This window comes from Mercenaria mercenaria, chromosome 16 (genome assembly GCF_021730395.1).
Source record: "Mercenaria mercenaria strain notata chromosome 16, MADL_Memer_1, whole genome shotgun sequence".
Lineage (NCBI taxonomy): Eukaryota > Metazoa > Mollusca > Bivalvia > Venerida > Veneridae > Mercenaria > Mercenaria mercenaria.
In genome coordinates, this window is record NC_069376.1 from 50,857,374 (window position 1) to 50,929,462 (window position 72,089).

The 72,089-nt window shown below is 37.1% G+C and overlaps 2 protein-coding genes and 1 long non-coding RNA gene across 5 annotated transcripts; 1 reads left to right on the forward strand and 2 right to left on the reverse strand.

Annotated features, from left to right (window-relative positions):
• The first annotated feature begins 6,945 nt into the window (after window positions 1–6,945).
• LOC123540495 (uncharacterized) lies at window positions 6,946–39,850 on the forward strand. 3 transcript variants are annotated; one of them, XR_008367872.1, is made up of 5 exons: window positions 6,946–6,998; window positions 20,911–21,007; window positions 26,763–26,926; window positions 33,821–39,512; window positions 39,826–39,850. It is a non-coding gene; the product is annotated as an uncharacterized LOC123540495 (long non-coding RNA). The 3 variants fall into 3 exon arrangements; XR_008367873.1 differs by lacking the exon at window positions 39,826–39,850 and having other exon boundaries at window positions 33,821–34,980; window positions 35,629–39,813; XR_006684195.2 differs by lacking the exon at window positions 39,826–39,850 and having other exon boundaries at window positions 33,821–39,813.
• Window positions 39,851–43,749: 3,899 nt separating this feature from the next.
• Window positions 43,750–47,359, reverse strand: LOC128549337 (uncharacterized). Its single transcript, XM_053525939.1, has 2 exons — window positions 44,924–47,359; window positions 43,750–44,784 (listed from the first exon to the last, which is right to left on the reverse strand). The coding sequence occupies exons 1-2, from the start codon at window positions 47,357–47,359 to the stop codon at window positions 43,750–43,752; spliced, it is 3,471 nt and encodes a 1,156-aa protein (XP_053381914.1).
• A 95-nt stretch (window positions 47,360–47,454) lies between these two features.
• Window positions 47,455–49,685, reverse strand: LOC123523756 (uncharacterized). The gene is made up of 2 exons (XM_053525940.1): window positions 49,143–49,685; window positions 47,455–48,771 (listed from the first exon to the last, which is right to left on the reverse strand). Exon 2 carries the CDS (start codon window positions 48,250–48,252, stop codon window positions 47,455–47,457), a length of 798 nt encoding a protein of 265 aa, XP_053381915.1. The 5' UTR covers window positions 48,253–48,771; window positions 49,143–49,685.
• Window positions 49,686–72,089: the final 22,404 nt, after the last annotated feature.

The window sequence follows — 72,089 nt, forward strand, 5'->3', positions numbered from 1 at the left end:
TTAGCGACACACCGACACGGTTAGAGTATCTCTTAATAATACTGTTAATGTTCTTTTATTCGTGTACATTAAATCAGATGTTGGAATTTGATCTTTCCGTCAGATATTTACTAAATTTTTATTTTTTTTTTACATTGAGGAACCCCACATCGGTGAGGTGCAGGTGATTTGACGTCACCAATGACATTAACTAAGGCCCCGCTTGATGAAGTATAAAACTCAGTTTTAGTATGAGTAGTAATTTCGGGTCATATCAGTATATTTTAATGTGATTATATAGTAAACAAATGTGGGTTATTCATCTTCCTTTACTGCTAACACACTCGTGCGCAATCAAGCCATAAGGATTTTTAATAGAAATAAAAGGAAATAAAAAGGATTACGAAAATGTCCTAATGATAATTTTTTAAGCCATTTAAATGGTGTAGCATGTTCAATGCTGCAGCAACATTTAACTGCTTAATTAAGTGTTGAAGGAAACGGGTAATCAGGTTGATTCAAAAGGACTAAAGTCCTACTACTAAGGACAAACGAGTATTTTAATAGTCACTGGTTGCAGATATTAACCTTTAGGACAGTTGGTGATGATAATATGATTTCCTTGGGTGGAGTGGGGGCGGGGGGGGGGGGGGGGATAACTTACAATAGTGCTTGCAACTGTATTACTGGAAATCTTATTCATAAGAGAAAGTCGGGAGTCTATTTGCCATTTTAGACTGTAAAGTATTTGTTTCATTCACACTGCAAGTGCGGCCAAAGCCGAGTATAGCCCATAGTGCTGCCCTGTCTTTGGTCCCTTCTAATTTGTCTACTTGGGTTTGTGTGGATGGAGACCATGTGGTCTGACTGAGGTATGGTATGCCATAGACATCATGGGTTTTGATCTGTCCTTTATACTTTTGCAAATGAATATAAACTAGGATTTGATTTGCTCTTTTAATGGGCGACACTAGAACTTGTTTGAAATATCCACGCCAATGTATTTCGCAAAATTCTTGCATAAAAACTACTTTTTTCACTGGATCCGCCCATGTATAAACGGGAGAAAAATCGTGTGCAAACAAGGCAATTCACGTGCTGTTAATACATGATTTTTATTTTTGAAATGCTTTGCCAGGGACGTATGTATGTATTTCTGCGCAGACTGATATTTGGCATCTGCATCTTGTTTCTTCGATAATAACCTCCTCTTGTAGCATTATAGATACAATGCAATCCATAGTATGTTTAGCTGTATCTGTTTCCAACCCCAAACGTACTGCCCCCATCAACGTACGCACTAGCTTCTCTTAGAGTTTACTCCCTTTACAAAGCGTCTGTTCAGTTATTGTAAATAACTGTGAATAAATAAGTATCGCGTGTAACTTGTGCTATTGCCCGTTTTTAGGTATTATATTAATGATTTTTGTTAGTATCAGTCGGCTTGTTTTTACCTGATTGTTCGCAGAATTCATATAATAAACCTCGAAAGCTAGTCACTAGCTTCGTACTCATCCGTACTCTATTTGTTCGTACTCAAAATAATTCGAATGTAAAGTTGTTACTCTTAAAATAATTGTGTTCCTTTTTATCAAATTTTTAAGTTATATGCAAAATTATGTGTAATATAACGTTTGTAATAACTAAAAATAAAAATAAAATGCTGAAAAACCTTCAAATCACGCTTTTAGTAGTGTTGTTGTTATGTGTGCCCCGGTTATGGATATTTAAAACATGTTTACCGTTTCCAAGAACAACAACAATGGTAAATAAAAAATGTACCGGAATCGTCAAGTCATCACATATGAAAACAATGCATTTAGTCGTCTTGTAATGTTTTTTATGCAAGAATAGCGACAATACACGTTTGTTTTGTGTATTAACGCCTGCAGAAGCCCTTGGGATATGTTTGTGATCTCGACCTTCGGTCTCGGTCACAAACAATCCCGCGGGCTTCTGCAGACATTAATACACAAAAAAACGTGTATTATCCCTACAGTAGCATATTTTAGTAGTATATATTTCATGTATTTGCAGGTATTGCTATGAGGGAATAGAATTTTCCTTCCTGTGACGCGGACAACACGTGGAAGACTTGGTAGTGTTAAATTCCGTATCCAAGTTCAATTCCAAATTTTCTATTGTTTTAATGTCATTTGGATGGTCCTGATTGGTCATTAATGTATGTATGTACTATCTTGTTTCAGCAAATTATGTACATCTTTCCTTAATAAGCGTCTCACGGATTACTTGGAAACCAACGACATTCTCGCAGACGAACAAAATGGCTTCCGCAAGCAACGGTCATGTGAAGATCACGTGTTTACGTTGAACAGCGTAATACAGAACAATAAATCAGTGTTCACTGCTTACATTGACCTTAAACGTTGTTTCGACTATATAGACAGAGATATGTTACTGTACAAGCTGTTGTTAAATAATGTGGACGGCAAACTGTATAATTCAGTTAAGAACATCTACGCAAGTTCGGTATCCTGTATTCGCATTAAAAGCAAGCTTACAGACTGGTTTAACTGTTTAACTGGCGTTAAACAAGGCTGTAATTTGTCTCCCACATTATTTTCCATATTCGCTAATGACCTTGCCCGTGATATCAACGACCTTGACCTTGGCATCTTGTTGGTGATATTAACGCTCTGTTAATGTACGCAGACGATATTGTCCTAATCGGCGGACAGCGAAGAGAAGCTGCAGTCAATGTTAGACACTGTCAATAACTGGTGTAAGCGCTGGAGAGTTTTATCTAATGCAAATAAATCGAAATGTACGCATTTTCGCAGAGGCCGGGCATCACGAAGTGAATTCGAGTTTAAGATCGGCAATAGTAAGCTAGAAACTATTGACCGATACAAATACCTAGGGGTTATATTCCATGGAAAAAAATGACTTTACATACAATAGTGAATCACTTGGGTAAGCAGCCGGTCGTGCTCTGGGGGAATTATCAACAAAATTCATAACCTAAGAGAGTTTGGCTTTAAACCCCAGGGCTCAGTATAAAAGGAATGGCTCCACCCACAAAATGTCAATCATTGCAAATTCAAAAACCATTCAGACATCCTTCAGTTTTTTAAAGTTTTTTCTAAATAACTCAAATAAGAATGAAAATTATTAAATATATTTTGCCTCATCAATTCTCTAAGTTCTAAACTTTTTAATGATATTAAATTAAAGGTATACAAAAATATCTCATAGGAGTTATTTTGCTTGCAAAATAACAAGAATTTGAAAATTTGACAGTTGAAATTTGAAATCTGAACTCTGACATTGGTCATGTGATAAAGCAGAGCAGTCAGCAGGAAAATGTAAACACACAGGTCATGTCAGGTAACAAGGCACTAGTTGTTCTCAATAGTGATTTATCACACTGGCTACTTTACTGACAAGCTTGCAGTTCTAGATAGTCGATGGTAATTATAAATTAATTTAAAAAAGGATTAATGACACTTATCTATTAATCTGTCAATAAAAAAATTCATATAAATATGTATGCTACTATTGTTTTTTTTTTTTGTTGTTGTTTTTGATAAGTAAGTTCAAATTTGTTACTGTAATTCCTACTATTGTTTACTGTGTTGTATTATTCTACATTTCACAAGTCCAGATCAAAGACTATTTTAACACTTCAAATCACAAAATGTGATCAAGTTAAATCAAATAATATGTACCAATTGAATCCATAATATATTTCACTTTAGAAAATCCTGAAAGTGATTCTTTGTAAACTAAAACTAAAAAGTGTAGATGATTTAATAGTCCCTGTTTAGAATTCAGCTGTTACACAATGACTTTTACAGTAACACAATTTACTTATGTATCTTCCATTTTTCTTCAATCAACTAAATTCTGGCACCGTGTAAAATATGGAGTGGAGTCGTGGAGTGGAGTGGTGGAGTGGAGTCTGGAGTCAATTTTGGAGTCAATTCTGGAGTGAAATTTGGAGTGGAGTCTTTTTTGGAGTCAAACTTGGAGTCGATTTTGGAGTCAAATTTTGAGTGGAGTCTTTTTGGAGTTGATTTTGGAGTCAAATTTGGAGTGGAGTCTTTTTTATGGAGTCAAATTTGGAGTCGATTTTAGAGCAATTTGGAGTAGAGTCTTTTTTGGAGCTATTTTTGGATTGTAGGCATGGGGTAATTTCTCTCTGGCATGTAGCCACTAAATATACATGTATGTAATTATCTCTTAATGAAACAGTCTTTATTGATAAAATGGGCCTTAAGGCAAATGGTCTCTAATTTTATGCGGCCTCTCAAGCAGGATTTTTTTTTAAATGTTAAAGGATGTTGCGAGTGGCGTCTCTTTGATGCTTAATGCTACTTTAGTGTTTGGTATATACCGTATTAATTATTATTGTCATTTTTGTGGTGAATTTAGGAATGGAATTGCTTGAGTTTATTGTCGAAGAAAACTGTGTTTTAAGACAATAGTCATGTCATTATTGGTAAAATTACGGTTTACCAAGGGTACTAAAGTCCCAGAAATACTTTGGATATTATAATTTCAAGTAGCATTTATTTCACGAAGAAAGAATTCAAAGATATCAGCCTCTCTACAAATCTTGTTCGGTCTTTAGCATTGTTTTCATAAGAATGTCTAGAAATCTGATCAAACCATTAAATAATGCATAGAAATTTCCAAACTACTGAAAACAACGAGGGCTATTGCAGACTTAACGTGAAAGGGAACGTAATAGCAATAATTCTAAATAAACAGAACATTTTTTCGATATCGCCCCTCAATGTCTTTGTTGGTTTATTTTAAAGTTACAACAAAAGCCTGCGTTTTTTAAACCAGTGTTTTTAGAGATTTGACCATTTACTTTGTTCAAATGATCGGTCAGTTTGTATAAAAAAGGGATAGGTGATTTTGGCTCGATCCTATTGAATGTACTGAAAAATATCTGTAATAAAAAATGTCTCTTTAGTTTACTTGCAGACCTGCTGCATATTTTTTCACCTGCGTGTAGGTCTACTAAAATAATACATTTTGTATGAAATTTATTAAAAACAAAACAAAAAAGAACAAGGTTTACGTTCATTATATTTACTTCAAATATACCAAAATGCACCATTTGCTGTTCTCGTTTTAAAAAAATTCTTAGGGAGGATACCCCCGTAACCCCAACACCACATTTGCGTACTATGAATAAGGTCCTGTTTAATATAGGTATCATTTATAAATTTTGAATATTGACCAGCAAAGACCATGGCTGGTCATGGTTTGCATTGTTCGTAGAAGGCAGACCTATTTACCTGTTTACTATTTATCAGTCTGAACTTATAATTTACAAAACGCAAATCTTAAAAAATGCAGATGTTTTGTCTTTATTCATAGTTGAGCCACACCATGAGAAAACCTACATAGTTTACTGCATTTGCATAGAAATAGATCAGCCTGCACTATTCTCATTAATCTGATGTTCGACATGGTACCCGAGAACCGTGGTAGAGCTCTTGTATGCGAGAATGGCCTGCACAGGCATGAAGTTGATCAGAATTCATATAGTTCTTTAACAATTTGTCTTGATAATACTTATGAAATTAATCAAGGATAGAATACTGTGTGTTATGTATATGTGTTTTTAATAGACAACATGTCTTATTATATTATGCCATTTGTAGTAGATAGTCAATATTTAATTACCTAAGTTTGTTTCTTGTTTTCATTTTCCTGATTCATTTTAAAATTTTAAAACAATACTTTCTCATTATTTAACATTTCAAGTTTGAAATGTTTATCAATTCTCTCTGAGTAATCTTCAGGCAACATCTAGCCCAACATCATAAATAACAAACCATGAAGGATCTAGGGGTCAATCCTGATATGAATGAGATATCATGCTGAGATACTGTACTGGTACCTTCTTCAGCAGAATTGTAGAAATCTGTCATAAAGTAGAGCGTGATTTGTTGTAATCAACTATCCAATGTAATGACAAGTTATTCTTACCAATCTGATAAGGGTCATTTGAGAAAACATCAGTAACTGTTATTGTTATTTCTAGAGGAGTATGATATTGAGCCCACGATTCAACAGTTTACTAGTAAATGTATGTGTGAAATATTGTATGTGGATAACTATTTGGAAGTGACATAGAAACGTAGGATTTTTTAATGAATGTTTAGGTTTTATTAAATTTTGACTCCAAAACTGACTCCAAAATTGACTCCAAAAAAGACTCGACTCCAAATTTGACTCCAAATTAGACTCAAAAATCGACTCCAGACTCCACTCCACCACTCCACTCCATGACTCCACTCCATATTTTACACGGTGCCCTAAATTCTAGCAGTAAATTATGAGTACTTCCTCTACATGTACACGTGAAGCTGAGATTCAACAGGGATCAAATACTCTACTAATATCTTTTATCAGGGTCAGTCAGCTGATTCACCTGGATGGGACAGACTGACCGTTTCTTGACCTCACTCACATGCATGTATTTTTAGGAAGCTTCTCCTACAATTTGGGTGTAGGGCCTACACCAGACTGGCCTTTACCTACGATAAACTGTATACATCATGTGTTGTGCCTGTCTTAGACTATTGCTCTTCTGTTTGGGGGTTTAAGAAATACCAGCATATAGATTATGTTCAGAACAGAGCCATGAGACATTTACTCGGTGTGCACCGCTTCACGCCATCTCGCTATGGTTGGGGACACTGGGTGGTTACCTAGTGTCTACTTGCGATGGGGGAACATGTTACGTATGTGGAACAAACTGATTTCAATGGATGGCAGACGGATCACAATGAAAATGTTTAATTTTGACTACTTAAGGCGCACAAATAACTGGTCACTTAAACTGATATCAAACACGTTATGTTAAATCCCACAGCTGCTAACGTTTTGCTTCTAATCTGTAGGCCTACTTCATAATTAACCTAGGTATCTACCTATATATATAACATGATCCCGGATTATGACAGTTACTTCCCTTTGCCATTTCACCACCATTACTACTTTCGCACTTTCACGTGGATGCCACAATTAATTCGGTAATTCTTCTCGCATTTCCTGCAATTAGTTATGCATTATATTGTCTATAGGAACATAAAGCATAGAAGTAATCATAGGAACAGTTTAGTTCGTAGTCCAAATCCATGGGCGTAGGAGCGAGTTTAACTTTGGGGGGGGGGGGGGGGAATGCGTCAAGGTATCTCCGATGTATTATTCATGACAACGCCTCAAAGCCTGGCCAAATGGGCCATTGGCCCCCTCAAGCCTCTATGTTTTAGCAATCATTGAGTTATTCTGATGATACACATATGACTAGGCACTGAACTGTCTTAATCAGTCTAATCAGTCATATTATCTGTTGTTCTAATTAAGTGTGCCATTTTTTTTTACATTCTTCTGTTGAAGCCCTGGACATACAATCAATAAGCACTGCATTTGTCTAATTGTGATATAAAGTTGTGGAAATATCATTTCCCTTGAATGGACAATGTAAAACAAAAAATAATACATAACGTTTACAAGCGTAAACAGGCTTAATAGTTAATAGTGTGGCGCGTACAGATTTCAGTACTCACACTATGGAAAGAGACAAGTCAGAATAAAAGAGAAGGCCAAATGCAAATCAGAAATCAGGTTGAAAAGAATTATATGATGCTAAGTAAATGTTATAGACTGCAAGTTGTATCTCTTTTCCAAAATATTGGCCCCCCCTGCTCCTATGCCTATGAAATCACAGACACTTGTGGGTCAGCTCCCATCCCCCGCCCAGTCCGCCCCTGAGTGACAACCCTCAGTCAGTATATTTTTGTTTTTTAAAACAAACTGAGCACATGTCTCAATCATACAACAACTTCTGTTACCATTTCAGCATGTTTAAAAAATTCCCATATTCTATTAACCTCAGAAAAAACACAAGACAACTTACTTAGTAAACACGATTTTCTTGTCCAAGAAATAGGAGAATAGATCCCAGCTTGATGTCAAATTTACTACACAGAGCCGGTTGTCGGGTGGACTGGGCGGGGAAGGGGTGCTGACCCACAAGTGTCTGTGGTCCAAATAATACATTTTGGGACCGCGTCAAAACTTTCGACTGTCGCTGGTCAAGTGCAAACTTATTCAGCATATTTCCAATGAAATCAGTTGGGAATGTTTTCTGATACATTTACAATGTATTTGTAACGATTACATCTCTGATAATTAATTATGTCTCCCCCAGGAGACATATTGTTTTTGCCCTGTCCGTCCGTCCGTCTGTCCGTCCGTCCTTCCGTCTGTCCGTCCGTACGTCACACTTCATTTCCGAGCAATAACTGGAGAACCATTTGACCTAGAACCTTCAAACTTCATAGGGTTGTAGGGCTGCTGGAGTAGACGACCCAGAATGTTGAAACTTCATAGGATGATTGGTCATGAAGAGTAGATGACCCCTATTGATTTTGGGGTCACTCTGTCAAAGGTCAAGGTCACAGGGGCCTCAACATGGAAAACCATTTCCGATCAATAACTAGAGAACCACTTGACCCAGAATGTTGAAACTTCATAGGATGATTGTACATGCAGAGTAGATGACCCCTATCGATTTTGGGGTCACTCCATTAAAGGTCAAGGTCACAGGGGCCCGAACATTGAAAACCATTTCCGGTCAGTAACTTGAGAACCACTTGACCCAGAATGTTGAAACTTCATAGGATGATTGGTCATGAAGAGTAGATGACCCCTATTGATTTTGGGATCACTCTGTCAAAGGTCAAGGTCACAGGGGCCTCAACATGGAAAACCATTTCCGATCAATAACTAGAGAACCACTTGACCCAGAATGTTGAAACTTCATAGGATGATTGTACATGCAGAGTAGATGACCCCAATCGATTTTGGGGTCACTCCATTAAAGGTCAAGGTCACAGGGGCCTGAACATTGAAAACCATTTCCGGTTAGTAACTTGAGAACCACTTGACCCAGAATGTTGAAACTTCATAGGATGATTGGTCATGAAGAGTAGATGACCCCTCTTGATTTTGGGGTCACTCTGTCAAAGGTCAAGGTCACAGGGGCCTCAACATGGAAAACCATTTCCGATCAATAACTAGAGAACCACTTGACCCAGAATGTTGAAACTTCATAGGATGATTGTACATGCAAAGTAGATGACCCCTATCGATTTTGGGGTCACTCCATTAAAGGTCAAGGTCACAGGGGCCCGAACATTGAAAACCATTTCCGGTTAGTAACTTGAGAACCACTTGACCCAGAATGTTGAAACTTCATAGGATGATTGGTCATGAAGAGTAGATGACCCTTATTGATTTTGGGGTCACTCTGTCAAAGGTCAAGGTCACAGGGGCCTGAACATGGAAAACCATTTCCGATCAATAACTAGAGAACCACTTGACCCAGAATGTTGAAACTTCATAGGATGATTGGTCATGCAGAGTAGATGACCCCTATCGATTTTGGGGTCACTCTGTGAAAGGTCAAGGTCACAGGGGCCTGAACATTGAAAACCATTTCCGGTCAGTAACTTGAGAACCACTTGACCCAGAATGTTGAAACTTAATAGGATGATTGGTCATGCAGAGTAGATGACCCCTAATGATTTTAGGGTCACTCTGTTAAAGGTCAAGGCCACAGGGGCCTGAACATGGAAAACCATTTCTAATCAATAACTTGAGAACCACTCGACCCAGAATGTTGAAACTTCATATGATGATTGTTCATGCAGAGTAAATGACCCCTATTGTTTTTGGGGTCACTCAGTTAAAGGTCAAGGTCACAGGGGCCTGAACATTGATAACCAGTTCCGATCAATAACTTGAGAACCACTCAACCCAGAATGTTGAAACTTCATAGGATGATTGAACATGCAGAGTAGATTACCCCTATTGATTTTGGGGTCAGTCTATTAAAGGTCAAGGCCACAGTGGCCTGTTCATGTAAAAACATTTTTTGGAAATAACTTGAGAACCACTTGACCTACAATGTTGAAACTTAATAGGATGATTGGACTTGCAGAGTAGATGACCCCTATTTATTTTGAGATCACTTGATCAAAGGTCAAGGTCACAGAAGCCTGAACAGTGACTTGAGAACCACTAGGCCAAGAGTGTTGAAATTTAGGGGGATGATTGGACATGCCAAGTAGATGATCCCTATTGCAACCAACCATCAGTGTCTCTTTGACTTTTGCTCCTGACCCCTATTGACTTCTTGCCTATAGGACTTTGCACTGGGGGAGACATGCGCTTTTTTACAAAAGCATTTTCTAGTTTATTTTGATATTAATGAATGCGTTGGTCATGAGGGCTATGACACTTTCCTATTGGGGTGAAGGCCCCAGCGACTGAAGGCCCCAGGTTTCAAAGCAGGCCTTTTTTTATGCTGATTTAAGGGCCGAAATTCGGCCCCATTCCCCAATCTAAAAAGTATACTTTTTTCCCCACCTTGGCCAAAAATTCCCCATGCAAAAAAAAAATGAAATTAGTTTTGATTTTCAGTCCTGATTTTAACAATTTTTTCAGCAAATATATTCCTCCAAACAATGATTTCGTGACGTAAATTTCCCCTCCAAAAGGGACCAGGTACCCTTCCCCAAATTTACAAAAAAAGGGCTGGTTTGATTTCAGGCTACTCCCGTTGATGTGTGTCCTTGGGCAAGGCACTTTATCATGATTGGCTTAGTTGACCCAGCTGTAAATGGGTACCAGCAAATTGCTGAGGGTAAGGTATAATTGGTTTTAACTGTTCTAAAATAGGGTCACTCAAAAGCTCTACGGAGCTTATGTTCATTGTTTCACAGAGCGACAATAAATAAAATTTACCTTTACATTAAAGCATAAAATTCAGGGACTGCGTTTTTGAGTGTAGTTAAGCTAACTTTGCCTTAAAATATTTCACTTCACCTTTCCCACTCAGAAAAGCGAATTAAGTTCAAGTCGCCCAAAAATTGGATGAAAGATAAACATTCAGCAATAAAGTGGCCGAGATTATACGTTTTGCTTATGTAAAGTAATTAAACACAATATACAATACACAGAATGTCAACGGGAGGCAGGCGCAGTGAAACGTGCCCATGACAACACAAGCTGATCATTTGATTTCAGGATGACGCCGCAAAGTTGGCTGCTAATAGCCGGGTTGCCAGTTGATAATTGTTGGCAATCAGTTTTGTCTAGCTTGTTTGCAATGGGTGTCAGTGTGATTGCAGTAAACAATGATTAAAGAAAAAACGCTTAGCTCATTAGGTAAGAGCGTTGGTCTACGGATTGCGGGGTCGTGAGTTCGATCCTCGGGCGGGGCGTATGTTCTCCGTGACTATTTTGATAAACGACATTGTGTCTGAAATCATGGGGGCCTCCGTGGCCGAGTGGTTAAGGTCGCTGACTTCAAATCACTTGCCCCTCATATGTGGATTTGAGCCTCACTCGGGGCGTTGAATTCTTCATGTGAGGAAGCCATCCAGCTGGCTTACGGAAGGTCGGTGGTTATAATGCACGGAGGGGCACCTGGGGTCTTCCTCCACCATTAAAGCTGGAAAGTCGCCATATGACCTATCATGTGTCGGTGCGACGTTAAATCCAAAAAAAAAAAAAAAAGTTAGTCCTCCACCTCTGATTCATGTGGAGAAGTTGGCAGTTACTTGCGGAGAACAGGTTTGTACTGAAACACTGGTTAAATTAACTGCCCGCCGTTACATGACTAAAATACTGTTGAAAAACGGCGTTAAACCCAAAACAAACAAATAAAGAAAAAGAATAATAATTAAAAGTTGACCAAATCGGACAAATCATTTGAAAAATAATGGTAGGCTTCCAAATTTCCTAAGCACAATGTGTCAGTAGATCTAGTAAGAAGATGTACATGTTTTATAAATCCAGTGATCTTGGTTGACAAAAAATATTGTTTCGAAATTTTTGTTGCCGTGAGTTGTCTACGTCAGAATGTGTGCATTTTTAGGCTGAACAAGTTTTATAAGATGTTTACTTCTTCATCGGGATTTCTTTATAAGGGTAGTTTTCAAAATAATGAAGCTTTTTCTTCTCTCTCACCTTACTTTAATTCAGTTTAGTTTTAGAATGTGTTTTGGGGCAAATTATATCCAAATCAATGTAGTGAATAAATGTGTGCATTTTCATCTTAATGGCTCAAGCAGTTTTAAAGTTATATTAAATTATATAGCTAATTTTGTCCCCAGTGCACCCAAAAAAGTGTGACATTTTTAGCTTTTGTGACCGGTCAATGTCCGTCGCGCGTCGTGTGTCTTGTGTCAGTCAACATTTTCTAAAAAAATCTTCTTGAAAACCACTGGGCAGAATTACACCAAACTGCACAGGAATGATCCTTGGGTGGCCCCCTTTCAAAATTTAAAAAAAAATTGAATTCAATGCAGAACTCTGGTTGCCATGGCAACCTAAAGGAAAAACTTTAAAAATCTTCTTGTCCAAAACCACAGGGCCTTAGGGGCTTTGATATCTGGTGTGTAGCATCAACTAGTGGTTCTTTACCAAGATTGTTCAAATTATCCCCCTAGGGTCAAATATGGCCCCGCCCCGGGGGTCACATAGTTTATATAGACTTATATAGGGAAAACTTTGAAAATCTTCTTGTACAAAACCACATGGCCAAGGGCTTTGATATTTGGTATGTAGCGTCATCTAGCGGTCCTCTACCAAGATTATTCAAATTATCCCCCTAGGGTCAAATATGGCCCTGCCCCGGTCGTCCCAAATTTTACATAGACTTACATAGGAAAAAAAGTTTAAAAATCTTCTTGTCTGAAACCACAAGACTTAGGCCTTTGATATTTTGCTTGTAGCATTGTCTTATGGTCCTTAACCAAAATTGTTCAAGTTGTACTCCAGGGGTGAAAAGAGGCCCTTCCCTGCCGGGGGTCCCATGTTTTATATAGACTTACATAGGAAAAAATCTTTTTATCTGAAACCACACAGCCTAGGCTTTTGATATTTGGTATGATGCATTGCCTAGAAGTCCTCTATCAAAATTGTTCAAATTATGCCCCTGGGGTTAAAAGAGGCCCCGCCCTGGGGTCGCTTAATTATTATATGAGTTATATAGGAAAAAATACTTCAAAAATTATCTGATCCTATTTCTAAGACTGTTTAATAATAATTACCTGATGGCCCTACGTAATATGATTTCACCTGACTGTAACCTTGACCTGCTGACGTACTTTCTTGTTTTTTAAGATACAGCCTTGAAATTTTTATGACATGTACAGTTTCACTCATCGATCGTATAACTGAATTTCATTGACCATGAATGTGATGTACTGACTTTCTTAATATTTTAGCATCTGTTTGACATTTGAAACATGTAGCTCATATTACTCAGGTGAGCGATCCAGGGTCATCATGACCCTCTTGTACATGAAGTATAGTTTTCAACTGTGGTTTACTTTTTAAAATCAAGCTTTATTGTTACAGCTTCGGCTTTTTTATGTAACTTAAACTCTGCACATTTAAATAAAATACTTTTTTTCATTAACTACATCTTATTGTTACCAATATTTCACATCTTGTGATGGAACCCGCTTCACAAAAAATAGTGAAAAAAATACTAAATTTAAATGTTGAACACTACAATTTCATAACCCCATTACTTTTCAGAAGTCTTAATGTTTTTCTAAGATCTTTATCCTTTCAGCTGTGAAGACACAGTATGATTTTTTTTGTTAGATAAATCAACTTTCTTAAAATCTTGATGAATGTCTGTGAATGCAAACTTTAGGCATTATTTGAAAATTTAGCATTATATAAGAAACCCTGGATAACTTAAAAATCATTGTATGCATTTTTTCTGAAGTTGCTAATTTTCAAGTTTAAAAGTGGAAACATCAGTTTTATTGCTTCTTAAGCTCTTAAGTTTACCTAAATATGTAAATGTTCACTAGTAAATATTGTGTAGTTAAAAGAATTTTACTTACCATGAACATATTCTATGAATAAATATTTTGCTACAGTTTGTCCCCTGTGCACCTTTTTAGTAACATTATAAAGTATGTATGAATTTTACTATTCCATTTTATAATGCATGGCATTTTGTCATTTTTCTACTCTGAGTAAGCAGTGCATGTAAACTAAATGATTTCAAGGTGTTAATTATGTATAAGTCACTTACTTTTCATTACATGCTGTTGAATTTTCATGTTTTTGTTGTGAAAATTTTCAATTTTTTAGTTATTTTGTGGAATAAACTAATTTTTATGCCCCTGAAGGTAGGCATGTTAGTTTTCAACTGTCCGTCCGTTCGTTCGTCACAATGTTAACTTTTTGCATGCGGGCAATGTTAAATTTTTGCATGAAGGCACTTTACTCGCGAACCACTGCACCCAGGACCTTCAAACTTCACATGCTAATAGTACTTATTGAGTACAAGACCCCTATTGACTTTGGGGTCACCAGGTCAAGGTCAAGGTGCTGCGGGGGGGGGGGGGGGGGGGGGCATTTGTCACCATTATTGACAGCTCTTGTTTAATTAATAGTATTTGTCTTAAGTTGATCACCATTAGTCTTTTTATGAATAGAAAACTAGTAATGGATGAATATTGCACTGATTTTCAGTATGTGTCCCAGAGTTCCCACTCACGTAAAATACTACGTAAATCACGTTATAAAAATAAAATGCACGCAAGTGTTTTTAGCCCACCATCATCAGATGGTGGGCTATTCAAATCACTCTGCGTCCGTGGTCCGTCGTCCTTCCGTCCGTCCGTCCGTCATTCCGTCCGTCCGTCCTTCCGTTAACAATTTCTCGTTATCGCATCTCCTCAGAAACTACCTGGGGGATTTTGACCAAACTTTGTCAGAATGATGTATTGGTACCGTAGTTGTGTCCCCCTGAAAATCAGACTGGTTCAACAATTTTTTATTAAGTTATGGCCCTTTGTTTGTTTCTATAATTTACATAGATTTATATAGGGAAAAACTTTGAAAATCTTTTTGCCCAAAACCACAGAGCCTAAAGCTTTGATATTTGGTATGAAGCATCATCTAGTGGTACTCTACCAAGATGATTCAAATCATTTCCCTGGGGTCTAATATGGCCCCGCCCCGGGGGTCACATGGTTTATATAGACTTACATAGGGAAAAACTTTGAAAAACCTCTTGTCCAAAACCACAGGGCCTAGGGCTTTGATATTTTGTATGTGACATCATCTAGTGGTCTTCTACTAAGATTGTTCAAATTATCTCCCTAGGGTCAAATATGGCCCCGCCCCGGGGGTCACATGTTTTACATAGACTTATATAGGGAAAAACTTTGAAAATCTTCTTGTCCAAACAACAAAGCCTAGGGCTTTGATATTTGTAATGTAGCATCGTCTAGTGGTTCTCTACCAAGTTTGTTAAAATTATCCCCCTAGGGTCAAATATGGCCCCGCCCTGGGGGTCACATGGTTCATATAGACTTATATAGGGAAAAGCTTTTAAAAACTTCTTGTCAATAATCTACAACATTCAGATTTGGACCACATATATGGTTTTGAGTGGCAAGATGAACCTTGACATGAGTTGACCTTGATTTTGACCTAGTGACCTACTTTCACATTTCTGTAGCTACAACCTTCAAATTTGGACCACATGCATAGTTTTGTGCACTGAAATAAACTTTGACCTTGACATTGACCTAGTGACCTACTTTCACATTTTTGAAGGTACAGGCTTCAAATTTGGACCCCATGCATAGTTTTGTATTCCGAAATAAAATTTGACCTTGATTTTGACCTAGTGACCTACTTTCACATTTCTCAAGCTATAGCCTTCAAATTTGGACCACTTGCATAGTTTTGTGTACCGAAATGAACTTTGACCTTAAGATTGACCTAGTGACCTACTTTCACATATCTGTAGCTACAGGCTTCAAATTTAGACCACATGAATAGGATTGTGTACCGAAACAAACTTTGACCTTGACATTGACCTAGTGACCTACTTTCACATTTTTGAAGGTACAGGCTTCAAATTTGGACCACATGCATAGATTTGTGTTCTGAAGTGAAATTTGACCTTGATTTTGACCTAGTGACCTACTTTCACATTTCTCAAGCTACAGCCTTAAAATTTGGACCACTTGCATAGTTTTGTGTACCGAAATAAACTTTGACCTTAAGATTGACCTAGTGACCTACTTTCAAATTTCTCAGACTACAGTCTTCAAACTTGATGCACATGCATAGTTTTGTGTACAAAGAACTTTGTCCTTGAAATTGATCTAGTGACCTACTTTCACATTTCTCAAGCTACAGCTTTCAAATTTAGACCACATGCACAGTGTTGTGTACGGAAATGAAATTTGACCTTGAGCTAGTCAATAAGTCTTGAAATTTGGAACACACAAAAATGGCACATTGGTGGGCGCCAAGATCACTCTGTGATCTCTTGTTTACCCGGTGCGAGATCGCGCGCGTACGAAACTGCAGGGGACGAATCCGCTAAGCTGGAATCCCACGCTATGTGTACAGGTAGACTCTTCCACGCGTTAGATACTACATATTAACTGTTAATATGCAGTATAACTGTATTCGATAAGACAGATCAGTGTAACAGACTATGTGTACAGGTTAAAAGTCAGTAATTCAAATCCTTCTTTGTTTCATATAAAAAACGACAACTTCAGATCGTCTTTACGTATCTTTAGAGAACATCACTTTTTCCTACACCTATTTTTCATGAAAGTTCTATCACAAACTAACGAAAAAATGAAAAGAAATTAGGGGGTTATGTAGTTCCTAGTGAAATGCCAGTCAGTTGTGGTCTGCTACCCTAAAATTGGCGCATATTTGCTTTGTCCGCGCAATAAACACCTACTTCCGCTTTCGATCTGCAAAACATGCCAGGTGGGGTATATGAACATGAAAACCGTCTCATTTCATGCAGAATGTATTCTAGTAGTGAAAAATGGTGATTAAAACACTCGTTCTACACGAATTTGCGCGAAAAATGGGAAAATTAGGATCTATTTATTATGGACTTCTTTCGACTACACCACGGAAGCACATTTTCGACCGAATTACTGACCTTATTCCTACAAAAATAAATCTTGGAAATACTGCCGCAGTGCGTCATCTGCTAATCGATTGGCTTACAGCTCTCTGACGTCAAAAAATGTAGACGGGTTGTATCTTTTAACGCATTGGAAAATGAATGTACACTTATTAAACGGTTACCGATCTACATCCGGGTCCCCGGAAACTGTCTCATCTGCAAGAATGTCGCGTCGAAGCTTTCGGCGTTTGGCTTCACGGCAAATTTCATACCCCAAAAATTTGTGTTTTACCCCCAGTTTTTTGTACCCAGGGGGTAAGTTTACCCCTGAAAAAAAATCTGATTGGGAACACTGAGTGTCCCCTGTACATCTGTAAAAAAAGCTGAATTTTGAGTTGACAATTCTTGAAATTAGAATTACTGGACATTCTTGAAATTTGGCATGTGGTTTATAAACATGCAAAATGCGAGAAAAAAAAGGTTTTATAATTATATGTTAGTTATTCAGCAACAACTTTTCTAGGTAAAGTTTTATTGTCAGATTTGTGCAGAAAGGGTGATTTTAAAAACCAATGTCCACAAACATGATTAAATAAGTTTCAAACCATACACATACACCCATTACTTATCATTTATGTTGAAAAAATTACTGTTATACATATTTCCTTGTCATAAAATCATGCAACATTATCACCCATCTTACTGGAAATTCACTGAAATTTCGAATTAAAGGCTGAAATATTTTCTGATTGGCATTTCTCAACACTTTCCCAAAGTTATTTCCTTCGAATTTGAAGTATTTGCTATCATAAAAAATTGGTGACCACCATCATTGACCATAAGAAATAAGTTTGAATTTTCAACCCCTATGTCACACTTCTGGCCCCACGTGGTTCTGGGACGATCTGTGTATGAAAAGAATTGGAACCACTGCCTTACCTTTGCATGATCGACTAATAGGGTCTTTTAACACTTGGTTTTGCTGTAACTCTGTGATTCCAGCAGGTATGCAAATTTTGATTCCATACCTCATGTTTTTATTTCGATGTAAATGAGATGTGAAACCAAAATTTGTAGTCCTGTTTGGCGCCATATAACCTATACTGTGTTAGTGCGCCGTAAAACCCAAATAAATAAATAAATAAATGTCACACTTTTGCTTCATTATTTTGAAAACCACCCATAATCTGACCATTTTTAGCTCATCTGATTTTTTGAAAAAAAATGATGAGTTATTGTCATCACTTGAGCGGTTGTCGGCGTCGGCGTCGGCGTCTGCGTCGGCGTTGCCTGGTTAAGTTTTATGTTTAGGTCAGCTTTTCTCCTAAACTATCAAAGCTATTGCTTTGAATCTTGGAATACTTGTTCACCATCATAAGCTGACCCTGTATAGCAAGAAACATAACTCCATCTTGCTTTTTGCAAGATTTATGGCCCCTTTTGTACTTAGAAAATATCAGATTTCTTGGTTAAGTTTTATGTTTAGGTCAACTTTTCTCCCAAACTGTCAAAGCTATTGCTTTGAAACTTGGAATACTTGTTCACCATCATAAGCTGACCCTGTACAGCAAGAAACATAACTCCATCTTGCTTTTTGCAAGAATTATTGCCCCTTTTGGACTTAGAAAATCAGTTTTCTTGGTTAAGTTTTATGTTTAGGTCAGCTTTTATCCTAAACTATCAAAGCTATTGCTTTAAAACTTGCAACACTTGTTCACCATCATAAGCTGACCCTGTACAGCAAGAAACATAACTCCATCCTGCTTTTTGCAAGATTTATGGCCCCTTTTGGACTTAGAAAATATCAGATTTCTTGGTTAAGTTTTATGTTTAGGTCAACTTTTTCTCTTAAACTATCAAAGCTATTGCTTTGAAACTTGCAACACTTTTTCACCATCATAAGCTGACCCTGTACAGCAAGCAACATAACTCCATCCTGCTTTTTGCAATAATTATTGCCCCTTTTTGGACTTAGAAAATCATTTTCTTGGTTGAGTATTATGTTTAAGGCAACTTTTCTCATAAACTATCAAAGCTATTGCTTTAAAACTTGCAACAGTTTTTCACAATCATAAGTGGACACTGTACATCAAGAAACATAACTCTATCCTGCTTTTTGCAAGAATGATGGCCCTTTTTAGACTTAGAAAATCATGGGTAGGACAATATTTCTATTATACAAAAAAAATCAGATGAGCGTCAGCACCCGCAAGGCGGTGCTCTTGTGTTATATTTATTTTTCAAAAAAAAACAAAGTAAATACAAACTTCTAAATTATGTTCTTACTGTAAAATAACGTATTTTGAATCGAGAAATATACTATAAGGAACAGAGAGAAACTATCAAGGTGCCTGATTTTTGTGCCCCCCCCATGAGTGGTGGTGGCATATAGATATGCTCTTGTCCGTGCATCAGTCCGTCTGTCCGTCCATGTGTCCGTCCGTCTGTGCGTCCGTCTGAAGTTAGTGATGCACCTAGCTCAAAAAGTATTTGATATAAATTGATGAAACCTTGCATGAGTCTTTATCATGATATGAACTTGAGCACCTCCTATTTTTCATCTGGCTCCGCCCCTGAAATAGTCAAAAATGCACATAGTCAAAAATGCACATTTTCACCTTGTGACGCGCCTAGCTCAAAAAATATTTAATATAAATTGATTAAACCTTGCATGAGTCTTTATCATGATAGGAACTTGGGCACCTATTTTTCATCTGGATCTGCCCCCTATATATAGAGTTATGGCCCCTGAAATAGTAATTAAAACATGCACATTTTCACCTTGTGATGCACCTAACTCAAGAAGTATTACATATAAATTGATTAAACCTTGCATGAGTCTTTATCATGATATGAACTTGTGCACCTATTTTTTATCTGCCTCCGCCCCCAATTTTCAGAGTTATGGCCCCTGAAATAGTCTAAAATGCACATTTTCACCTTGTGACGCACCTAGCTCAAAAGTATATGATATAAATGGATGAAAACTTACATGAGTCTTTATCATGATAGGAACTTGGGCACCTCCTATTTTTCATCTGGATCTGCCCCCTATATATAGAGTTATGGCCTCTGAAATAGTAAAACGTGCACATTTTCACCTTGTGACGCGCCTGACTCAAAAAGTATTACATATAAATTGATTAAACCTTGCATGAGTCTTTATAATCATATGAACTTGTGCACCTCCTATTTTTTATCTGCCTCCGCCCCCAATTTTCAGAGTTATGGCCCCTGAAATAGTCAAAAAATGCACATTGTCACCTTGTGACGCACCTAGCTCAAAAAGTATATGATATAAATGGATGAAAACTTACATGAGTCTTTATCATGATATGAACTTGCACACCTTTTATTTATTTACTGGCTCCTCCCCCTATTTTTAAAGTTATGGCCCCTGAAATAGTCAAAAAATGCATATTTTCACCTAATTGTGTGCCTAACTCAAAAAGTATTTTGATGTAAATTCATGAAACCTTGCTTGAGTCTTTATCATAAGGTGACCTTGCACACTTGGCATTCTTCTAGAGAATCTTTGTGTTTATTAAGGAGTTATGGCCCTTGAAATAGCCAAAATAGTGGATTTTTTGTTTGTGTTGCTCATAGCTCAAAAAGTATATGGTATAGAATAATGAATCCTTTTCATATTTTTTTTTAGGCTATACCCCATTAAGAATGCAAACATTTGAATTATTTCCCCTTATTTGTGACAAATGTACCAGTGGGAGGCACACCCTGTGTCCTACAGACACATTCTAGTTTTCGTTTGTTACATATTCAATGCATGAATCGCTAGTTGTCATAACAGCACGAGAGTTGTATGGCATGGGGGTTGCCAGATGGGTTTTGACGGCATGGGCCAATGTGCAAGAATGATATATGATACTTATGTGTCATGTGAAACTTAAAGAGATAAAAGTGTGTAGTTCTCATTATATTCTATATTACAGGATTAAAGTTTGAGGATGGGTGTATTGGAACTGCCGTCAGAATGTGTGAACATACAGCCAGGATTGATTGGACTTTTCCTCATTGTTCATGGATAAGGTAGAATTTTGTACCTAAGATTGTTTGACAGTTTTAGATTTTGAACTATGCTAATAGATTGTTAATGTGAGGATGTGATCAGGACGTGGGTCATATCATTAATGTTTTTAAAGTTTGAATCTTAGTCTTGAGAGCGGGAAAATTATAACTGCAGTAATTATGTCTATCACCACACAGTGGTGTGGGAGACATATTGATTTACTCCTGTCTGTGTGTGTGTGTGTCTGTCTGTCTGTTACAAATCTTGTCCGCACTCTAATTCAAACATTTCTCATCCAATCTTCACCAAACTTGAACAAAATGTGTTTGACCATAAGTCCTTGGCCAAGTTTGATAACTAGCCAAATCAGCTTAGGCCCTTGAATTACCGAAAATCGGCCTTTTTACTCTTGTCCGCGCTCCCAAGTCGAACATTTCTCATCTGATCTTCACCAAACTTGAACAAAATGTGTTTGACCATAAGTCCTCGGCCAAGTTTGATAACTAGCCAAATCAGCCGAGGCACTTCAGAGTTATGGCCCTTGAGTCAGTCAAAATCAGCCGTTTTACTCTTCAAAGGTATATTTGTAGTGAGTAAACAGTATATAAAGACTGTCTTACTTTTTAGATGATTAGGCAACTGTGGGAGACATGTGCTTTTCTCAAAAGCAGCTCTAGTTCTCCAATATATCTACTGGTGGCATATTCATGCAGTGTTTAGTATAATCTGTGCATGTGCATGTATTACAGCAAGTAGAGAAAAAGCATTTTAATGTTGGTATGTTTAGGACATGCATTTACTTTTGAGCTCAAAGGAAAAGCTTGTTAACACTCAAGAGGCCACATTTATGACCCTATCTTCATAAACTTGGTCAGATTGTCTTGATGATCTCTAGGTCAAGTTCGAAACTGGGTTACGTGGGGTCAAAAACTAGGTCACTAAGCCAGATCAAAGGAAAATCTTGTTAACACTCTATAGAGTCCACAGTTAAAGTTATGAGAATTAGTCAGAATGTTTGTCTTAATGACCTCTAGGTCAGATTTGAATCTGGGTCATGTGGGGTCAAAAACTAGGTCACCCACTCAAATCAAAGGAAAAGCTTGTTAACACTCTAGAGGCCACATTTATGACCCAATCTTCATGAAACTTAGTCAGAATGTTTGCCTTGATGATCTCTGCGTCAAAATTGAAACTGGGTCATGTGGGATTAAAAACTAGGTCACTATGTAAGATCAAATGAAAATCGTTTTAACTCTCTAGAAACCACATTTTAAGTTTGAAACTCATGAGAATTGGTCAGAATGTTGCCTTGATGAGCTCTATTTGAGGTTAAAATCTGGCTCATATGGGGTCAAAAACTAGGCCAATAGGTCAAATCAAAGGAAAAGCTTGTTAACTCTCTAGAGGTCACATTTATGACCCTATCTTCATGAGACTTAGTCAGAATGTTCTTGAGAACCTTTAGGTCAAGCTTGAATCTGGGTCATGTAAGATCAAAAACTAGGTCACCTGATCAAATCAAAGGAAAAGCTTGTTAACACTCTAGAGGCCACATTTATGACCCTATCTTCATGAAACTTGATCAGAATGTTTATCTTGATGATTCCTAGGCCAAGATTGAATCTGGGTCATTATACCCCCCCCACCCACAAAACGAAGTTTTTGGGGGGGAGGGGGCGGTATATAGGAGTGAGCTTGGCGGTTGGTCGGTCGGTCCGTTGGTTTTCATGGTTTCCGGATGATAACTCTTGAAAGGCTTGACTGATTTAAATAATTTTTGGTACACAGGTCCAACATCAGAAAATACAGGTCAAGTTCGAATTTGGGGTCAGTAGGTCAAAGATCAAGGTCACAGTGACCCTGAACAGTAAAACGGTTTCCGGATGATAACTCATGAAAGGCTTGACCGATTTAAATAATTTTTGGTACACAGGTGTAACATCATAAAATACAGGTCAATTTCGACTTTGAGGTCTGTAGGTCAAAGGTCAAGGTCACAGTGACTCGGAACAGTTAAATGGTTTCCGGATGATAACTTGAGAACGCTTGGGCCTAGGATCATAAATATTAGTACACAAGTATAACATTACTAAGTACAGGTCAAGTTCTACTTTGAGGTCAGTAGGTCAAAGGTCACGGTCACAATGACTCGGAACAGTTAAACGATATCGGGATGATAACTTGAGAAGTCTAGGATCATATATTTTTGTACACAGGTGTAACATGATTGAATACAGGTCACGTTCGACTTTTCGACTTTGAGGCTAGTAGGTCAAAGGTCAAGGTCACAATAATACAAAACAATTAAGCGGTTTCCGGATGATAACTTGAGAATGCTTGGGCCTAGGATCATGAAAATTGATAGGGAGGTTGGTTATGACCAGCAGACGACCCCTAATTATTTTGAGGTCAGTAGGTCAAAGGTCAAGGTCACAGTGATCCGGAACATTTAAACTGTTTTCGGACAATAACTTCAGAATGCTTGGGACTAGGATTACGAAACATAATAGGGAGGTTGGTCATGACCAGCAGATGACCTGTAATGATTTTGAGTTCCAAAGGTCAAAGGTCAGAGTGACCCGGAACATTTAAACCTTTTTCGGACAATAACTTGAGAATGCTTGGGCCAAGGATCTTGAAACTTCATAGGGAGGTTGATCATGACCAGCAGATGACCTCTATTGATTTTTAGATCAGTAGGACAAAGGTCAAGTAAGTTCAGCATTGACATTGGCTTTGTTCTGTGACAAGGCCATATTGTGGGGGTATTATTCGTCACTCCTGTGACAACTCTAGTTTGGGGTCAAAATTAGGTCACCCACTCAAATCAAAGGAAAAGCCTGTTAACATTGTAGAGGCCGTATTTATGGCCATATCTTCATGAAACTTGGTCAGAATGTTTGTCTTGATGATTGCTAGGTGAAGTTTGAAACTGGGTCACGTGGGGTCAAAAAGTAGGTCAGTAGGCCAGTTCAACTCTGGTAAGCGATATAGGGCCATCATGGCCCTTTTGTTTTAAGATTAGATTATGTTGAGCACACAACATCTTATCTCGAGAGCACGACATCTTTTTTCCTGTGCACAACATCTTATCTCGAGAGCACGACATCTTTTTCTGTATGCACAACATCTTATCTCTAGTGCACAACCTCTTTTCTCATGCGCACAACATCTTATCTTGTGCACAAGACATCTTTTTATATCGTGCGCAAAATATCTTAACTTGAGCGCGCAACATCTTATCTTTTGCGCAGGACATCTTATCTTGAGCGTATGACATCTTATCTCATGCGATGGACATCTTATCTCCAGTGCACAACAGCATATCTCGAGCACACAACATCTTACCTTGTGCGACCGACATCTTATCTCATGCGCAAGACATCTTATTTCGAGTGCACAACATCTTATCTTGTGCGCTTGAAATCTTATCTTGTGCGCACGACATGTTATCTTAAGTGCACAACATCTTATATCGAGCATTCACGATCTTATCTCATGCACATGAGATAAAATGTTGGGCACACGAGATAAGATGTTGTGCGCTTGTGATAAAATGTCATGTGCACAAGATAATTTAATCCTAAAAAAATGAATGCATGTCCTAAACATGCCATCGTAAATTTTAGACTTTAAGCATAGATATACAATGACCCTGGGCCAGTGCATAAAGTTAGACTTTAAAATGCCAAATTTTCAGTTTGGTCTTAGTTTATTGATAGCTCGTATATTCGAAGTATTAGTAGAGCTATTGTACTCGCCTGTGCGTCCGCATCCTTGCTGGCTTCCCAGTTTGTTAAATTTTCAATGTAAGCTGCTCAGCTGACTCAGTAACCACTTGTGGAATGGAATGAAACTTCATACACCTACTCAGTGTGATAAATTGACCTGCATTGCATAAGTATGCCCCCTTTTTTAACTTAACAAGTTTTTGTGTGTGAAGTAGTATCTAAGTACCCACTAATTGGAATGGATTGAAATTTCACACCCTTTTTCAGTTTGATGATTTGACTTGCAATACACAAGTTCCTTAACTCTAATTTACATTTTACAAAATTATGCCCAGTTTTTCAATTTGGCAAGTTTTGGTTAAGTTATTGTATGTAAGCTGGTATTTCAGTACCCATGATTAAAACCTTTATTCATCAACATTTTAGACTTAGACTAAAAAATCCAGATATTAGAGTTGGTATATCTCTTGTTTATACTGTACATGTATGTAACACTGAACGTTTACTTTGATGTCGGAAGCACATGAAAAGTTGTATTACATTTTGCAATAATTTAGCAATGAAAGAGCAAAAGGGAAATTAAGCAGTTTAAAAGTTAGCTATAAAATTTCAATGTCAGAGATGTGTATTTATGCTGTTAGGGATTTCTGAGCTGAAACAAACCCTGCATTGAAACCTAACCAGAAATTGTGCCAGAAATCTGTCACGCTAGAATTTCATCAAATGAAATGCCATGGACTCGCGTTTTAATTTAAAATAGTTTTAGTACATTTTTTCTTTGATCTGACTTAAAATAAACCATGCAACGCAATCTGAAGAGGAGTTATAAGCATAAGTTTCAAATGGGTGCCGCTGTCTGTAATATATTGCCTACCATACCAGTTGTCGTATAATCCCGGTTCTCTTCATTTTTGAAACAAATAGGCGCTATGGAATTGTAATTTATTGACTTTTTTTTTGTGAATTTAAACCTTTTAAGCCTTTAAAGGTATATGTTTTTCATGAACTTTGAATTAATAAATATACTAAATGTTGACCTTGATATTGAAAAATAACCATGTGCTATAAACTTGGTGTAGAGCCTCCGTGGCTGAGTGGTTAATGTCGCTGACTTCAAATCACTTGCCCCTACTAATGTGGGTTTGAGCCTCTCTCTGGGTGTTGAATTCTTCATATGAGGAAGCCATTTAGCTGGCTTTACAGAAGGTCGGTTGTTATATCCAGGTACCCAACTGTGATGAAATAATGCAAGGGGGAGGGCATCTGGGGGCTTCCTCCACCATCAAAACTCGAAACTGGAAAGTCGCCATATGACCGATAATTGTGCTGGTGCAACATTAAACCCAACAAAAACAAAACAAAACAAAGATTGTGTGGCATCTTCAGTTTCTCATGAGAGTCAGTTTGCAGATGTTGTGGTTCAACACTGGTTAGGTAAACAAAGTGGGTTACTCCGTAAATTTCTGGGCATGACCATCAGAAAATAAGTATAGCATCAGTTAAGCTATGGTAGGCAGAATTATTTAAAAGTCAAAAGTCTCAATTGTGATCTAAATGTTTATTGATTTGGGCTAACAGATGTGTTGCTAGTAGGGTAATTCCTTGGGGCGTAAATGGGTTTATTATGATGAAAAGGAGACAAGAGCTATGAAGTTCTTGAATCTGCTTCTTTGTTTTACAAGTTTTATTTGGCTTTCCTTATCTGATCTGTCCTGAAAGAGTTTGTGGAGAATTCAGCTTTCCATTTACAAGGCAAGTGTCTCTGGCCAGAAGGTTATTAAGTTGAGTTCAGGGACTATTCTCGCAAATGCAACCTTCTCATTGGCCAGTTACAAAATTGTTCTCTTAAACAACTGTTTAGATGCCTGAGTTTTGGGAATGATCTAGGTTTTTTAACCTTGGACCTAGGTAAGCTGTTTCAAAGGGTTGTGTTTACTAGCTGCATTAACTATAATAGTGCTGAAATGATATTTAAGTCCAGTTAAATAAAATTTCTACTATTGTACACACTTTATCCTGATTAAAACTCTCATTGGTGTAACAGGGTGCTGGTTTGAAGAACAAGTTGCCTGCAGACTGTGCTAAACCTGATGCCTTTTTAGACAGAGCTCGTAACCGTGTCCACCAGACATGCTGTGTGCCTGCTCCAACTACATACAAAAACTGGATTGGGATGAGACAAACGGCCATGGCAGCTCTCGGAGCAAAGTAAGATTTTCTTCCAACACAACTAACATAAGTAAACAGTACTGACTGTTTACTGGTTTCAATGCTTGTCATGGTTGTTACAAAAGAATATATATCCTTAGGTATAGAAAATGTCATTTAAAGGGTTATTTACTGTATAGGTAATTTTATTCAAGTGCCCCTGATGAGCTTTTGTCCTTGGTGAAAAATACACATAAGTTCTTGTGTGTTGCAAACATTTTAAACAATTTTTCACCTAGAGTCTTAAAAACCATTGTATAGTGACAGGTTAATGGGCACCTATGTCCTATGGCCACACATCTAGTTTTTTATACCCCCACCAAACATGTTTGAGGGGGGTATATAGGAGTCAGTTTTGTCGCGTCCCGTCGCGTCCCGTCCCGTCCCGAAATCTATTATCTCAGTTATTACCAAATGGACTTGATTCAAACTTAAAATGCATGTTCCACCTTATCACCCACATCATGTGACACAAGGTGCATAACTCTTGACACCAAGTTTTCATGAATTATGTCCCCCTTTACTTAGAATTTAAGGTTAATTTTGTTGTATTTTCACTATATCTCAGTTATTACTAAATAGATTTGATTCAAACTTAAAATAGATGTTCCACCTCATCAACCACATCATGTGACATAAGGTGCATAACTCTGACACCATTTTTTTTATGAATTATGCCTCTTTTTACTTTGAATTTAAGGTTGATTTTGATGTATTTTCACTTTATCTCAGTTACTACTGAATGGATTTGATTCAAACTTAAAATAGATGTTCCACCTCATCACCCACATCATGTGCCCACATCATGTGACACAGGTGCATAACTCTGACACCAAGTTTTTATGAATTATGTCCCCCTTTACTTAGAATTTAAGGTTAATTTTGTTGTATTTTCACTATGTCTCAGTTATTACTAAATGGATTTGATTCAAACTTAAAATAGTTGTTCCACCTCATCACCCAGATGATGTGACATAAGGTGCTTAACTCTGACATAAATTTTTAGCTCACCTGTCACATACTGACAAGGTGAGCTTTTGTGATCACGCAGCGTCCGTCGTCCGTCCGTCCGTCCGTAAACTTTTGCTTGTGACCATTCTAGAGGTCACATTTTTCGTAGGATCTTTATGAAAGTTGGTCAGAATGTTCATCTTGATGATATCTAGGTCAAGTTCGAAACTGGGTCACGTGCCGTCAAAAACTAGGTCAGTAGATCTAAAAATAGAAAAACCTTGTGACCTCTCAAGAGGCCATAAATTTCAAAAGATCTTCATGAAAATTGGTCAGAATGTTCACCTTGATGATATCTAGGTCAAGTTCGAAACTGGGTCACGTGCCCTTAAAAACTAGGTCAGTAGGTCTAAAAATAGAAAAACCTTGTGACCTCTCTAGAGGCCATATTTTTCATGAGATCTTCATGAATATTGGTCAGAATGTTCACCTTGATGATATCTAAGTCAAGTTCGAAAATGGGTCACGTGGGGTTGAAAACTAGGTCAGTAGATCTAAAAATAGAAAAACCTTGTGACCTCTCTAGAGGCCATATTTTACATGAGATCTTAATGAATATTGGTCAAAATGTTCACCTTGATGATATCTAGGTCAAGTTCGAAACTGGCTCATGTGGGGTCAAAAACTAGGTCATAAGGTCTAAAAATAGAAAAACCTTGTGACCTCTCAAGAGGCCATATTTCTCAATGGATCTTCATGAAAATTGGTCAGAATGTTCACCTTGATGATATCTAGGTCAAGTTCGAAACTGGGTCACGTGCGGTCAAAAACTAGGTCAGTAGGTCTAAAAATAGAAAAACCTTGTGACCTCTCTAGAGGCCAAATTTTTCAATAGATCTTCATGAAAATTGGTCAGAATGTTTACCTTGATGATATCTAGGTCAAGTTCGAAACTGGGTCACGTGGGGTTAAAAACTAGGTCAGTAGATATAAAAATAGAAAAACCTTGTGACCTCTCTAGAGGCCATATTTTTCATAAAATCTTCATGAATATTGGTCAGAATGTTCACCTTGATGATATCTAGGTCAAGTTCGAAACTGGGTCATGTGGGGTCAAAAACTAGGTCATTAGGTCTAAAAATAGAAAAACCTTGTGACCTCTCTAGAGGCCATATTTCTCAATGGATCTTCATGAAAATTGGTCAGAATGTTCACCTTGATGATATCTAGGTCAAGTTTGAAACTGGGTTACGTGCGGTCAAAAACTATGTCAGTAGGTCTAAAAATAGAAAAACCTTGTGACCTCTCTAGAGGCCATATTTTTCAATGGATCTTCATGAAAATTGGTCAGAATGTTTACCTTGATGATATCTAGGTCAAGTTCGAAACTGGGTCACGTGCCCTCAAAAACTAGGTCAGTAGATCTAAAAATAGAAAAACCTTGTGACCTCTCTAGAGGCCATATTTTTCATGAGATCTTCATGAATATTGGTCAGAATGTTCATCTTGATGATATCTAGGTCAAGTTCGAAACTGGGTCATGTGGGGTCAAAAACTAGGTCATTAGGTCTAAAAATAGAAAAACCTTGTGACCTCTCTAGAGGCCATATTTTTCAATGGATCTTCATGAAAATTGGTCAGAATGTTCACCTTGATGATATGTAGGTCAAGTTTAAAAGTGGGTCACATGCCTTCAAAAACTAGGTCATTAGGTCAAATAATAGAAAAACCTTGTGACCTCTCTAGAGGCCATATTTTTCAATGGATCTTCATGAAAATTGGTCAGAATTTTTTATCTTGATAATATCTGGGTCACATGTGCTCAAAAACTAGGTCACTGTGTCAAATAATAGAAATAACGACGTCATACTCAGATCAACACTGGGTCATGTGGGGATAGGTGAGCGATTCAGGACCATCATGGTCCTCTTGTTTATGAATTATGTCCCCTTTTACTTTAAATTTAAGGTTGATTTTGATGTATTTTCACTATATCTCAATTATTACAAAATGGATTTGATTCAAACTTAAAATAGATGTTCCATCTCATCACCCACATCATGTGACACAAGGTGCATAACTCTGACACTAATTTTTCATGAATTATGCCCCTTTTTACTTAGAATTTAAGGTTAATTTTGATGTATTTTCACTATATCTCAATTACTACTGAATGGATTTGATTCAGGCTTAAAATAGATGTTCCACCTCATCACCCACATCAGGTGACACAAGGTGCATAACTCTGACACTATTTTTCTTGAATTGTGTCCCCTTTTACCTAGAATTTAAGGTTAATTTTGATGTATTTTCACTATATTTCATTCTGATTGGCTTAGAGTCAAAGGGAAGTAACCTTTTTTTTAACCTTTGTACTGAGTTTCTTTCCCTTAAATTCCAGGAATTAGTCTATTTTTAGAAATCCTATTTTTAGATTTTCAATATTTTAGGTATTTTTCTAACTTTTTTATTATAAGTCCTATGTAAAAAGTAAAAACATTTTTCCGTGGTAACATGGGTCGGTAAGACACTTTTTTGTATTCACTTTTAGTGTATCTCTAATATTAGAGATTTAATATATTTACTAGTATTACTATACTAGTATTATACTAGTATTACTTATATGTGGAAGCCCAGGATGAAGTACTCCAAAGTATTTTTAAGATTCCTTATGGTTGCCATTCTTCTGTGACAAGACCGTATGGTGGGGGTATGAGTCACTCCTTTGACAGTTCTAGTTAAATGAGAGGACTTTGTCCCTAGAAGGGGCCATGAGAGCTAAATATAGAAAAAAAACTTTAAATGACTTATTCTCATGAACTGCTTGATGGATCTCCAACAGACTTGGTATGTACATAATGTAGAGATCCTCACTCTTATGTTTTGTATGCTAGACACAGATTTTACCATTCATGATTCAATGCGTCATATGCTTATTCAAGGTGAAAAATTCAAGGGTCAGGTGAGCAACAGGGCCACTGTGGCCCTCTTGTCATAGACATAGCATCAGTTTGTTTACCTCTGGAGAGGAGGTACAGAGAACATGACAGAATCATTAAATCCAAGGTCATGGTCACATTTAGAAGCCAGAGATCAGATAGCTTGAATTTATGACCTGCTAGATTGAATTTAATAAAGACTGATCATTTACATTATCTAGATAATATGCAGAGTGCAGATCTAAGGTCACTGGGTCCAAGGTTATTGTCAAACTAGCATCAGCTGTTAACATCAAGATAACATACAGAGCTAAAATTCAGGTCGTTAGGTGCAAGGTCAGGGTAAAACTTGGTCAGATGTCATGATCACAACAGTTTTATTCAATGTATCAAAGTGGTCTCAGGGGTATTAACTTGATTTAATGATTACTCTAGAATATTGGTCATCTGGGGTCAAAAACTAGGGAAACTAGAGAAAAATCTTGTGTATGCGACAGAGACTGTAGTTTTAGCTCACCTGAGCACGAAGTGCTCAAGTTGAGCTTTTGTGATCACCCTGTGTCCCTCGTCCGTCGTCCTTCCATCGTCAACAATTTGATTGTTAACACTCTAGAAGTCACAATTTCAGCCCAGTCTTGATGAAACTTGGTCAGAAATTCTGAATGTTACCCTAAATAAAATCTTGGAAGAGTTCGATCTTGGGTCAAAAACTAGGTCACCAGGTCAAATCATAAGAAAAACTTGTTAACACTCTAGAGGTCATATTTTTGGTCCAATCTTGATGAAACATGGTCAGAATGTTACCCTCAATAAAATCTTGGATAAGTTTAATATTGGGTCATCTGGGGTCAAAAACTAGGTCACCGGGTCAAATCAAAGTTAAAGCTTGTTAGTTAAAGCTTGTTAACACTCTACTAAGAGGCCACATTTATGACTGTATCTTCATGAAACTTGGTCAGAATGTTAATTTTGATGATCTGTAGGTCAAGTTCAAATTTGGGTCAGGTGGGGTCAAGAAGTAGGTCACCAGGTCAAATCAAAGGAAAACACGCTAGATGCCACATATTTGACTGTATCTTCATGAAACTTAGTCAGAATGTTAATCTTGATGATCTTTAGGTCATGTTCCAATCTGGGTCATGTGGATCAAAAAGTAGGTCACCGACTCAAATCAAAGAAAAGTTAGTTATAGCTTTAGAGACCACACTTATGACCATATCTTAATGAAACCATCTTAATGATATTAAGGCCAATAGGTCAGGTGAGCGATACAGGGCCTTTATGGCCCTTTTGTTCAATTTATCTTCATGAAATTTGGTCGCAATGATTGCCTTGATAAAATCTAGGTCAAGTTTGAATATAAGCCATCTGGGTAAAAAACTAAGTTAAAAGGTCAAATCAAAGAAAAACTTGGTTTATGCGATAGAGGCTGTATTTTTCAATTGATCTTCATAAGGTTATGTCAGAATGATTGCCTTGATGAAATTAAGGTCAAGTTTGAATATGGGTGATCTAATTAAAAAGTAGGTCACTAGGCCAATCAAAGAAAAACCTTGCGTATGAGATATAGACTGTATTTTTCAATTGATCTGTATGAAATTTGGTCAGATTGATTGCCTTGATATAATCTAGGTAAAGTTTGAATATGGGTCATGTTGGGTCAAAAACTAGGTCATCAAAATATATTTAAGGAAATACTTATTTAAACTCAAGAGGCCACACTTTTGGTCCAGTCTTAATAAAAATTGGCCAGAATATTTGTTTCCATGAAATCAATAGGTCAAACAAGCTTACACTGTTATGGTGTGTTTCTCAGGTGAGCGACCTAGGGCCATCTTGGCCCTCTTGTTAGCTTGACTATTCAAAGAACAGTAGAGCTATTCTGCTCACCCTGGTGTTGGTGTCAGGCCTCGGCGTCTCACCTTAGTTAAAGTTCTGCATGCAAATTCATTATTATAGCTATCATTTAAAGGCATGTAGCTATGAAACTTCTTTTTTTCTTTTTCTAGATCAGTAACCAACTTTACAGGATCAAGTTCCATAACTCTGACATGTATTTTGACAAAGTATGCCCCCTCCAAAACTAACGCACATATTGATATGAAACTTTACATTTCGTAAGGAACCATAACTCACAAAACCATTCAAGATATTAATTTTAAACCTGTCATATTGGTAGGTTGCAATGAGATATTTTGCAGTGCACATGAGCAAATCCAGTAGATCAAAGGTAAAGGCCTCAAATGGAGCTCACGTGTAAAATGTGAGTCTTATATTAAATGTGTATGGAGCCCATGGTGTGGCTCATATGGTGATAAGGTGATGTGAAGAACTTATGAATCCAAATTATCCTCACCCTACCTGTCACCAAAAAGAAATTTAAGAACATCTCTTTTTATATTGTTTTGCCTTTGTATTCAAGCACATAAACTAGGTTGGTAGGTCCAGTTAACAACCAAATCTGTTTGTCATACTTTGTGTCCAGAGCAGAACTTTTAACCATTCTATTTATTGACTTTGAACTTCGCATGTAGGTAGATGGCAATGAAACAATGTGCAGAGCCCATGAACATGGTCTTTAGGTCAAACATCTAGGTATCAAACTGAGTTCGAATCTGTCCTTTTTATTTTGTGTCTGGAACACAAACTTTCTAAAACTATTAAAGGTATTTACTTAAAACTTGAATAAATGTGGGATGTAATGAAGTGATTTGAGGAGTGAAACAATCCACATTGCTTAACCTCCCATCCTCTCCAAAGGAGAATTACTTACAGTTTCTTGTGCCATAGTATTCCATTACCCCTGCTGTCCCAAAACTCCCTTACATCCAACCCGCTGCCATATTACATCCCCCTGTCTTTACACACATATGCACACATGCAGGCACACCCACACACACACAAAAAATAAAAATCTTAAAATTTTACTTCCACCTCTTCTTATACAAGATTTGAGTGTTAATTGCAAGAGTAAATATAAGGTGTACATTTATATACTTCGCAGACAATTCAACATTTGGAGAAGACATTGGATAAACAACAAGAAGATTGTGCAGATATAGGATTCAACTCAGTGTAAACAATCATTGTAATATAATAAAACTTTCACAAGGGATGTATTCATCAAATCTGGAAAAACAATAGTTTCACAAGAACAAAACATTCCTGTATGATGGGTTTAATGGTATGATAGTGGTAATGGAAGAACAGAACTTTCACAGATGATGGATTCAACTCAGAAAAAGAATAGTAAAGCACAAACAGAAGTTTCACAAATAAACGGGTTCAACTCTAGAAAAACGGGAAAGTGAAAACAGAACTTTTAAGACTTCAAGGATCAACACTTGAAAACAGTATTAAAGCAAAAGCAAAACAAAACAGATCAAGGATTCACTACCAGAAAAAATTACGATATAAGCAAGAACGGCCACACACAAAGTATTCATCTCGGGGAAAAACAGTGGTTGTACAAATACCAGCTTTTGCTGATTGAGTTTCAGAAAAAAGAACTGTGCAAGAACCAGCGATTTTGCCTTCTCTATAAAGTACCCTTAAAAGGACCTTTTCCAAATTCTAAAAGCAGCAAGTTTTTTCCCAAGCAAAAAAAGACAAAGAAAACTTGTCAAATTGTCTAGTGGTTTGGTATTGACTTGTACATGCAACAGAAATTTTAAGTTTGCAGATATTAATGATTGCTTGCAATTTTATATTCAGTATGAACAGGCCAATGCCGCAATTCTTCCCAGTTCAGCTGGTACCAGACCTCTTCCAAAAGTGGCAAAAAAATTGCATACAACAAACATATTTTCAGACAGATGACGGTATTGATTGTATATGCTGTGTTATTCGTTGTCAGAAAAAAGATAGAAGACATTAGCATTACCAGTTATTAGCAAGAAGCAGAAATATATAAATGAAGAACAGAAAGAACTCTAAAATGCATTGAAGAATTCATTTTGTCTTGATATACTGAACATAGGTTTAAAGTGGAACATGCAAGAAACACAAGGGGAATTGGAATGTCGGAGTAATTGTAGATTCATTGTTATGTGATGAACAGATTCTTGATGAAGTGGGACAGCAAGTTTGACATTTTGGTTTACTGTGTTTTTCTAAAGTTTGCGTGAAAGTAACTTCATTTGGTTTGGAAATACAAAGAAACAAGTAAGTGTTAAAAGATAGCCCTGAAGACACACCTTTAAGTTTAAGCTGAAGAGGTAAGTTTGTAGATATATAGTTAGTTGTCAAATTATCTTTCAAGAAGAGAACACCAGATGTAATGTTTTCACAAGCAGCAAGATAAAAGTGACAAGTACAAACTAGTGTTTCCAGTTGAAAGATAAGTTGAGAAGAAATGGCAAGAATATGTACAGGCCTTTCCATGACATTTGTGAATACCTGTACTGGTGACCTTATAATTATTGCATCAAAAGTAGTTTGAATTACTGGAAACTCTTTTATTTTGTTTTGTTCATGCAGAAACTTAGAAACTAGTAGAAATTCATTTAAGTATATTAATATCTAAGACAAACCAGTTTCTACCATATCTTAAAATAAATGTCTGGTCATAACAGCTGAAATTCCAGAACATCCTTCAGGTGTTTTGTTGCAAATGGTATGTGATGGAACCAAAAATGCTTGGTTGAATTATTTTTTTGTAAAAACTTTGGAGTATTTATAGGTATGATATCAAGTGATGGATTTGCACAAGGCCATACCATATTGATTAATAGTTCTTAAGAAAATTTTCAAAAAAGGATATAGTGAGCGAAATTTCTATTTTATTTTTTTTCTCAATTTTGGTTTTTTCAGGGGCAGGTAGACTTTACATGGAGCGAGTGTTTTTTTAAAAAAAAAAAATCCCAGCTCGGACCCTTGAGAAGGCGGTTATGGTTATACATGAAGTTAACATTTCTTTTGAAATAACAGAGAAATTAATCATTTACAGTGTGACTAACACAGTTTATAGCTTCTCTGTATGTTTTAAAGACTACATGAATGAATTTGCAAATAAATTCTTGCCAAAACTCACAGAATCACTTTTTATTTTGCGTTTATAATGACTTAAGAGATGAGTGTCTTATTTTTAATTTTGATTTTTCTACATAAATCATTTCAGTCAAAAATGATGATAATCGGACAAAGAATGATCCCAATATGACCACCCTTAAAAGTGTTATTCGTTGCGCTTTGATTGACCTAGAGATTTAGACTGTGGCCGAGTGGTTAAGGTCGCTGAATTCAAATCACTTGCCCCTCATCGATGTGGGATTGAGCCTCACTTTGGGCGTTTAATTCTTCATGTGGGGAAGCCATCCAGCTGGCTTACGGAAGGTCGGTAGTTCTACCCAGGTGCCCGCTCGTGATGAAGTAATGCACGGAAGGGCACCTGGGGTCTTCCTCCACCATTAAAGCTGGAAAGTCGCCATATGACCTATAATTGTGTCGGTGCGACGTTAAATCCAAACAAAGTGTGTGGCACATTAGCACAGACACTCAAGATTTAAAACAAATGATGAACAACACCATAATTCCTGACTTTTTTAGTTTGGGTCATCAGCTACATATATTATGGACCCGCGAATTCCAATCATTGTCACTTTGACGCATTAAAACAGCGGTAAATCCTGTTTTGCCGTTATCATTCCGGACCTCGTAATCAGAAAAAGATCAGAGATTTTTATGTACGTACAAGCGGGTTAATTCATTTTTTTTTCTTGGGTATGAAATTATTATGCGGTATTTACATTGAACGACAAATCATTTTGGTATGGCTTAATGTGTAGCAAAAATGATGTGAAATATAAATGATATGAAATATACAGACAATGTATGACGGCTCCATACTGATTTCAGGTTTTTGATGTCATTTGTCTAAATGTGTCCAGAGACTTACCTAAAACCATTGTAATTCTTGAAATCTGTTTAAGATCTAAAGGCTAAAAGAATAATTGTTATCATAAAAGATTTTGCTGTCTTAATTGCGATTTTTTCCTGACAAATACCAGTTTTATCATGGAACAGCCAATATATATTCCATGTGTTATCAGTGGCTTTATTGAACCCCCCGACAACAAAGTTGTAAGAGGCGGGGGGGGGGGGGAAGTATACTGGTTTCAGGTTGTCTGTCTGTCTGTCCGTAGAAGCAGCCTTGTGCGCACCATCTCTCCTTATCCCCTTGACAGAATTTAATGAAACTTCACACATGTGTTCAGTACCAACAGTAGTTGTGCATGGGGCATGTTAGGTTCTTTTAGAAAAAAAAAAGCAGAGTTGTGGGACTTTGTTTTTTGTTACTATACTATATACATAGACACAATCTTGTGTGCACCATCTCTCCTCACCCCATTGACACAATTTAATGAAACTTCACACAAGTGATCAGTAACAAAAGTAGTTGTGCACGGGGCATGTTAGGTTCTTTCAGAGATTAAAAATTGCAGAGTTATGGGACTGTTTTTTTGTTACTATACTATATACATAGACACAATCTTGTGCGCACCATCTCTCCTCATCCCCTTGACACAATTTAATGAAACTTCACACAAGTGATCAGTAACAACAGTAGTTGTGCATGGGGCATGTTAGGTTCTTTCAGCGACAAAAATTGCATAGTTATGGGACTTTGTTTCTTGTTAACATACTATGTACATACAGTCTGCATATGCAATCTTGTGCGTGCCTAATCTACCAAACCCTTACACACAATTTAATGAAACTTCACACAAGTGATCAGTACCAACCCTAGTTATGCATGGTGCATGTTACATTCTTTTAGATAAATATTCTGGGACTTTGTTTTTTGTTTCTATATTGTATACATACAGTCTATAAACATACAGTCCACATAATTATGCAATCTTGTGTGCGTCAAATTGCAATGTACTGTGCCAGTGCATGCGGGGGGTACATTCATCACCTTTAGTGATAGCTCTAGTTAATTAAGATATATACAAAGCTTGTTACATCAGTGTCAAAATCAAAATTTGTCAGGAGGTACCTAATTAGAAATCTGTAGTTTTGAGCTCACCTGAGCACGAAGTGCTCAAAGGTGAGCTTTTGTGATCGCCCTTTGTCCATCGTCCGTCGGCGTCTCTAAAAAAAGTTTACACTCTAGAGATCACAATTTTGGCCCAATCTTAATGAAAATTGTTACTCTCAATGAAATCTTGGACAAGTTTGATATTGGGTCATCTGGGATCAAAAACTAGGTCACCAGGTCAAGTCAAAGGAAAACCTTGATAACACTCTGGAGGTTACAATTTTGGCCTAATGTTAATGAAACTTGGTCAGAATGTTACCTTCAATAAAATCTTGGACAAGTTTGGTCATCTGGGGTCAAAAACAAGGTCACCAGGTCAAATCAAAGGAAAAGCTTGCTAACACTCTAGAGGTCACATTTTTGGTCCAGTTTAAATGAAACTTAGTCAGAATGTTATCCTCAATAAAGTCTTGTGTACGAGTTCCACAGTAGGTCATCTGGGGTACTAAAATAAGGTCACTAGGTCGAATCAACGGAAAAACTTGTTAACACTCTAGAGGTAACAATTGTGGCCTAATCTTAATTAAACTTTGTCAGAATGTTACGTCAATGAATTAAATCTTGGACGAGTGCGATATTGGGTTATCTTGGGGTTAAAAACAGGAGACCATGTCAGATCAAAGGAAAAGGTTCTTAACACTGCAGAGGCCACATCTATGACTGCATCGTGATGAAACTTGGCCAGAATGTTAATCTTGATGATTTCAAGGTCTTGTTTGAATCTGGACCATTTAGAATAAACCAGGTCACCAGGTCAAATCACAAGAAAAGCTAGTTAACACTGTAGAGGCCACATTTATGACCATATCATAATGAAACTTAATCAGAATGTTAATCTTGATGATTTATAGGTCACAATCAAATCTTGGTTAGGTGGGGTCAAAAACTAGGTTACTAGGTCAAATCAAAGGAAAAGCTTGTTCACACTCTAGAGGCCACATTTATGACAGTATCTTCGTGAATCTTGGTCAGAATGTTAATCTTTCATGATTGAATCTGGGTCACGTGTGTCAAAACTAGGTCAGCGGGTCAAGTCAAAGGAAAACCTAGTTAACACTTTCGAGGTCATATTTATGTCCATGAATCTTGGTCAGAATGTTAATCTTTTCAATATTTAGGTGATGTTTAAATCTGGGTCACGTGTGGTCAGAAACAAGGTCAACCGCCCAAATCAAAGGAAAAGCTAGTTAACACTTTAGAGGCCACATTTATGTCCATATCCTTAATGAAACTTGGATAGAATGTTAATCTTGAGGATCTTTAGGTCAAAAGATCAGGTGAGAGATACAGGGCCTTCACGGCCCTTTTGTTAAATTTTTGAATGAACAGTTGTTGGATATATTAAAGCAAACACTCTCGATGTTGTGCATTTAATTCATGGAGAGAATTTTTGTTTGTATATTGGTTACCATGGTTAGTAACCCACTAAAAAGCCTAGAATAATAAAAGTTGCAACAATGTTTTTATGCCCCCGAAGGGAGGCATATAGTTTTTGAACCGTCTGTCTGTCTGTCGGTCTGTCAGTCTGTCGGTCTGTCAGTCTGTCCGCAATTTTCGTGTCCGGTCCATATCTTTGTCATCGATGGATGGATTTTCAAATAACTTGGCATGAATGTGTACCACAGTAAGACGACGTGCAGTGCGCAAGACCCAGGTCCGTAGCTCAAAGGTCAAGGTCACACTTAGACGTTAAAGGATAGTGCATTGATGGGCGTGTCCGGTCCATATCTTTGTCATTGATGGATGGATTTTCAAATAACTATGCATGAATGTGAACCACAGTAAGACGACGTGCAGTGCGCAAGACCCAGGTCCGTAGCTCAAAGGTCAAGGTCACACTTAGACGTTAAAGGATAGTGCATTGATGGGCGTGTCCAGTCCATATCTTTGTCATCGATGGATGGATTTTCAAATAACTTGGCATGAATGTGTACCACAATAAGACGACTGTCACACGCAAGACCCAGGTCGTAGCTCAAAGGTCAAGGTCACTTTTAGACGTTAAAGATCATTTTCATGATAGTGCATGATGGGCATGTCCGGACCAATCTTTGTCATTCATGCATGGATTTTAAATAACTATGCATGAATGTGTGACACAGTAAGACAATGTGTCGCACGCAAGACCCAGCTCGAAGGTCAAAGGTCCTAAACTCTAACATCGGCCATAACTATTCATTAAGTGCAATCGGTCATGTTGTACCTAAAGCCATAGTGAGACATGTTGTTTTAAAATCTATGTTTCTATAGATATGCAGCAACCACAGTATATGCTAAAGTTTCAGTGCGAGATCCTACTGTTTTACAGAAAATAGCTCGAGTTACCTAGTTGTAGCTTTATTAACGTTATAATACTACGAATTTATTTTTTACTTGGACATAAAAATTTGTGGCACTTCCACACTTTTTACAATACTTTTAGTAGTGAATTATAGAGTTCTTTAAGATGTTGAAGTTCCAACATGATAGAGATCTTGATGTTTCAGAAGGAAAATGTTTGTGATCTGATTTGTTTTTGCTAGAGATTTTTTAAAATCTTTTTTTTAGCTCACCAAAGCACAAAGTGTTCAAGGTGAGCTGTTGTGACCGATCATTGTCCGGCATCCGTCTTCGTCAGTCGGCCGTCATGCGTCATGTGTCAACATATGCCTTGCGAACACTCTAGAGGCCACATTTGTGACCCAGTCTTTATGAAACTTGGTCAGAGTGTTAGTCTTGATGATCTCTAGGTCAAGTTGGAAACTGGGTCATGTGGGGACAAAAAACTAGGTCAGTATCTGAGATCAAAGGAAAAGCTTGTGAACACTCTAGAGACCACATTTGTGCCCCAATCTTTATGAAACTTGGTCAGAGGGGCCTCCGTGGCCGAGTGGTTAAGGTCTTTGACTTCAAATCACTTGCCCCTCATCAATGTGGGTTCGAGCCTCACTCGGGGCGTTGAATTCTTCATGTGAGGAAGTCATCCAACTGGCTTACGGAAGGTCGGTGGTTCTACCCAGTTTCCCGCTCGTGATGAAATAATGCACGGAGGGGCACCTGGGGTCTTCCTCCACCATTAAAGCTGGAAAGTGGCCATATGACCTATCATGTATCGGTGCGACGTTAAATCGAACCAAAAAAAAAAAACTTGGTCAGAATGTTAGTATTGATGATCTCTGGGTCAGGTTGGGTCAAAACTAGGTCAGTAGGTCAGATCAATTTAAAGCGTGTGAACACTCCAGAGACCACATTTGTGACCCAATCTTTGTAAATGTTACTCTTGGTGAAATGTTACTCTTGGTGATCTCTAGGTCATGTTTGGAACTGGATCAGGTTGGATTAAAAACTAGGTAACCTGGTCAAATCAAAGGAAAAGCTTGTAAACACACTAGAGGCCACAGTTGCGACCCCTTGCTTATGAAACTTAAAGTTATGCTTGATTATTTCTAGGTCAAGTTTGAATCAGGGTCATGTTGGGTCAAAATTTGGTCACTAGGCCAGATCAAAAGGAAAAAATCTTTTCAACACTTCAGACACCACAATTTAAGTTTGAAACTCATGAGAATTAGTCAGAATGTTTGTTTTGATAACCTTTATGCCAAGTTCGAATCTGGGTCATATGGGATCAAAAACTAGGTCATATCAAAGGAAAAGCTTGTGAACACTCTAGAGGCCACAGTTGTTTTATATATAGGGCCATCTTGGCCCTTTTGTTTTTCTTTTTATGCACCCCTTTGAACAATAATGGTACTGACCAAATTGATAGATGGAAAAGTTAATTGTAGAAATTTGGCAGGATAAGGGTTAGATTAATTTGTAAGTGTTGGTTGGCATTGGGATATACCAGAAACCAGTGAGTGTAGTTATTATCATACCCCATCTTTAATTATGCTTCCCTTCCAAGATGGAGGGGTTTATTGTTTGCAGATGTTGGTCTGTCTGTCTTTCGATTGGTCGGTATGTAGACCATTCAGATTGCATTTCCATGTGCGGAGAGAACGTACCCCATCTTAATCCATGCTCGGCTTGAAGTTCACGATAATTAAAATCGAAATTCAGAATACTGTTCCATTCGTAGTTCTTTGCATATTCCAAAAACTGTGTGGTATATGCATGGTAATAATCTTTGTCATCACGTTTTAACTGTCCGGAAGCCAGGAGATGATTTAGAACTCTCATATTTGCTGCACTCCATTCTTCAATGAATATACCAAAATAAGGATGTTTCTCGTCTGCCCGACCCGATCTTAAAATGAACTCCTTGCGTCGGTTTTGACGCGACGTCGTTAGTTTCTTCGGTCAGGAACTGGGTATATGCTGTCTGAAATACAGCTAGTATAACCAAAGAGTGTCACAGCATTGGTTTTTCATGTTTATTTTCCCATATATAATGTCCATGCACATACGGTAAGAACCTGTAACATACAAAGCAGGTTGTAAATAACATGACATGCTTCCACAAAAATCTATTCAAAAATCTATGTTTAATTAGTCGAACAATAGATCTGCATGTAGTAACTTTACATTTTCATAATTTATCATTTAAGTAAAAAGAAAATACACACTGAACATTACATGAAGATGTTAAGCAAACGCTAGAAAGTATCAAAAGTTAACCTAATTTCATATATATACTGCTTAGAATAAACTTGATAATTTTTCAATGTTCGAAAGTGGGTGGAGAATGACTACATTCAGCTACGAGACAAGTTTTCTTGTATAAAATAGGCGCTCAGCTTAAAAGTGTACATGTATCGGATAAATCATATAAATATGCAATAAACTAGACCAAACTTACACCATGTGGGGCAATAATGGACCTAAGTATTTGCAAAATAAAGAGCTTGAATCATCAAGCAAATGGCGTGGCACGTTTACCGGAAAATAACGAAAAGACCGGAAAGAATTCCACCTTAGGAATAAAATAAGCGAAAAGAGCCAAAGGCAAGCGCTACTCTAGACAGAGCGTAGAAGCGGCAACAGCACGTAATATGTCCGCTTACCGCTTGGCTCTCATATAATAGGATTGCGGGTCATGAACGGACTGATTGAAGGGATGCCTTTAATCCCGGTGTGTTAGAAAGTTTGAAGGCATCAAGATGTCTTACTGCCCATCGAGGATATTCTATCATTTTAGTCTCTTTCGTCATAATATCCTATTTCCACGCTTCACTTTTGGCATTCCTTTTCAGTCCGCAATTTCTGACAGTATATAACTTTACCGCAATGGGAAGTCCCATTTTTTTAGTTTTTAGATAGTTACTGATTGATGCAAAGACATTCTTATGCTTTTCTAAGTAGTTTTACTTCGGAAGCTTTATCTTATCCAAAGTCAGATAATTCAGTTGACAATGTGTCTGTACTGTTCTGCTACCAATCGTTAAAAAGGCGAAATATTGGACAGTATAAATTTTCATATTATTAAACACTCATTGTACTCATTGTCCTTGGGCTTTAATTTCCTCCTTCGTCAGTCTCAAAACATTTCATCTTAAAAACACAATGCTATACGAGTTAGGCCTAAAGCAGTCTGATTGAAGTATCCACACACTTTCTGCTATTTCTGTGGTCAGAAGTTATTTTATGAATCAGTAAATCGGTTAAATGTATAGTCCCAAACATCACTGTTTTCACGAGTAGTAAAATTGAAAATGTGTGTAATCATATGGATAAGATTTAAATTAGCTTTTGTGAACTTTGACATATCAGTCATTCAGTATAGAATACAATGGAACAAGTTGCGGTGTATTGATGTTATAGCTATAACTCGCCATGGGGTACCAACACATCTGTGTAAAATATGACTGTCCTTAACATTCTCTAAGATTCTACAGCTATCCCAATTAACCTTCTCCCAAGAACCACCCATGTGTGGACGAATGAGGAGGGTTGAAGACCCACTGACAACCTTGTTATTGTGTGAAATTCCTCATGGGGCTATCCTCAACATTTATTGCCTCTATGCCAAGAAAATCTGTTGCACCGACAAAATTTGTGCCACGATCTGATCGAAACTGTTTTACAGCTCCCCTTAGAGAAACAAACCTACGTAGGGCGTTAATGAAAGATGACGAAGACATCTCGTCAATAACCTCTATGTGGACTGCTGTAATAGCAAGGCAAGTGAACAATACTGCCCATCTTTTTGAACTTGCTTGACCACCACGAGTTCGCCTGGAAACCACTGACCAAGGGCCAAACACATCAGCACCTACGTAAGTAAAAGGGGCAGCTTGTTGGACCCTATCAACAGGAAGATTAGACATATTTTGCCCTAAAAATTTGCCTCTAAGTTTTTTACATGTGACGCACTGAAAAATCAGGGAGGTGACTAACCGCTTACCATCTATAACCCAAAAGCCTGCATCTCTGACAGCACCTTCTGTTAAATGACGACCTTGGTGTTTAACTAGACTGTGAAAATGACCAACTAAAAGCCTAGCAACATAATGTTTTCCAGGGACTATAACAGGGTGTTTCTGATGATTAGACAGTGCACTGTTACTCAAGCGACCTCCTACACATAGAATTCCATTGTTATCTAGAAATGGATCTAGGGTCAAAATGGGAGAATCCTTGTTAAGGTTATGCTGACCTTTCAAACATTGAATCTCATTACTATAGAACTCCTTTTGAACTATCTTAAGGATGAAAGACTCAGTTTGTTTTCGAAACTCTAAATCTTTCGAAGCCAGACAATCGGAATGCCAACCACGGCAGGTTAAACTCCTATTGTAGGACACAGCTACATGTCTAAGTACAGAAATAGCCAAAACCAATTTTGACCATGTGGAAAACTGCTCAAATTTCTTACTATTAAGCATATCTGATTCCTGAATACTAACAGCATTGACAGATACATTGGGTCGTATCTCTTTGTCAGTTTCGGGATCTACTACAGGAAAACTCTGGAACTGACTCGGTATGTTTATGAAGAAAATCTGGACCTGAAAACCAATCACTTTTTTGCAAAGCAACAGGACTAACACCTCTACTTCCTACATCTGCAGGATTTTGTTCAGAGGGCACGTAATTCCACTGACTAGGCTCACTAACGCGTCTGATTTTATGGACACGATTACTTACATATGTGTGGAAACGTCTTGACTGATTGTGAATATAACCCAATACTATTCTACTATCCGTGTAGTATTTGATCTTGTCAGACTTTAATCCTATCTGATCAGTAATGGACTGGGAAATTTCTGTGGCTAACACAGCTCCACAGAGCTCAAGACGAGGAATAGTATGACCTTTAGTAGGAGCTACCTTAGACTTGCCCATCACAAACCCTACACAGATGTTAGAAGGTGTACGACCTACTATGTAACCTACAGCTGCTATAGCTTGTTCTGAAGCATCAGAAAACACATGGAGTGTCAAATGGATGATCTCACTAAGACTGATACTGAAATAACTGCGTGGAATTTTCAAGTTACTGAGTATGTCTAAACAATGTTTCCACTCTATCCATCTTCTCTCAATACTACAGGGCACCGGTTGATCCCAATCACATTTCTCAGACACTATGTCCCTAAGAATCAACTTTCCAATAATAGTAAAAGGTGACAGAAAACCTAGCGGGTCAAACAAACTGTTCACTATGGCCAAAATACCGCGTCTCGTGAAGGGTTGACCAGAGCTTTCCACTTTAAATGTGAAACAATCGAGCTCAAGATTCCAACTAACGCCTAAGCTACGCTGAAGTGGTAACACCATCATGTCACTTTCGAAGTCAAGACATTTCATGTCTTTAGCCAGATCATCAACTTCAAAACTACGCATAACCTCTACATTACTAGATGCAATTTTGTGAAGCCGTAGGCCACAGGCACCTAAATCTTTCTGAGTTCTTTTGATAAGATCTACTATTTGACCTGGGGACGACTTTGACGTGAGACCATCATCTACGTAAAAGTTCTTACGCACAAAATGTTGAACATCAGGTTCTGAATTCTCAACTGTTCTAAGTAAACCATATATTGCAACTGCCGGTGACGAACTGTTGCCAAAAACATGTACGGTCATTCGGTACTCTATCATTTCTTTACTTGGGTCATTGTCTTTGTACCACAGAAATCTAAGCAAATTTCTATGTTTCTCCTCTACCGAGAAACAATAAAACATTTGTTCAATGTCAGCTATTGCAGGAACCAGCTCTGTTCTAAACCTCATAAGAACACCTACCAAATTGTTTATCAGGTCAGGCCCACTTAACAGGACTGAATTCAAGGAAACACCCTGAAACTGAGCAGAAGAATCAAATACTGCTCTTATCTGATCTGGTTTCTTTGGATGGAAAACTCCAAACACTGGCAAGTACCAGCATTCCTCATTATCAGAAAGTGGAGGGGCAACTTCAGCATGACCCTTATCAAATATCTTGGCCATAAATTCAACCATAAGGTTTCTCTTGACAGGATTTTTCATCAAGTTAAAATGAAGGGATTTAGCTCTACGCATAGCATCTGTTCTATTATTTGGAAGACATGACCTAGAAGACCGAAAGGGTAGGGGTGCACTCCATCTACCATCTGAAGTTTTACGGAACCCTTTATCCATCAAGTCTAAGAACTCTAAATCATCTACAGATGGACTAAATTTATCATCATTAGCTGTTTGGGCGAACACTGGGTCGTAGGAATTAATGTCAAGCTTGACCTTTTCTGAAACAACAAACCTATTCTCACAAGGAGGGAACAGTGACACTTGACCGTTGTACAACACGTGAGTCTTGTTGACATTAACCTGATCTACAGGGTGTACCTTACTTAAACACATCTCGCCAATTACTACCCAACCAAGTCCCAACTTCTGGGCAAAGGGCGCCCCTGGAGGGCCTATGATCTGATCTTGAATATGATGAGCCTCGACCAGGTCTCGACCAATAAGAAGCAAAATCTGAGCCTCATCATCTATTTTGGGAATGAAACCTGCTATGTGAGATAAGTGGGGATGAAATCCTACATCATGTGGAGAACATATCTCATTCCGGTTATCCGGAATATCTGGACACTCAATAAGTGTGGGTAACTGGTAAATAACTGAACCATCTACGGACATAACAGTACAATCACTGGCACGGCGATAGTGTGTAACACGGGAACCTGCACAAGAATTAATTGTGTATTCAAATTTTTGACTAGTGATATTCAACATATCAAACAACTTTGGTTTTGCTAATGAAGAATTGCTTTGATCATCTATCATGGCATAGCATTTAACAGTTTTACATGGATTATCAGTTCTACAAACATTTACTAATACAAGTTTGGTACATGATTTAGCGAAATCATTTTTACAAATTTGTGTACAACTATTGTTTACTTGAGACTTTCTCTCCCCGCCATCCTGTTGCTCATGTCTAGGAATCATCTGCATTTCAATTTGTTGTGAATTATCTCTAACACCTCTTTGCTGTTGATCAATGTGCATTGCACCAGGATGACTTGTGCTACCGCAATCACACTTTACATCATTAACCTTACAATTACTAGCACGATGCTTGTTTGATTCGCACATCTGAAACAAATTTTCTGATCACTCAAGAATTTTTTTTCTTTCTTCGAACGATTTTGATTTGAACAAACGACACTTGTTCAAACTATGATTACTTTCTATGTAGTAAACAATATTTTTTCAAGATTTCTAGAATTTTCACTAAATACATCTGTTTTTCTGGTTACCACTGGCCTTCGGTATCTCGCACCTATGTTGCTTTGACTAGACTGGCCAGGACTGTGAGTAGGTCCGGCCTGGAGAAGACTGGGATCGTTACGGATTTTAGACTGCTCGTTAATGAATTTACAAAATTCACCAAAGGGAGGATAAAGCACAGAGTGAGCCTCCTTGTAGTGGTACACCTTCGTTGCCCACCTTTCTTGTAGATTAGATGGCAGTTTTGCGACAACTGGCATAATACCAACGGATGAATCAAAACAAGCCAGGGCAGTTGAATACGCCATGTCATTCTTTAAAGCATCAACTTCTGACAGAATATCAGCCAGATCGTACCATTTGGTTGTATCAGATGAGTTTAACTTTGAAATTTTTTCAAGTTTTTTCAAAACAATCTGGTAGACTGCTTCTGGAGATCCATACCTTTCATCAAGGCGCTGCCAAATTTTCTTTATACCTTCATCTGGATGTTTAATATAGACCGATTTAAGCGAAGTTGCATATTTACGTGATTCAGGGCCTAACCATTTTATTAATAAGTCAATTTCTTCAGCAGGGTTTACACTCAATTCATTTATGACGTTTTTGAATGTAGATTTCCAACCTAAGTAATTTTCTGCGGAGTCACTGAAAGTAACGATTCTCGAAACAATGAGTTCTTTTTTCAGCATATAAAAGGTGATATCACTTAAAACGTCTGGTGAACTTGGTTTTGATGATACACGACAGCTTTTCATTAATTTTTCAAGTAATTGCTGCTTAGTAATTTCAATTAAAGACAGAAATTCATTCACTTCATCATTTTGATGGTCAAAATGTTTTCTAAGTTCACTTGTAATTTGCGACTTTGGTCAGTTTTGGTAGCATCAAGAAACGTATCAAGAGTTTGAACCGTATTTTTGTATGTTTCGAATAATATCTTCAAATTTTCTTCATGCTGATTCAATTTTACCACACTTATATCTGTTGAAATTTCCTCGCCCAATATGACAGATATTTCTGAATATTTCTGTTTAAGTCTCTTTTGAAAATCTGCGACTTTCTCCTCAAAAAGAGCCATACCTTTTTCAGTCAGTGTTCTGATTTGGCGAGTCATACAGATACAAACACAAAACGGGAAGCCGAGTCCAGAAGATGCACGATGGTGTTCTTACTATGCTGTCTGAAATACAGCTAGTATAACCAAAGAGTGTCACAGCATTGGTTTTTCATGTTTATTTTCCCATATATAATGTCCATGCACATACGGTAAGAACCTGTAACATACAAAGCAGGTTGTAAATAACATGACATGCTTCCACAAAAATCTATGTTTAATTAGTCGAACAATAGATCTGCATGTAGTAACTTTACATTTTCATAATTTATCATTTAAGTAAAAAGAAAATACACACTGAACATTACATGAAGATGTTAAGCAAACGCTAGAAAGTATCAAAAGTTAACCTAATTTCATATATATACTGCTTAGAATAAACTTGATAATTTTTCAATGTTCGAAAGTGGGTGGAGAATGACTACATTCAGCTACGTGACAAGTTTTCTTGTATAAAATAGGCGCTCAGCTTAAAAGTGTACATGTATCGGATAAATCATATAAATATGCAATAAACTAGACCAAACTTACACCATGTGGGGCAATAATGGACCTAAGTATTTGCAAAATAAAGAGCTTGAATCATCAAGCAAATGGCGTGGCACGTTTACCGGAAAATAACGAAAAGACCGGAAAGAATTCCACCTAAGAAATAAAATAAGCGAAAAGAGCCAAAGGCAAGCGCTACTCTAGACAGAGCGTAGAAGCGGCAACAGCACAGGGTAATATGGTCCGCTTACCTGCTTGGCTCTCATAGTCAGTATAGGTTGCGGGTCCATGAACGGACTGGACTTTGGAAGGGGACTGCCTTTAAGTCCCGGTGTGTTAGAAAGTTTCAGGAAGGCATCAAGAGTCTTACCTGCCCCATCGAGGATATCCGTATCACTTTTGTCTCTTTCGTCACTAATATCACTAATTTCCACAGCTTCACTTTTGGCATTCCTTTTCCAGTCCGCAATTTCTGACAGTATCAACTTTACCGCTCCAATGGGAAGCCCCATTTCTTTTTAGTTTTTAGATAGTTACTGATTTGATGGCAAAGACATCTGTATGCTTTTCTAAGAGGTTTTACTTCGGAAGCTTATCTTATCCAAAGTCAAGGATAAATTCAGTTGACAATGTGTCTGTACGTTGCACTGCTACCTAATCTGTTAGAAATAAGCTGAAAAATGGACAGAATAAACTTACATGAATATAAACACATACCATTTGTCACTTCATTGATCTCTTCGGGCTGTTAATCCTCTTCCGTCAGGAGTCTCAAACATGTTCATCTGTAAAAACACAATGCCTAATACGAGTAGGCCTAAATGCAGTCTGATTGAAGTACCCACCCACTTTCTGCTATTCTGTGGGTCGAAAGTTATTTTATGAATCAGTCAACTCGGTTAAATGTAATGACCAATCAGATCACTGTTTTCACGAGTAGTAAAATTGAAAATGTGTGTAATCTATATGGATAAAAGATTTAAAATTAAGCTTTTGTGAACTTTGACATATCAAGTCATTCCAGTATAGAATACATATTGAATGCAAGTTGAAAGGTGTTATTTGATGTGTTAGCTATAAATAGCATCATGGGCAAACACAACCGTCGAAAAATAGACGTACACAGTCTTAATATAAGCGCATTCGATTATGTCGTTAGTCAGATTGGCCTAATAGAAAATACTGTTTCTCCCTTCTGACCAAGAAAATGTTCGGGTTACAAGGAAGGTATTTTTTTATGCCCCCGAAGGGAGGCATATAGTTTTTGAACCGTCTGTCCGTCTGTCAGTCTGTCGGTCTGTCAGTCTGTCCGCAATTTTCGTGTCCGGTCCATATCTGTCATCGATGGATGGATTTTCAAATAACTTGGCATGAATGTGTACCACAGTAAGACGACGTGTCGCACGCAAGACCCAGGTCCGTAGCTCAGAGGTCAAGGTCACACTTAGACGTTGAAGGCCATTTTTCCTAAAGTGCATTCGTGTCCGGTCCTTATCTTTGTCATCCATGGATGGATTTTCAAATAACTTGGCATGAATGTGTACCACAGTAAGACGACATGTCGCGCGCAAGACCCAGGTCCGTAGCTCAAAGGTCAAGGTCACACTTAGACGTTAAAGGACATTTTTCATGATAGTGCATTCGTGTCCGGTCCATATCTTTGTCATCCATGGATGGATTTTCAAATAACTTGGCATGAATGTGTACCACAGTAAGACGACGTGTCGCACGCAAGACCCTGGTCCGTAGCTCAAAGGTCAAGGTCACACTTAGACGTTAAAGGTCATTTTTCCTATAGTGCATTCGTGTCCGGTCCTTATCTTTGTCATCCATGGATGGATTTTCAAATAACTTGGCATGAATGTGTACCACAGTAAGACGACATGTCGCGCGCAAGACCCAGGTCCGTAGCTCAAAGGTCAAGGTCACACTTAGACGTTAAAGGACATTTTTCATGGTAGTGCATTCGTGTCCGGTCCATATCTTTGTCATCCATGGATGGATTTTCAAATAACTTGGCATGAATGTGTACCACAGTAAGACGACGTGTTGCACGCAAGACCCTGGTCCGTAGCTCAAAGGTCAAGGTCACACTTAGACGTTAAAGATCATATTTCATGATAGTGCATTGATGGGCGTGTCCGGTCCATATCTTTGTCATTCATGCATGGATTTTAAAATTATTGGGCATGAATGTGTACCACAGTAAGACGACGTGTCGCGCGCAAGACCCAGGTCCGTAGGTCAAAGGTCCTAAACTCTAACATCGGCCATAACTATTCATTCAAAGTGCCATCGGGGGCATGTGTCATCCTATGGAGACAGCTCTTGTTTTTTTATAAAATATTATCATATGAAGTTGACGTGTAGGTCCAAGACTTCTCAAGTTATTGTCTGGTTATTGAACAGTGATTAGTTTCTGATAGATTTGAAATACGTCGTGAAAATATTAATCGACTGGTTGTCATGGGGGTGGGGGAATGCTAAGAAATGCGCTTTAAATGGAAATGTTTTTATCAAATGTCTTGTGTTTGTTGGTTAATTTAAGTGATTTTAAGTTTGAATAATATAATTTCACTTATATTCGTAAATATTCGATAAGAAACCTGATGAATAACAAATACATATTGTTGAAAACTATATTCGAATCAACGGCATACTGGAATGTATCGTTACAGCCCTAGTCACTTTGACCCTGTCCTTTGACCTAGTAGCCTCCTTTCTACATGGGACCAACTACGGTGCTGAAGGATCATTCAAAGTTTTACTGAAATTCACACAATAATTTGTAACAACATGTGATAAAATTATTTGTTTGACATACGGATTGACCACGGACAAAATGCAGTTTGAAAAAGCCACCATATGTACAAAAGGTTGGCTAAAAATCTTGTAGAGAAATAATTGAATAACAAGTGTTCATTTAACAAGACCAAAACTGTGCTGCGTATGAAAGCTTGTTTACAAAAAGTGTTTACAAAATCATAGACATAGATAACAATTGTTTTGTTTTTGCATCTCTGACAATAATGTATAAAATTGTCCTAAGATCACCACTTTCTTAGACAAACCCAAAGAAACAAATTTCAAAGGCAAGGTTACTAGGACATCAAGATTTGTTTCTAAAATAGTTTATCAGTTATGTCAGTTCGTGAGCACAAAGTAGGTTTCATTTCTTTACTATTTCAACCATGGCTTCACCAAAGAGGACGGCTTTCGTATGAAGCAGGATATAATCTTCAATGTCACATGGGTTCATAGAAACAATATCTTGTAAATTATTGGCTAATGCAACCTTTTGCACAATATATTCTTTATCATTACAACATGTAGATGTGAAGCGCACTATACATGACTGAACTAAGGATACCGTAAGCTGCTTCTTTTTGCAAAGCATTATGCTGGCATTTTATTCTGAGACGTGATTCATTAAAAAGTGGCATTGGCAAATTTTTTCCACAATTTACACAGCATTTAGATTTATCACAGCTAACAGCTGTAATTTCTTCTACGCTCTTTGTAAGGCTACCAACAGGACCTTTGTCACTTGTTGATTGGAGCCTTAGGGGGGCCCTCCAAATGAATGCAGTGCATGACACTTGGTAGTGTTCTCTAACTGTACTCCTTGACTCCTATCATTGTACTATGACTGTACTCCACGACTAAAAGCAATGTCCTCTGACTGTACTCCCTCACTCAAAGCAGGGCCACGCGACTGTACTTCCTGACTACTAGCAGTGTCCTCCAACTGCTGTATGGATGTGTCTAAAAAATTAAAAAACAAAACAGTAAAAATGTTTTTACAAAGTAATGCCTAATCCACCACACTTCTGTTGTAATGTTGTTTCTGACTGCTTGCTTCGTTTGGATTTGTGACAGTTTTTGCATATGTTTGTATATGGTCCAAAAACTGAACTGTTTTCAATTTTGCGTCTTTTCTTTTATATTCACAGCTGGCATTAGAATATAGTAAACCAATTAGTATTCTTAACCCGTCGTTAGATTTGCCATGGAAATCTATGGAAATATTCCATGTAGCATTCAGACTACCAGTTTACATATTCTTTTTATAAAACAAAAATCAAAAAAATCCGTGGAGTTCCCTGGATTTCAATGGAATGCCACAGAGTTTCTTGGAAATCCATGGCTTTCCGTGGTACACCACAAATGACTCCGGAAACCAGCAAAATTCCATGGCAATCCGTGGAGTATTCGGACGGCATGTCATGACAAATAACTGTGGAAATCCACGGAAATACCATAGAAACTCGTTGACGACAGAACAGGACTGAAATGAAAATCAGAGACCATTATGCATGTCACATCTTAATTTATTATTTCATAATAGTCTATGGTATAACAAAACTGCTTACGAATTTTGACATTGCTTCACTTGGTGACAGAAAATAGTACAAACAATATTGTGCTTAAATGCCAGCAGTTTCTACTCAGTTCCACTGTCATTGTAGTATATCATTTTTTCCACTGTTTGCCATAATGTTTGTTTTTTTTAAATTTTTCTTTGTTTCAGCAGTATAGTCAGTATAAGATATGTCATTATTTTCAACTGAACGTAACTACTGGTTTAAAAATTTTCTGTCACTGTCCCACCATCCGTGTAAATGCCATGTAGTTGTGCCCCCCATGAGTGGTGGGGGCATATAGATTTGGTCTTGTCCGTGCGTCCGTCCATCTGTCCGTGCATCCGTGCGTTCGTCCGTCCGTCCGAAGTTCGTGACGCGCCTAGCTTGAAAAGTATTTGATATCATGATATGAACTTGCGCACCTTCTATTTTTTCGTCTGGCTCCTCCACCTATTTTCAGAGTAATGTCCCCTGAAATAGTCAAAAATGCACATTTTCACCTTGTGACGCGCCTAACTCAAAAAGTGTTTGATATAGATTCATGAAGCCTTGCATGAGTCTTAATCATGATATGAGCTTGCGCACCTCCTATTTTCTGTCTGGCTCCGCCTCCTATTTTCTGAGTTATGGCCCCTGATATAAACTTGCACACCTCTTATTTTTTGGCTTGCTCCACCTCCTATTTTTAAAGTTATGGCCCCTGAAATAGTAAAAAAATGCACATTTTCACCTAATTATGTGTCTAGCTCAAAAAGTATTTGATGTAAATTTATGAAACTTTGCTTGGATCTTTATCATGATGTGTCCTTGCACACTTGGCATTCTTCCTGAGAATCTTAGCATTTATTACAAAGTTATGGCTCTTGAAATAGCAAAAATAGTGGATTTTTTGTTTGTGATGCTCATAGCTCAAAAAGTATTTGGCCTAGAATAATGAATCCTTTTCATAAAATGTTTGTTGAGGCTATACCCCATTAAGACTGCAAACATTTGAATTATTTCTCCTTATTTGTGACAAATGTACCAGTGGGGATGGGGGCACACCCTGTGTCCTACAGACACATTCTAGTTTTCATTAACTGCTACAAAGCCATCATTTGCCACCAGTTGCCTCACTGCCTTAACCTGTTCAAATTAACCAAGAGATATTAAACCATAAAAGCATTTTCTTCATTAGTTTTGTCCTTTTTAGCTCACCTGTGATCGCCCTTCGTCCGTCGTCCGTCCACAATTTCTTGTGAACAGGATAGAGACAACATTTTGCAAGCAATTTTGATCAAACTTGTACAAAACTTGTATTGGCATGATATCCCAGATTTAATGGAATTTGCCCTTCTGGATTCGTTTGAATGGATTTCAGATTCATGTTGTGATATTTCTGTCTTAGCAGCAGACGCTCTACTTCCCTTTTAGAACTTAAAAGATTCAGTTAACCCTGTTAAATTGTTTCTAGCACGCTCAGAATTCATGACTGCCACTTTTTCTTCTAGCAAAGCTTATTCTTTGATCAAACTGACTTCCTTTTGAGCATACTCTAACTTCACCTTTGCTGCTGCTGCTTCTGCTTTCTTAACAGCGAGGATAGTGTGCACAGATTCTTTAGGAATGATTTGTATGTAAACTTGTCACTGACATTGCATCAGATTATGACATCATATCACAAAGTCTTGATTTAAAGTTCTCGAATTTGTCTCTAGATTTTCCGTACTTTGAAACAAGATGGTATTGATTAATACTACTTCCGTCCGTCGATCTAGGAAAGAATACAACAAGTCAGCTAGGTAACCATTTATTAGATCAGCGATTAGTAGTGTGATGCTTTCCATAATCGATCTCTAACAACTTTGCGGTAAAAGACTGAAAATAGATTAAAAATACACATTCACTAAATCATGTATGCAAGATCTTTAAGTACATGCTTATCAATATAAAATAAGGGGAGCGGTGGTCCAGTGGTTAAGGTGTCGGCCGCTCAATCCAGGGGTCATGGGTTCGAGCCCCACTGGGGTCACGACCATGACTTCTCATATGACACCAGTACTGGTTTTTCCAGAAAGTGGACTCGAGAGTGGTTCCAATAAGCTTGAAGCTTTCATCACAATCGAGCTAAAAACAAATTAGTATAAACTAAATTAAAATTAAAGGTGTATTATTAAACCATTATCACTTACAAGAGAGAATAATTTATAACTAGAAAAAGTACGAAAATGTTTAGGTACGAATCAACAAAACTGAAAAATTTGGCGATGGAAGTGTTAACTAAATAGTCTTTACATTTAGCAAAAAATGGAAAGAATTACAAATACATAAGAAATAATCAAATAAACCAACAATTCTTACACGGTGGGGGCTGGAAGACTACAATTCTATGTATTTATTTGTTCAGTTGCCGAAAACGCGGTTTTCTATTTAAGCACAGTTACTATAATACTTTTCTTTACTCCCATTGAAGAGCAAAAGTAGGTCTAACAGCACTAAAATAAAGTCATACAGGTCTAAATAGTCATCATCACTAGATGGAATGGGACTATGGTGCCAGCACATTGTACATAATGATAACCAACTTAAACAAAATAACATTTTCTGAAGTCCAACGCCAATTGTTTTTTTTTATACATGGACTGTTTTTTAAAACATGCTCATTCTTTACTAGCTTTTTTGTGGTTTCCAGAACCTAATGTTTTTTTAAACATGTTCCAAATTTTCTTCTTAATGTTCTCCAAACCACGCTTGTAAATAAATCCACAATTCTGCCAACTGGTGGCTACAGCCTGATTAAGTTCCCTTCTTGTGGGACAAATACATTTCTCCAAATTTCTATTGAACAATTCTGCTTCTTTTTCTGATAACCATTTTTGTCTGTTACTCTTCTTGGGGTTTTTCTTAGAGAGGGTTTCTGAAAAGAGAACAAAAAGAAATTTGTAAGCAACATCCATGTTAGGTCTGATGAGCATTTTGATTGGAAACCATTCAGATCACCCTTGCTTAGGGCAAGTCGTGCATCAATATATTGAAAAGCAGGTACTGATAAATCGATATATCAGTCGAACAGCAAGTGTTATAGAAGGCATTAGAAATCTGGTAAATTGAGCCATTCAGCCCTGACTTTACCCTTATGCCAAGATAATAAAAACTGCCGCCGTAGCTATTAGACATAATACTCATAACTGAATGAAAATTAAAGATAAATAATAGGTAACTGCTTCAAAAATTACAGCTTTGTAATATGCTAGACTGTATTGATATCTCAAAGAGAAAATCATTATGAGCTACACAATAGGAAAATGGGATATTCCAGATTTTGCAACCAGTGTGGGTTCAGATCAGTCTGTGCATCCGCAGTCGGGGTCCTGTGTTTGCTTTTAAGTTGCAGAAGGCGATTCTGCATGGAGAAGCAATTTTTGTAATCATAATTCAACTGCATGGATCTGAAGGACTGCCTGGATGTAAACTTGACACAAACTCGTGACGTTTCCCAAAGGCACATTTAAAGTGACATGATTCATATAGTAACACTTACTATCCTCGAAATTTTTTATAGCACAAAAGCCATAATTTGAATACATGTTCCAACATGCTTAATAACCAGAAAGTCTGAAATAAATCCCAGGATGTTTATTGAAAATTAATGATAGAAGGATTCAAGTTTGCACACACAAAGCAATCTGTAATGACTGGAATTGGCATGAATGATTTTACATAGTCATCTTTATATCTTTGTACAGTGGTGTATGACCAGTCGTTGGGTATTTCATTGTGATCCTCCCAATAGTCCTCATGGGTAATTAAATATGATCTTTAATGCAAAACTAACTTGCATACTTACCTACAGGCCATGATATTTTCTCTTATTTATCAAATGCACCGTCTGACTCCTTATCAACTGCACCATCTGACACTTTCTCTAACTGGTGGTCCTTCAAGCCTATCACCTGTAACATGAAAATTGAACAATTACAAAACAAAGGAAGCAGGAACAGTTGTATGGCAGCATATTCTGCTATTCTTTGTCATGCCTATAAAATGAAACTTGTCCCATTAAATGCAGCCTGAACATGCAAATAATTCATTTACTGTTTTAGACCCATGTGTGAAATTTTATAAAACAAGGGGGAAAATGGTCTGAAACAGGATATGTTCAAATGAACACAACGCCCCCATTTGATGAATGTGGCTGGTGTGGCCTTTACCTTTGACATATTGACCTGTAAATTGAAAGGTTTTGTAGAGGTTGTCATGAGTTAGATGATTTAGCGTTTACGTATTATAGGCAATGTTAAATGTTATGTTTGCCCTCTTTTGTCACCTTGATCTTCGACTTACTGACCTGAAAATGAAGGCATCCTGAATAGACTGTCGTGTAGTTCCTAAACATAAATTTTGATTAATGTGTTTGAAAGCATTTAAAGATTCGTAGGCAATGTTAAATAAGATGTTCGCCCTCTATGAGTGACCTTTGACCTATTGACCTGAAAATGATTGGGTTTTAGAATGCTTGTCAATATATATGAAGTTTAATGAATGTGGTTGAAAGCCTTTAAATTCTTCGACAGTCGTCATAGAATGGTTCAACGGATGCCGCTGGCCACTGTGCAGTAGAACTAACAGGTCTCAATATCTGGGTAACCAGACTGAAAATGAAATGATACTAGATAAGACCAACGGATACCATGTTTGACTCCTCCAGTTAGGATTAAAAGCAAAGCTCTGTCTACTTCATCTGCAATAATGTTTTGCTAGACTAAATATTAGCCCAGAACTGATGTTAACAAACATGTCATGCTTTACAAAAATTCTGGTCAGAATTGTTATAACAAGCTTATTTATTTTCCACCATCGTCTTTTTTCATGAAATATTTGCAATAGAAAATTTCCTGCACTATCTTTCCCTTTAATGATACCCTCTTCTTCAAAGGGGATGTCAAAGCTGTTTTCAGATTTACGTAATCTGCATCAGGAAGATGCAGAAAGCCCCGGCCTTCCTCTGCCAGTGCATCCCCAACTGTAAGTGGGGAGGTCAGGAATACCTTTGTTGTTATAGTCAGAACAATGGTCTTGCGTCCTTCTTCCATTTTTCTTATCACATCTCGTAGAACTACCGAATTTCCTAGTTGCAATTTAGTAAAGTCTTTAGGGCTGTAACATAACCCCCTGGCATAAGCCACCCCATCACAAAAGACAACTGTTAGACACTTCCTATCCTCTGTGCCACTTGTGTAAGTTACATTTTTTTCATCACGCGCAATGATCTTCACCCTAATTGGCTTAGTATATGGCCCTAGTTTTTCATTGGAGATGGAATCTTCAAAGGTTACACTTCATTTATATTTAGGTAAGCATATTTTGTTTGTACTGGTACAGAATCCAGGAACACTGGTTAGGTTAACTGCCCCCGTTATATGACTGAAATACTGTTGAAAAACGGCGTTAAACTCAAAACAAACAAACAAAGAAACAAACAAGCAAATTTTAAATTTCATGTCAACAACTTTGATAGTAAAAGATCTATTGCACTTCATCAAAAAAATTTAACCCAAAAATACTACAATAAAAAGAAGCATAACTAGGTAAAAATTGGAGTGGTGAGGATTGTTTCTCCTGGTGTAGACACAAATAGTAAAAAAACATTTTAAGTAAATAGATTTGGTTATAATAGTGATACATTTGGCTTTACCAAAAACATTAACCAATAAATGACTTTGAAAAGCAACTGAAAGTTACTGAGATGACAAATAACACCAGTCCACTGTCGCATGCATGGTTACAGTTGGTGATATGATATATGCCATAATACATGATGAAAAATATCAGAACTTCTAATTCAAGTGAATACATTACTAGGAATGTGTACAGAAGACTCCTATTGACTGTCATACAATTTGGAACTTTAACAGTTTCAATCTGAATCACTTGTGTAAGGCACAACAAAACATTCACATATAACTGGTATCCACTTTTTTTACTTGAGCACATTTCATGTGTAACCACTTTCCACAACAGTCACACTGGATCCATTTTTTATGTGGCCCACTACAAGAGTCTACGAAACATGTTTCTTCATTTCTTCTTTTCCCTTCCATAAGAAGTATTTTTGTTACATACTTTCTGTATGTTTCACATTGTGCTTGCCGCATAACCAATGTTGGTATGTTTTTTTATGATGGCCTCAGCATTCTGCAAGAAAAAAGATATATTGAAGACATTGAGAAATATTCAAAGTAATAGCCATCTCTCATGTGCAAGTGGTGGACAATATGTAAGGAAAGAGCTATCATTCAGATTTCTAAATGGAAAAGGGTCATAATTCTAACAAAATGCAGTTTACAGTTATGGCTCTTACTGTGCTAACGATGATATAAGAGTGTGCAAAATTTAACACATCTGTAGCTGTTATAGATTTTTTTTTTTTAGAAAATTTGACCTAAACAAAAATTTGAAGGTTACGAAGAAGGCCTTGAGAGACAAAAATCAAACAACACCAAATCATAGAAAGAAATATTTGTTTGACATGAAAATTTAACAGCATGTAAACGATGTATATAACTTTATGAAACAAGTGTCAGTATACTGATATAAACATTGAATTCCAGAAAATGACTGCCTATAAGGGCCCCACTTCCGGACAGTCAAACCACTTTAAAAACTCATCATTTTCAAAGAACTGTTACACATGTTCGTTTTGAGGCATTTGCAATAGGGAAAGGAAGATAAGTAAGAAATTTTATAATTATTGATAAATAAAACATTTACTATAGGAATCTCACTTTATGTAATGGGTCTTTTTTGTCTTAGAACAGTCTAATATGATATATAAAAACTGACAAATGTCAGAAAATATTGCTCAAATGTGATTGAACACCTTTAAATGTGTGAACTAATCATTTTTCAAGTTATAAAATCAACATGTAAAGTAATCTGATGGCCTACAGTTACTTGATGGTCAGAAAAACCCATAATGGTATATAGTTACTTTATTGTCAAAAATATGAAGAAAAAGTATAAAAAATATGAACACTCAGCACATGATCCATATTCTCTGTGGTCAAAGAAACCTTTACTTCTCCGTGCTGCAATGAATTCCCCATTTATCTTATTAATAATAGACACGGTATGTCCATGATTACCCATGTTTCTTAGTATGTCTTGAAGCCGTTTTATTTCTTTTATCACTTTTTGTGACTCTTCACCTTCCGTCCACAATGCCTTCATCTGCAGCTGTTTTATATCCCTAATTTCTGGCTTTTCTGAATGGTATTGTAAATATGCTTAGATATTTGTTCTCAAATGTTTACAGAACGCACAAACATGAACATAGTCATAGCCTCATCCAGGTTCAGAATTGTTGTTTATCATAGGCTCTTTAGCTCCCCAGAGCACAGTGTCAAAGGTGAGCCATTGTGACCTGTCATTGTAATCTTTGCCCAGGCAATTTTCAAATATTACCGAACATTTAATTTTTGCGCATGTATTGTGCGAAATATTCACCATATTAAGCAAAAATTAAAATCAAACCCACAGGAACGGATTCAAAACTGAAGCAATTTCTGATGCGTGAAACACCATTTCATACAACAATCACAAGCATTTCCATGTCATATTGCTTCCAATTCCTGTATGTTTTTCACCCACACATTTTCACAACCAAAATGCTACAAAACTGTCCAGTGTATCGTACATGCGCTATGTCAACTAACAAAATACTGTTATTGGAAGCCACCAGGAGGCGGCTTCCAGGAGGTACGCTTAAAAAATTGTCCTATAGAGATGACGCCATCAATTTAGGATCAGCTGTTATATTACCTGTTATGTTTAGATTATAAAAATTGTACATAACACAAAATGATTTAATAAAATTTGAAAGTATAAAATCAAATATTTTTATGCCCCCGAAGGGAGGCATATAGTTTTTGAACCGTCTGTCTGTCTGTCGGTCTGTCAGTCTGTCGGTCTGTCCGCAATTTTCGTGTCCGGTCCATATCTTTGACATCAGCCATAACTATTCATTCAAAGTGCCATCGGGGGCATGTGTCATCCTACGGATACAGCTCTTGTTTTTTAAATCATTCATTTTTTATGCAGGTATATAATCATAACTATAACATTAAATTGTAGACTTTCGGACTTCGGTTAAAGTTTTACATGCAAGTTACTTTCTCTAGAACTGATGCAGATATTGAATTGAAACTTCCCATGTGTCTTCGGGGTTATAAAACTAGTTGATAACACTAAGTTCCATAACTCTGACCTTCATTTTTGCCAAATTATGCCCCCTTTTGGACTTAGAAAATCATGGTGCAAGTACATACAGCTATTACTAAAAGACGTATAGTTTTGAATCTTATTTTTTCTTTTTCTAGATCAATTACCAACCTCACTGGGTCAAGTCCCATAACTCTGACATGTATTTTGGGTAAATTATGCCCCCTCTTGGACTTAGAAAATTCTGGTTAAAGTTTTACATGCAAGTTACTAGAATTAAAGTTTTACATGCAAGTTACTAGAATTAAAGTTTTACATGCAAGTTACTATCTCCAAAATTAATACAGATATTGAATTGGAACTTCACATGTGCCTTTGGGGTTATAAAACTAGTTGATAGCAGCAAGTCCCTTAACTCTGATATGTATTTTGATCAAATTATGGCCCCTTTTGAACTTAAAACTTTTTTGATATTTAATCGTTTTGGGTCGAATAGTCGAGCTTAGCTGTCTTATGGACAGCTCTTGTTTGGCATGATGTCCACGTTCGTGAATTCTTTTTCATCGAAAGAATTGTTAATCAATAGTGTCATTGGTTGTTGTTGTTCAACTTAAATCCATCTAACTTTCAGCCAATGACGTTTTTCTCCTTCTGTTGTTTTCTGCATGTTAAGCTAATTTTTTGAGATCAGTGATTTAAAGTTCAGAACATGGTCAAATTTTAAAGGGACTGTGATATATGGGTTTGATTCCCTTGCCATACTAATTACTGTGCTCCACTGTGATGGGACATAGAGTGATGTTATCTTCTTAGCATGTTCAGTTGTTGAATGAACTGCGTCACATTCCATCTGGCAATGACCTGATTTTAAGAACTTGTGGCTGATAGCTTTTAAATGTGGCAGTTTAGCGATGCTATACAAATATGACGCTGTGATGAATTCATTCCTATTTTGCCCTCCACACATGTCTGTGTAGTAGGTCACGTCAGCGGCTGGTCCTAAAGAACATAGAGGTTTGTGTTTTCAACACTGTAACAGGCATGTGGCTATTTCACACGCACCTCTTTTTAGCTCGCCTGAGCACAAAGTGCTCATGATGAGGTATTATGATCACGCTGTGTCCGGCGTTTTGCATGCGTGCATCTGTCCGTCAAGTCGTCCGTTGTCAATATTTGTGATTAAACGAAAACATCTCAAATACCGATGAATGGATTTTGTTGAAACTTGCCATGATGTTCCTTGAGTGGTCCTCCACCAAAGTTGTTCAAACGGTTCTGCTTGCTTGCACATAGGGGCTGCTAGAGCTAAAAATAAATTAAAAAAACACAACAACTTCAAACGGAATCTCCTCCTAAACTGATAGTCCGATTTTGAAATAATTTCACATAAATGGTCGTTGTGTCACCCTTTACCAAGATTGTTCAATTTATACCGATTGGTCGAAAATTATGGCCGCTGGAGGATGTGGTGTCATTTCCCTATATGTATATAGCGGAAACTTTTAAAATCTTATTGTGTGAAACTGCTTGCCCGATTTAAGAATAATTTGTTTGGCATCCAGTTGATTATTCGAATGTTCAACTACCAACTGCCTACCAACTTTACTGTCATCATCCACCTTGAGGTTGGGTTACTGTTTCAACAGAGCAACTTTTTGTTGGAAAGAAAATGTTATTTTACAATTTATTACAAAATCATTTTATTTTGTGCAGTAAAGAATGTTTAAATAGATGATAGTCCTACCTAGCGTCAGCATTGCAAACTATAATGTACCTTGGCAATAAGCCTTTCATATATCAATAACAATATTATACTCAAATATAAGGATATATCATTTTATTGCTCCTAAATCCTACTAAATTGTCTGAACAATAATTACCTGTAACAAGAAATCTAATTAGATTTATAAAAGGACTTTTATTTTTAGTTCTGACCATAAAATCTTTTATTATAGCATGAAACAATTAAATATAATTTATTTAAAAAATGGTATTAGTACACAGTCCCATTTTCATCTGGTATTTCTTTTGCCATCACCTCTGTTTTCTGTTGTTTTTTTTTCTTTGGAGATCTCCTGAGCTCTTCTGGCCTACTTCCTGGTGTCTGTACTGGTGGGTGTGTTGCTGTGGGCTGTGTCGCTGGCGTGTTTGACTTTACTGCATAAGAATTTTGCGGCTCTGGGACCATCTTTATAGGCATGGTTGGCCCTTTAAGTTTGACGCACACCACTGTTGCTGTGTGTTCATTGCCATATTTGACCCTTCAGTATACGGACGTTGCAGTTCTGGTACCATCTGTACAGAACCTAGACACTGCAGTGTATGGTTTGGTTGTGGTACCATCTGCATAGGAAACATGGACTTTTGTGATTCTACTGTAGGCTGTGGTGCCACCATAGCAGGCATGGATGGTACTTGTAGCTCTTCTGTATACTGTGTTGCTGATCACTGAGGCCACGGTGTCTGTGGTATGTCTTCATTGCCTAACAGTACCATGTATTACCATGACTGCGAATCCTGCAAAGTTATTTATTCAGACAACAAGTTCAGTACACCTTTTCTTACTAATTGATTGTGTAAAACCTTGACAAAGGTCAAATACTCAAGGACTGACTTTAATAAGAACTGCAACATGCAACAGTATATAGTGCATAGGTCGTGGAACTGTTGTATGTCTACCAGTGTCATTGTTGATTAATCACGTACTGAAGAAAAAGGGGATATAATTCACAAAATAATGGTTCTAGAGTTATGGTTATTGTATCATATGATGTGAGTGATGATGTTGAACAAGTGTTCCAAGTTTAAATCAAATCTTCTCTGTGATAACTGAGATATAGTAGAAATGCATCAAAAATATCCTTAAATTCCAAGTTCTGAGCAGTATAGAGTGTTTAAATAGATGGTATTGTCTGAACAATAATTTCCTGTAACAAGAATTCTAATTAGATTTATTAAAGGGCTTTATTTTTAGTTCTGACCATAAAAATCTTTTCTTAAAGCATAAAACAATTAAATTTAATTTATTAAAAAATTGCTGGGAATAGTACATAGTCCCATTGTCATCTGGTATTTCGTTTGCCATCACCACTGCTGACTCTGTGACCATCTTCATAGGCATGGTTGGCCCTTTAAGTTTGACGCACACCACTGTTGCTGTGTGTGTTCTTTGGCACATTTGACCCTTTAGTATATGGACGTTGCAGTTCTGGTACCATCTGTACAGAACCTAGACACTGCAGTGTATGGTTTGGTTGTGGCACCCTCTGCATAGGAAACATGGACTTTTGTAATTCTACTGTAGGCTGTGGTGACACCGTAGCAGGCATGGATGGTACTTGTAGCTCTTTTATATACATGTGTACTGTTGTGCTGATGACTGAGGCCATGGTGTCTGTGGTATCATTGCCTAACAGTTCCATGTATGACGACTGCGAATCCTGCAAAGTTATTTAATCTATTAGACAAGAAGTTCATTACACCTTTACTTACTAATTGATTGTGTAAAACCTTGACAAAGGTCAAATACTCAAGGATGATTTTAATAAGAACTGCAACATGCAACAGTATATAGTGCATAGGTCGTGGAACTGTTATATGTCTACCAGTGTCATAGTTGATTAATCACACACTGAAGAAAAAGGGGGATATAATTCACAAAATAATGGTGCTAGAATTATGGTCCTTGTTTCATATGATGTGTGATGATGTTGAACAGCTGTTCCAAGTTTAAATCAAATCTTCTCTGTGATATCTGAGGTATAGTAGAAATGCATCAAAATTATCCTTAAATTTTAAGTAAAAGTGTCATAAATCATGCAAAACTTGGTGCCAGAGTTATGGACCTTGTGACATGATGTTGGTGATCAAGTGGAAAAGCTATTTTAAGTTTGACTCAAATCTACTTAGTAATAACTGAGATAGAGTGCAAGTGCACCAAAACTTTTACCTGAAATTCGAAGTGAAAAGGGGGATAATTCATGATATATTGGTGCAAGAGTTATGACCCTTCTGTTATATGATATGAGTGATGATGTTGAACATTTATTTAAAGTTTGAATCAAATCCGCTCTGTAATAATATATATCGAAAATGCATCAAAACTAATTCTAAATTATAAGTAAAAGGGGGGCATAATTCATCACAAGTAGCTGCCAGAGTTATATACCTTGTGTTTTATAATTTGGGTGTTGATGTGGAACAACTATTTTAAATTTGAATCAAATCTATTTAGCAATAATTCAGATAGAGTGAAAGTACATCAAAACTTTAACTGCCACATCATGCGAAAACCAGCCTAATGACGATTGCGACCAGTATGGACCCAAATTAACCTTCTCTTTCGTTTAACCTGATCAGGATTCATACTGTTCGACATAAGGCTGGGTTTTACAGGAAACGGCTTACTTGTATTTTAAGTAATAGTTGAATTGTACGAAGAATCGGTCGGGCCCGATGCAGCGATAGTTCTTGTCTTCTTTTATTGTTTAGAATAACATACTAAAATAATTTCAGCTGAAGTGGTAATATACTTAATTGACATTAAAAGTTTTTCACTAATTGTGCCCCCCCCCCCCCCCCACACCTTGAGTGGTGGGGGCATATAGATTTGCTCTTGCCTGTGCGTCCGTCCGTCCGTCCGAAGTTCGTGACACGCCTAGCTCAAAAGGTATTTGATATAAATTAATGAAACCTTGCATGAGTCTTTATCACGATATGAACTTGCGCACCTTCTATTTTTCGTCTGACACCGCCCCCTAATTTTAGAGTTATGGGCCCTGAAATAGTCAAAAATGCACATTTTCACCATGTGACACGCCTAGCTCAAAAAGTATTTGATAAAGATTCTTGAAACATTGAATTAGTCTTAATAATGATATGAACTTGCACATCTCCTATTTTTCATCTGCCCCGTATTTCCAGTGTTATGGTCCCTAAAATAGTAAAAATATGCACATTTTCACCTAATTATGTGCCTTACTAAAAAAGTATTTAATGTAAATTCATGAATCCTTGCTTGAGTCTTTATCATAATGTGACCTTGCAAACTTGGCATTCTTCTTGAGAATTTTAGCATTTATTACAGAGTTATGGCCCTTGAAATAGCCAAAATAATGGATGTTTTGTTAGTGATGCTCATAGCTCAAAAAGTATATGGTATAGAATAATGAATCCATTTCATATTTTTTTGAGGCTATACCCCATTAAGACTGCAAACATTTGAATGATTTCCCCTTATTTGTGACAAATGTACCAGTGGGGGGCATACTCTGTGTCCTACATACACATTCTAGTTTTTCGGATAAAAATCTATCAGTGTCTCTTACCGATTTCTGGTGTGCCCTAGCTTTAGATGACATCTGGTGCAAACTGATTTGCTCGTGTCCTGATATCCTTTTACCACATGTTCTCTCGACACTGCGTCATACTTTGATTGCGTCAACATAAAGAGCTGTCGTTTAAACTCAATTCAAACGGGCTATAAGGGTATGGTGTTTTCACATATTCTTCACGGTCGAAAAGGCGTTTCGGATCTTTGGTGACAGACCTGGTGTTAGATTTCTTATTTTCAGAATTTGGCTAATAATTTGGTTAATATTTGAAAAATGTTCTTTGCCTATATGTGCCAAGGGAGTTAACTTGATACAAATGAAAGAAAGAAAGATGGTAACCAACATGTCCTTCCATTCATTCAATTGAGTTTTGGTCATCTCAACTGCTGGCCTGCACTGCCTTATTAAACGAACTTTGTCCACGAAGTTCAAGGGTCTTTTCCTCTAATGTAGCAAGGCATTGTGCTAGTAGCCGATGGCAAATGCTGCTGTCAATGGCAAGGGCTGATATATGTTTACCTTGACTGTGTGGCTTGTCAAAGAACTTTTCAGGAACAAGGACTGCAAGGCCTGACGGGTGTGGCTGCCCCCTAAAACTTCCACGTTGGCTGTGCCTTCTTCTGCCAAAATGTCTGTTTGTACTCGATAAGACGTCAACATACCAATCAATATGACAAGTTTTATTCCCTTAATCTAAAAAGGAAGTTCAGTGTTTGCCTTCATACTGCATACGATTTATGTAGGATTCTTTTATTTCTTACAGGGAAATAGCCCTAACATAAGTAAGGTTCTCTCCTTGCTATTACACGTAGTGGACTTCCTATCGATGATCACGTGAAATACTTAAAAATGACAGGAGGCTATATATTTGCTTGCAATTTGACAGTAGATTCCTATATAAGCATGAACATTTTCAATCAAATGAGGTGTTTGCGACTTTGGGGTAAGGGTATAATATAAAAGACAAGAGGGCCATTATGGCTCTATTTTGCTAACCTGTTATCATTGCACTTAAGGACAAGAAGGTCCTAAGAAAAAAGTCCAAAAGGCAGGAACAAGAAGCAGATTCGATGAATTGGTATTCCCCGCCGAAAGGGTCTGTGCTGAGGTACGGCAAAAATATATCCAGCAAAATGTTAAGAATGTTACAAAGATACAAATAATTTCATTAGTCAAAATCAAATTAACAGAAAATGAATGCTTTTTTGGCGGTGGGTGAGGAGTGAGGGTACAAAACGTTTACATGTTGATTATAAATATTAATCAAAAATTAAAAAAGAAAAAACAAAACAAAAAAACAAAAACAAAAAACAAAAAAACTAGAAATGTGTCCATGGGACACAGATGCCCCCACACCATGACATAGGAGATAATTTTTTTCCTAGGTCAGGGGCCATAACTCCTACATGAATAAATGAATCCGGACGCGAAATCCCAGGTGCACAACTGCACATGATGACCAACATTCCTGTAAACTTTGGTGACTCTAGGTCAAGTACGTTTGGAACTACGCTCGACATAACATTAAAATGATCATTTTTTAACTAAGTAAGGGGTCATAACTCCTACAGGACTGAGTGAATCCTGACGCGAAACCCTAGGTGCCAACTGCACATGCTGACCAACATTCCTGTAAACTTTGGTGACTCTAGGTCAAATACTTTTGGAGCTATGTGCGACACAACATTAAATTGTGCATTAAATGATACTTCATATTTATTTACGAAAGTAGTAAGGCAAACTATCTTTTTGTCTTAAATACTTCTTGTCAACAAAACACTGCTTTAATAAAACTATTACTATACATGAAAGTACATTCTGCAAAAGGCAGTGTTGCAGCATCATTTCAGAGGCTAAAATCAGATACATGTATTTAAATTAACTGCAAATTGCTGTCCGTACCTGTATGGATAGACTGAATGGTTTATGCATGTGAGTTTTCAATTCTTTTCTAATCTTAAACATAGACAGTTTTACAACTTATCAACTTGGTAAAAGTATTTATTTCATAGACACCTTATACTTTTGATAATAAGGCAGTGAGTAATTTTATCTGCCAGTATAAAAAAGTGTTGCAGCGCATTTAGCAGTCTTAATATTTTACCTTACAAAGCCGCATGTAATTTCGATCAGCTTTCTATGGGTTGCAGTCCATAAAACAGTCTGAAAAGTTTACCTCACAAGTCAGCTTGGAATTTCAGTCAAGACGTTTCTTTGGGTTGCAGTCCATAAAACAGTCTGAAAATTTCACCTCACAAGTTAGCTTGGAATTTCAGCCAAGACGTTTCTATGGGTTGCAGTCCATAAAACAGTCTGAAAACTAGAAATGCTTTTGAAAAAAACAGATGTCTCCTCCCACACTGCTCAGTCATTTGAATAGGCCTATCTTGGATAATTCAAGGGCTATAGTCCTGAAATGCCTTGGTCAATCTAACTGGTTATCAAAGTTGGCCGAGCTATTATCGCCACATTTATTTTCATCAAGTTTAGTGGAGATTGGATGGAAACTATGAAATTATATTTCAGCAATATACAGTGTACATATCTGCTTAAATGAAGAGGATCTAGTACACAGTTTTTGTCAAAATATTTCCTTAAGACCTAGTATAACACCTTGTTAAACCAATGACTTCAGTCATAGGTTTATTATTTTGCTACACTTAACATGAAAATGTTTTGTCTTAACTTCCTAAATCCATTACAGAGCTATGCTAAACAAACCTTGTCTAAATTTTAAATCTTTTAAAACTAAAAATGCTTAAAAGAGTGCATTACCAATAATGCTGTGTAATATTCAAATCTTGTTCTGGAGAAATTATGTACAAGTTTAAAAACATTCCATGCTATCCGACATGAAATATGGTATGGTACTTTGAAACAAATTTTATTAGGCCTAAAATGAAATATTGTTCGTTTCCACTCATCAATATTCTACCCACAAAAATGCCCCTACCCAAACTATTTTATCACAAATATAAAAGCAATATTATTTTTGATATACTTTCTTATGGTGTGGTAATATCAGTATTGTTGCTTTCAAATCAAATTCATGACAAAAGATTACAGAGATGTTTGTGACTGAGAAAATGATGTTATTATTAATAGGCAGGAGACATCTCTAGACTGGTTTTAAATCACAAACAATATATTTTAGACGCCTGTTAAAATGGAAATATATTAAACAAATAAGAATTATATAAAAAAATATTTTCTCTACCTACCTACCAAGCCTTTAAATGGCATAGGTCACTGGAGGGGAAAAACATTTTTTAAAGTTGGCCTTCTGCATAAATATATGCAATACAGCCATTAATACAATATATGTTTATATTAGTTAAAAGCAAATGTCACTCAACTTTTTTGTAGAATATATTTGCTTAAACCTTATCAATATTATAATAATCAGAAATGTTTGCATTACAAAATACAAATAAAATACAATTTCATTTATTTTGACATTTGACTATGATTAAGTGGAATGAAAAAGAAGATTAAACAACAACTTTAGAAAATAAATCATTGCATATATATTTAATCCAACATACAGAATGTTACATTATGCAAAAAGTCATGCAAGAAACTTCTGACAGTGCGAAGTTCACCAAAAATAATTATAACACTTTAAATACTTCTTTATGAGGTTATATTATTACAAACTTATTCTTGCGAAAAACAATTTTAAAATCTAAATCTTTATGCAGAAAGTCATGCAAGAAACTTCTGACAGTGTGAAGTTCAGAGTTTTGTTATACTTAGACCAAAATATAACACTTTAAATACTTCTTTATTAGGTTATATTATTACAAACGCATTCTTGCGAAAAACAATTTTAAAATCTAGAACTTTATGCATAAAGTCATGCAAGAAACTTCTGACAGTGTGAAGTTCAGAGTTTTGTTATACTTAGACCAAAAATATAACACTTTAAATACTTCTTTATTAGGTTATATTATTACAAACGTATTCTTGCGAAAAACAATTTTAAAATCTAAAACTTTATGCATAAAGTCATGCAAGAAACTTCTGACAGTGTGAAGTTCAGAGTTTTGTTATACTTAGACCAAAAACAATACTTTTTAAATACTTCTTTATGAAGTTATATTATTACAAACTTATTCTTGCGAAAAACAATTTTAAAATCTAAAACTTTATGCAAAAAGTCATGCAAGAAACATGCGAATTACACAATTTTGTTATACTTAGATAAAAGATATAACACTTTACGTACTTCTTTTTGAGGTTATATTGTTACAAACCTATTCTTGTGAAAACAATTTTAAAAGTATATGACATTAAGCAAATAATCATGCAAGAAACTTCTGACAGGGTGAAGATACACTGTTTGGTTAAACTTAAGACCATGATAACACTTAGTTATTAGTTTGAGGTTACACTCATCTATAATCTGATTTTGTTAGCCCACCATCATGATGATGGTGGGCTATTAAAATCACTCTGCGTCCGTGGTCCGTCCGTCCGTCATTCCGTCCGTCCGTCCGTCCGTTAACAATTTCTCGTTATCGCATCTCCTCAGAAACTACTGGGGGGATTTTGACCAAACTTTGTCAGAATGATGCATTGGTACCCTAGTTGTGTCCCCCTGAAAAACAGACTGGTTCAACAATTTATGAGTGAGTTATGGCCCTTTGTTTATTTCTATAATTTATATAGATTTATATAGGGAAAAACTTTGAAAACCTTCTAGTCCAAAACCACAGAGCGTAGGGCTTTGATATTTGGTATGAAGCATCATCTAGTGGTCCTCTACCAAGATGATTCAAATTATTTTTCTGGGGTCAAATATGGCCCCGCCCTGGGGGTCACATGGTTTATATAGACTTATATAGGGAAAAACTTTGAATAACCTCTTGTCCAAAACCACAGGGCCTAGGGCTTTGATATTTTGTATGTGACATCATCTAGTGGTCTTCAACTAAGATTGTTCAAATTATACCCCAAGGGTCAAATATGGCCCCGCCCTGGGGTCATAGGTTTACATAGACTTATATTGGAAAAACTTTGAAATCATTCTTGTCCAAACACAAAAGCCTAAGGTGCTTTGTGATCTGTGAAATGTGTTATCAATCATACAG

Excerpts from the sequence above, each read along its gene's own strand:
- LOC128549337 (XM_053525939.1), bottom strand. The coding sequence starts at position 47,359 with ATGTGCGAATCAAACAAGCATCGTGCTAGTAATTGTAAGGTTAATGAT. Across the intron at positions 44,785-44,923 it reads CAAGACGTTTCCACACATAT|GTCCAGATTTTCTTCATAAA; the intron begins GTAAGTAATCGT and ends ATTGGTTTTCAG.
- LOC123523756 (XM_053525940.1), bottom strand. The coding sequence starts at position 48,252 with ATGAAAAGCTGTCGTGTATCATCAAAACCAAGTTCACCAGACGTTTTA.